Source organism: Chroicocephalus ridibundus, chromosome 9 (genome assembly GCF_963924245.1).
Source record: "Chroicocephalus ridibundus chromosome 9, bChrRid1.1, whole genome shotgun sequence".
Classification (NCBI taxonomy): Eukaryota; Metazoa; Chordata; class Aves; order Charadriiformes; family Laridae; genus Chroicocephalus; species Chroicocephalus ridibundus.
Genome location: NC_086292.1, coordinates 29,066,380 through 29,137,981, shown reverse-complemented (window position 1 = coordinate 29,137,981; position 71,602 = coordinate 29,066,380). Strand labels below are relative to the sequence as shown.

The following is a 71,602-nucleotide window of genomic DNA, read 5'->3' as shown; positions in this document are numbered from 1 at the left end:
CCTGCGGGCCGGGAGCCGACGAGCGAGGGGCGACCGGCGCTCCAGAAGCCTCGCTCAGCACATGCGGCAAAATCACCTCAGAAACCTCGGAATGATTTTTGTCTATTGAGGAAAGCACTAACAAAGTCGATTATCTAGTTTCACAGGACATCTACCTGTTCCAGGAGGTGATGGCATACAGAAACGCAGAAGTCCAGAGCTCCCCGTCAAAGTACCAGGGGAAAAGAGCCCATTACATTCAGTTGCCTCTCCTTTTAAACACGTGCAACAGATACCCAACTGCTTCAGTGCGCCTCGCCAAATGTACGCCACAGCTAATTAGCAGTGGCAGTTTTAAACGCTGCCAGTCAGTTTGTAAATGACACAGTTTCAGCTTTTTTTAAAAAAAGTTTCATTTAGCATAGAAAAATCAGCGAGATAAGAGATCCCTCCCAATGGTTTTACTCTGGAAGGTCGGGGGTGGGGGGGAGGAAATCGAATCCCCGGGGCTGCAATCCATAGGAACAGGGTTCTATGATATCTCCACTGTTACAAGCGAGAGCACAAAGGCCGGCAAAGAAGTGCAAAGAGAGCGCAAAGTCTCGTTGCTCACGACTTCTATGGCCCAGTGCTTCATCTCTGAGGGCCTGCTCTGACCTCTGACGGGAGCTTCATAAAAAGGCAAGTGCCTTCAGTGAGAAACGGTTCTATTTTGGAAAATCTCTTTCCAACCAACATCAAAATGACACACCTTATGTTACGGACAAAGGACACCATGGAAGCAACCACTCGGCAAAACCACAGCAGGACTCACCCTCACTAGTTACGAGGCTGCTGATGCTTCGTGGAAAAGCAATTGGACCTCGATTGCTTTAGGACAGATGCCAGTATCTCAGTAAGGTTTCTCGAGTCCTGCTGTAAGGTATCCTAAACACTGACTGACTGAAAAGCATAAAGCTTTTATCAGGAACACAGAGCCTGCTTCTCCTGAACATCTGAAATCTCACAAACAGTTTCTTCCCCCTTTTAGTCCACAATTATTTTCACAGCATCACTTAAGAGCAAGCACACAGAAAGAGAAGACGACTGTGCTTTCAGGAAGAGAAAGCAAACGCAGGGAAGTACGCCTTGCATGGGCCTAACGTGCGCCAGAACAGACCTTATATTATTTGTACTGTTTTGTTAAAATATTTCATACAAATGCTATAGAAGGAGAGCTGACGAAGCCCTCGTGTTAACTTCAAAGTCCACACTACCAGGACTTTCGGAAGAAAGCAGACACCCATCGCAGACGTACCTCGTACTCACAGAGCACTCCGGATCCTTTCCGTCGGTCCTGCGCTGTCACCGCACAACAGAAAGGCAACCACGGAGAAACGCTGGCAGTTGACATTCTGCCGAGAGAGGAAAAAAACCCTTTAGCCCAAAGCTGGGTAGCAGTCCAAGGCCTCCTTCTTCCGTGGGGGTTTGCAGAGGCTGCAGCCAAGTGGAGGAAAAAGCATTGGGCACCATCTCTGGCACAGTAATTGATACCGGCCACTAGAGCTTGGCATTTTTTTGACTCGCTGGCAGCTTTACTTCCCCCAGAGCCACTTTCCCCAGCACACGCAGGTGACAGGCACAGACGCCTACAGACATTTTCTCGAGCCAAGCAGAGCCTAGGTCTCCTCACCCTATACGTCCTGAGCTGAATATTTTTCTTAAAGGGTGCAGCAACCACGTGTCCTTCCAAACTGCCTCCTTGCAACAAAGCAGCTGTTTTTCCCAGGCCGTTTCTCCAAACGGCCACGATCTTTTCAAACTGCCCTTGCGCCACCAAACCCGCGCAGGCTCCCTCCCAGCTTTTGGCTGCCCTTGGCTTTACCGGGCACACGCTCTATTCCCTCGCCCAACAGCAAAAGCAGGGCACGCTCTCAGACCAGAGCGCAACCCTGCGGGTGCCCGCGCACGCCCGGCTGCTTTGGCGAGGAGCCCCCGAGCGTCCCCGACAGCGCAGGCTGCACGCCCAAGCTCAGCTTCACCCGCACCCCTTTCAGAGGATGCGCAACTTGCCATTCGCTTCCTGACGTGGCTGCTCTTCCTTCAGAAATTCCACTTGCAGCCAACATTTTCACAACGGGTTCAAGCAGTTACCTTCCTGCAATTACCAGCACTTTTACACAGACAAGTCACTTAACTGCTCTTCTAAAATTACCCGACTGAAAGTCACAGCCCTGAAAGAGGAGGGAAAAAGACAAGGAGAGCTCAGGCAGCAGCAGAGCTCTGCAGGCTGCCACCTGCAGTCAACATCGCACTCTCTTTTTGAAAGCACACACACACACCCCCCCAAAAACTCACATCCCCACAAAACAAACAAACAAAAACCCCAGGACCTTGTGCCTTCCCCTCTCTCAGCAGACTGTCTCCTCAGAGCGTGACGTGCAGACCATCTGTACCCCGAGGACATTTGCCCGCAAGCAATGTGTGTCCAGAAACGGCCCAGATCTCCGCGAGTTGTGTCATTTTGGGGGGTTTCGTTCTCATAACTCAATTGCATGGAGGGGCACGTTTGAGAGGAAACTCATCGACTTTTAAACGTAGCCTCTCCTTGGGCAAAAAAACTTGTCGGAGACGGTTGTGGGGAGCGCTGGGGAACTACCGAGGGCCCGGCCCCGCGTCCCTGCGGGGCGGCACCAGCTCGGCCCGGCCGCCGCTCGAGGACCGCCGCTCCGGGTTTCATTGCTCCGGCATCGCCAGCAGCGCACCCCAACCCCTCCCGGCCGAAGGGACCCCGCGGGAAGCCGGGCCCAGCCAGCCCCCTCCGACACCACAGTGACCACGCAGGCTCCCCGTGCCCCCCTCACGTCCCCCCGTCTCGCCTCGGGACCCCGCCGCCCCCTGCCTCACCTTCACGAGGTCCCGATGCTTCACGACGTGCTCGCCGCGGCCCCGGACCGGACCGGACCGGACCGCGACGACCCGCCCGCCAGGACCCGCTTTCCCCACGGGCCCCTCCGCGCCCGCTTCCACCTGCCCGCCATTTTCCCCACGCCCCCTTCCCTTCCGGCCCGCCGACGACGGCCCGCCCACGCCGCGCGCCCATTGGCCATCGCCCACTCCGCTCCTAGGCAGCTGGGCTCCAGGGGTCGTCAATCCTCGCCGTCAATCCCTACCCTGCCCCGCCCCGGCGATGCGCTCCGGCCAATCGGAGCGCGGCGAAGCGACCCCACCCGACCAATGGGAGCGCGGTGCCCGCGCTGTGATTGGCCCATTCTCCCGCGCATGCGCGCCACAGCGCTTGCCATGGTGAGGGCGCTGCGGCGGGGGCCGGGGCCGGTGCCATGGCGGCGGGGCCGTGCGGCCGGGCAGGCGGGATTCACCAAAACACGGCTTTTTCTTCTTAAAAACTGTAGAGGTTTATTTGCGCAAGCACGAAAAAAGCCTGGCGCACTGCCCGACCGGCGCTCCAGAAGCCTCGCTCAGCACATGCGGCAAAATCACCTCAGAAGCCGCGGAATCTGCCCGCGCAGGGGCTTCTTCTGGACTCCCGTCGGTGAAGCCCCAAGCGGCCCGAGGCAGAAACCTCGCTTCTCCCCAGGTGCTCTGGGGACTTTACTCAGCACGAGCCCCAGCTTCGTCCTGTGCCCTGGGCGCCCATGGGTGACCTCCACAGAGAAAAGCCTGTTGGTCGAGAGGTTTTGGCCGGGATGTGGCCGAGACACCACAGAAGGTGCCTGACCTCGAAGAGGGTGTGAAACCAAAGGATGTGTCGCACGTGTTTGTTCTGCTGCAGCTGCTGACTTAGGCAGAAGACAGCAAAAAGTGGAACTTCTGGACCGCCCAGGACGTGAAGTTAATCAGTGAAGCTGTTAACTACTCATTCATACTGCTCAGAGAAGAACACAGACAAATATTCCCACACGCTGACTGTGCGGCCACGCAAATCTGGTATCGGCCTCCCCGATAGACAACGTCCACAGCCTTCCCCCCGCCCAGAAGGCGGGTCACATCGTCAGAGAAAGAGATCAGGTTGGTTAAGCAGGACCTCCCTTTCCTAAAACCATGCTGGCTGGCCCCGATCCCTTGAGTTTTACTTCCCAAGAAGTGGAAAATATGACTTTGTTGATAGAAGCACAGTTTAGATGCATTACAGAAAAACGTCCTCACAGCCATTTAAAAAACAATACAAGGAAAAACTTAACTTTATTTAGCTTTATCTATAAAACAACGAGTTAAAAAGTTGCTATGACATTGAGAACATGATGCCAGAGATAATTATAAAACAGCAATGAATGCTAAGAAAAACATTAACATCACAAATACTAAGAACAGTCCCAGTCCTGGGGAGCCAGCTGTGCACAGTGTTCTTCCTCCAAGGAGTCCACCACCTTTCAAAAAAAGAAAAAAACACAAAACAAAAAAACAAAACACAACCAAACAAAAAATAAGTTCAAAGGCATCGGGAAACAAAGCCCCATTTTAAACATTTCCAACTTACTGGGAAGTAATTTACAGAAAGTAATTACAGAGGGAAAAAAATGGTCAGTGCTGATACGTTTTCTACAATCACACAATAGAGCACAAATGGGGAAAAAGCACTTCTCTTTACACGTACTCAGTTTTTAAAATCACATCTACATTACCAGCCTTCAAAGTGCAAGCTACATATCTGCTGAATTAACTGAAGGCATAACAGGTGAGACGTAAGTTAAAATACCGCCACCAGTAGTTATACAACTAACCACGGATGCCAGTAGCCTACTTCAAACCCTGACCAACTCGGTGTTTTACTCCCTCCTGTGTGTTACCAGCCAAACACATATTCCATTGTTTAAAATGCCATACTTTCACCTTTCCTAGGAGATTCTCCGTCCAAAAACACCTAGAAGGCAGCGGGAAAGAGGAAGAGAGAAAACAGAATCAGCGATCACACAGTTAATTCTTTTTAAAATACACAGGGTTTTTTTCTTTTCCAAAGTGTTACTAGATTTTGACAAAATAGGTTTGAAAGATTTTCAAAACCTCTGGAATCACGTCAAGTCATCAATCGCTTTATTTGATTCCTACTATCATCATTATTACCGTCATCACTACTGCTATTGTTGTTATTATTTTTGAGACTGAACAGAGAGAGTTTGTACTTGAAACACATCTTGAAAGAAATGACAGGAGGAAAAGGTGAAGGCTAAGCTCACATTGAAGTGAACGTGCGTACAGCCTCATACAACTAAGAGGAGACAGCACACAGAAACACACGCTTCTGTTCCCCTTAACTTACCTGGTAGTCACTACCGAAGGCTTTATATGGTGGTACGAGAGGTCTCATTGTGGGGAACCTTGTCGTATAGTTTGCAGGCTGTACTGGTGTGCTGGCCACGGATTTTGTAGGTGGAGTGAAAACTGAAGACATCGGGGACGCAGAGCTTCTTGCAAAGTTTTCCATCACAGTCTTAAAAAGAGGCATGACATGATGTAAACAGATACTAAAAAGCTGTATTTCAACCCTTATTATCTAGAACTATTATCTAGGATCATTTGATAACGTATCTTCGTATCTCAAAGTCAGCAAAGACCACGGGTACGTTGCCTGTCAGTACAGAGCACCACTAAGCATTTCCCCCACCGCAAGCATTGATACGTTGCATTATGCCATTGCGAAGCAGTGGAAGCTTGAAATCTCTTCCCTGCACGTACTCAGTGGCAGCCAAGTTTGAAAGAGTAGAGAGAAAATAGAAAAATTGTCAGACTTGCAGCAAGCCTCAAGCAGTATCTTTTTCTCAGGCCCAGCTGAACATACGCAGCATAACCACCTCTTTCTAAATACTTCTCAAAATCTTTGACCCGATCCCTACAGGAGCGACTCCAATCCTTTACCAACTTGCAGCTTTTGGCTCAGATTCAGTTTGCCAAGGAGTTTCACTCAGTCCCCTTACCAAACGCTAGAAAGCAGTCAGAAGGCTCCGTTTCTGTAAGCTGGTGTTTAGAAGGGAATGCACGTCAAACGGAAGAGGCAGCGAGTGACTTGATGGGAACCACGAGTTCCCCAAGAGCCCAGAGCAAACAAGGTGGGAAATGACAACCAGCCTGGGGAGACCCAATTTGCCACATTTCAACTCAGCGGAGCAGAGCCTTCAACCAGCCTCAAGACAACAGGAATCCAGCAGCACATCTGGCAGGAGGTGGCTATCCAAAACACAGGACAGGAGTAGTCTCCAGTGGGGGCGGCAGCTCGCTCTGCTCAACACAGGGGGCACTGAGCCGGGCAACTAACCGCTCCTTTTAAATCAGAAGCCCAAGCACTCCTGTCAAAGCCATGCTATCTAGTTGCCAATTGCAAGGACGAGCTTTACAGACTAACGCCAAACCCACAAACGCATTAGTCTCCAGAATTCTCCCTTGCCTCCAAAAATACAGGTTAAGGATTATGGGCTTATTCATTGCTATTTGAAAGTGGACACACCATGCACAAGAGACAGAAAATTCAAAGAACAAAGACCAGAGACCTGACAATTACGTGCCTTGGATCGTTGCTTCTCGAGTTTCAGCATTTGGGCAATTCAGTCATTGATACAAACTGGACGCCAAAACAGCAAAGAAGGTAAGAAGAGACCAGAAGCCCTACCAGAAGCCCGCACCTGTACGGTAACCAATGCAAAGGGTTGCAGGAATTCATGGGCAGAGCACTGTCGACGCCTAAAAACTAATAGCCCGTGATCAAATTAGCTTGAAATACAGCCAGCCCCACTCCAGCCACTATTGAAGAGAAAGGAACATGGTTTGGTGGCGGCAGGGTGACTTCCAAGCAGCACAGAACTTTCCAATCGTGAACCTTCTCGGCAGGAAATTTTGCCAAACGCTTATGTAAGGTAGGAGAGACTCTGCCCACAGAAGTTAACTTCCTAGGCTTTGCAATTCAAAACAGAAAAAATAGAAGACGTCGGGACAAATAAAGAGGAAGCCCAAAACCACAGTGCCTTCTACTTCAATAAAAACAACTGTTAACTTACTTTATCCGTACACGGCTTGACACCAATCCTGATACATTCACCAAAAATTCTCCCATCTTTGCTTAAGGCTTTCCGGGCTTGAAGCTTAGACTGATAGCAAATATGCATCCAGTTTCCTGTGTCGGACACCTAGGTGAGATTAAGGGACAACTGTGACACTCAGCCTTTTAAAGAACGAGCCAGAAGCTTTTCAGAAATTAATCTCAAGCTAAGACATACCACATGCTTTAATATGTTTCCATACTGAGCAAATCGTAGAAGAAGATAGGAAGCTGATGCTTGAGGAAATCTGAAACATGGGAAAAAATATGCAAAAAATTACAATGAGCAGTTTATGGAGTCTGGTGCTACAACAGAACCCTATGAAGGGTTTTCAGAAATCCAAAAGAGCCAAGGGCGTTCGTGCCATTTCAGAAGCAGCGACTTGAGGAATATTCTCAGCTAGGCTCTTTTACTTCACCACACCTCGATGGTTAGAAGGCTGCCTTTCTAACTTGAAAAAAAATAGCAGGCAGCTTAAGTTGAGGTGCTTCACTAACATCGGTGCAGTTACTGGCTTTAACCACAGCTGTATTTCCGGCAGAACCTAGGAATGCCAGAAAAGAGCACGTCCAAGTACCTCTTTCCACACGTTGCCGAGATTTCAGCCCTGATTTTTCTAATACTTTGGAAATCCACTTACCCAAATACAGTTACCCATGCGGCATCCCATTGATCCTCTGACCTCTGGGAATCACCTCGAGTACGAAAAGGATCTGGCTGAGCAGGAGAAAGAGTCGTCTTCCCAGGCTGCCCAACGCTTGCAGGACCGAACATACTTGGAGCTGTCAAATTGAAATGGCATTCTTTCACAAATTACTTTTGCCAGACAGACAAGCTTAGGAGCCTACACGGAAAGAATCAAGTCAGTAGCAAGCATTTCATTTGCTTATGGAAGAGCCTGGGGGAGATTCACCTGCAGACACAGACAACCAGCAAATCAACCCGACCTTCACGTCTGCAAGCACGCTAGGAAAGTTTATGACTCACACCCTAACTTTCCCCTTCAGCCCTGGACACCAGCAGCTGAACACGGACCCCAAACAGGAACAAGGCAGCACAATTAAGCTTAGCAAGAAGCCACAGGTTCATACAGAAGATAGGAAACTTTATGAAGATGGAAGAAGACCCATCCGTCTCAGTGGCTTCACTCAAGTACAACCACCTCTGTGCTCAGTTCAACAACACATTTTGAAGAAGGCGTAAGTAAAGTTGATTGCAATTCAGTCGCTCTCAGAGTGCAAAAGTATTTCACATCCACGTACCTTTTGCAAAGCTAGTAAAGAAAGATGCCACTCCTTCATAAATTAGCAAGGAGCTGATGCAGCAATGATTTTTGTCTATTGAGGAAAGCAGTAAGAGAGCCGATTATCTGTTTTGACAGGACATCTACCTGATCCAGGAGTTGATGGCATGCTTCCAACCAATGGGCTCTGTGTTACAGAAAAGCTGGCCTGCATTAAAACACAGAAAGCGTAACAAATCATTCTTACAGGTACACTTCTCGGATCAGCAGAGATCATTTCCAGGGAACTTAAGCACCAGACAAGAAGAGTAACTGTTTAAGTTACTCCTGGCTTTTAAGACTAAGAACAGACGTTTCCACGTAGACTTAATACAAGACGACTAAAAGTTGTTCATGGAAAGTTATGTGACAATGTTTTTACATTCTGACATAGAGTCTAGCAGAGAGTCTGGACATCCAGGAGCCTCAACTCTTACGTTCTGGAATTTCCAGCTGATTACTCAGCCTTACAAGGTCTACAAGAAGAAAGCTTAGTTAGGCTTAGGGTGAGCTTTTGGTAACAGGATCTGAAAAAACCCTTACTAACACCAATCCCGTATGCTTTGGGAAACCAAGTAGCTTGAGGTACTGACGCTCAGAAACTTATAGGTTAACTTCTTCAAAACAGGCATCTCACTGTTGCTGGAGTAGAGCAACTCACGCATTCACCTGCCTCCCGATGGAAAGGATGCCAGGATCACAAGTCACCAGCATCCGATTTTCACTGCCTAAAAGGCTTAGAAATCATGAGAGCATCACCCCCACTTGTAAGCCTCCGCACTCGCTTCCTTTTCCTCTCAACCACTTAGCGCAGCTGCACTGAAGGAGTTATTTCTTTTTAACATAGAAGGATTTCAACATCCAAAACTATTTCAGTACATTTTTAGCCCGAACCATGGCATTTTGTAGGTACAAGATCAAACAAACTGGAGCACCAGGAGGCCTAGCAACATGCCTTCTGACAGCTGCTCATTTTTATTGGGGCTTTTTTAAATATCCTGTCCTTTAGGACAGTCGGGTTCCCTCCTTCCCAGAGAACTCAAACTTGCAGAATAAACTTTTCAGAAGGCAACACGCACACAAAAGACTGCTCATTCAGTGAGGCCTTCTCCTTGTATCAACAGAATCGCGTTCACCAAAAAAGAACCAACTATCACTTGACTGCTCAGTTGAAGGAGGTAGCGGCGCTTATTGTTAGAATGACCTTCTAGAAATTTTACTGTTACTCTTTCAAAATCAACCCCACCTCCCGGCCCAAAGTTTGGTGAGATATCGCTCTCAGCGCAAAATTCCTCCTAGTTCAGGACATGCCTCTAGTGCCCACAAAAAGAAAAGATAACACATATTTGGACCCTTCTGGCAATCAGCAGCCCAATACATTTACCGGACGGTGAAAAGCTGCAACAAGACTGCATTTGTCATGGACAAAGCATAGCAGAGGCAGGATTTGCATTTGTCATTCTCTACAGTACCCAAACTCAAACCCAGTAGGAGACAGCTCCACCACTGCAGCTCGCGTTTGGGACGCACAGGAACAGGCTCACCAAGCAACCAGACTACGCCCCAGCATGAGCCGAAGAACCCACCAGGCATTCTGCTACGGCAGTTGATACAACTCAGTTAAAAGAATTCACTGAAGCAGGAAACTACCTCACATCTTCCCCTACGAGCAGGCTGGTATCTAAGCCACTTACTGGTATTCTTGAGCCTAGAGGTGTTGATCCAAGTCCAGGTCTAAAGGATTCGTCACGCAGGCTTCTGACTGGTGGAGCACCACTTCTATCTTTACCCTTAGGGACTTCTGGTAGTGAGGACGATAACCCTGCAATCAAAAGGAACAAATGAAGAGCCTGAGAAGTCTTGGAATTTTACTCTGCTGCTACTTGTTCTTGAAAGTTCAACAGGAATTTTGGCCAGGGAAGGCTGTCGATTCTTTCACTGGAGGCCTGCAAAACCATCTGGCCTACCAAACTCTTCAGGTTGGATTGTTCTATGTAAATATCGCACAGGTGTCACAACCTGCTTCCTTACACAAGCATCAAGAATTAAACTGACTGAAAGACCTTGGCATATCTCTGAACATTTTGTATGTTTACCCCAAGGGGAAAAAAAAACCACAAACAACCAGAAGAAACAAAAAACCCCAGAGACATCCAAGAACTGTTACAGTGTATTCTACAAAGCACTCTCCTCCCAGCAAGGTTTCCAGTTCCAGTGACATACTTAACCACCCCTTTTGGGAGGCCTGTGTTACCGTCTTCCTGGTTCCCTCTTGCCTCGAGTTGACACCCTGAGGCTGTAGTAAACCCTTTTAAAAACTACCAGGTGAAATTCACATGACTATTTTCAATTTCATGAATATTTCCCTCAGCGGCTTGTATTGGAGGCACCGGGGGGTGGCAGGGCAGACAAGATCGTCAAGCAGGAGACCAGGAGACCACCAACCCTAGACTATCTCAAGCTGGAAGGGACCCATAGGGATCAATCACGGAGTCCAATTCTGCTTGAAATTGAAAGACAGGAGTATCGACAATTATCTTGACCAAATTTTGACTTTCAGGACAAGTTTTCAGCACGCAACCAACTCTGACCTGCAAGTAGTGCCCAAAATTCCCACACGCTGACTGTGCGGCCGCGTAAATCTGGTACGGGCCGACCCACTGAATCGGGTAAAGCGCCCGTGAGGAACTCGGGCAGAAACCGAGCCTCGTCTCCTGCCTTGGGTGAGGCCGGGGCGCCGGGAGCCATCGCCTCGTCTGCTGCGCTAACTCCAAAAGCCTCTAAAACGCGGCCAGCGGAGCGCGGGCAGCGCCGGGGGGAAGAGCCGGGCGACCTCGGCCGGGCAACCGCCACCCCCGAGGCGCCTCGCGCCGCCCAACGGCTCCGCGCGAGCCCAACGGCCGGCGGGAGCGGCGCGCGCGGGGCCCGGCGGCGCGGGGCAGAGGCGCAGGGGGCGCGGGGCCGGGAAGGGGCGGCGGCCCCGCGGCCAAGACGGCCGGGCCGGGCCGGGCCGGGCCGGGCCGGGGGAAGCCTGTGCTGGGCCCGGAGGCGTCTGCACGGCCAAGGGCTTTCCCCGAGAAACAGACGGGGCTGCGCTGGCAGACCGCGTTCGGGTGTCGGGCCGGGGGGAGCCGCTCCTGCGGGCCGGGAGCCGACGAGCGAGGGGCGACCGGCGCTCCAGAAGCCTCGCTCAGCACATGCGGCAAAATCACCTCAGAAACCTCGGAATGATTTGTGTCTATTGAGGAAAGCACTAACAAAGTCGATTATCTAGTTTCACAGGACATCTACCTGTTCCAGGAGGTGATGGCATACAGAAATGCAGAAGTCCAGAGCTCCCCGTCAAAGTACCAGGGGAAAAGAGCCCATTACATTCGGTTGCCTCTCCTTTTAAACACGTGCAACAAATACCCAACTGCTTCAGTGCGCCTCGCCAAATGTACGCCACAGCTAATTAGCAGTGGCAGTTTTAAATGCTGCCAGTCAGTTTGTAAATGACACAGTTTCAGCTTTTTTTTCAAAAAGTTTCATTTAGCATAGAAAAATCAGCGAGATAAGAGATCCCTCCCAATGGTTTTACTCTGGAAGGTCGGGGGTGGGGGGGAGGAAATCGAATCCCCGGGGCTGTGATCCATAGGAACAGGGTTCTATGATATCTCCACTGTTACAAGCGAGAGCACAAAGGCCGGCAAAGAAGTGCAAAGAGAGCGCAAAGTCTCGTTGCTCACGACTTCTATGGCCCAGTGCTTCATCTCTGAGGGCCCGCTCTGACCTCTGACCGGAGCTTCATAAAAAGGCAAGTGCCTTCAGTGAGAAACGGTTCTATTTTGGAAAATCTCTTTCCAACCAACATCAAAATGACACACCTTATGTTACGGACAAAGGACACCATGGAAGCAACCACTCGGCAAAACCACAGCAGGACTCACCCTCACTAGTTACGAGGCTGCTGATGCTTCGTGGAAAAGCAATTGGACCTCGATTGCTTTAGGACAGATGCCAGTATCTCAGTAAGGTTTCTCGAGTCCTGCTATAAGGTATCCTAAACACTGACTGACTGAAAAGCATAAAGCTTTTATCAGGAACACAGAGCCTGCTTCTCCTGAACATCTGAAATCTCACAAACAGTTTCTTCCCCCTTTTGGTCCACAAGTATTTTCACAGCATCACTTAAGAGCAAGCACACAGAAAGAGAAGACGACTGTGCTTTCAGGAAGAGAAAGCAAACGCAGGGAAGCACGCCTTGCATGGGCCTAACGAGCGCCAGAACAGACCTTATATTATTTGTACTGTTTTGTTAAAATATTTCATACAAAAACTATAGAAGGAGAGCTGACGAAGCCTTCGTGTTAACTTCAAAGTCCACGCTACCAGGACTTTCGGAAGAAAGCAGACACCCATCGCAGACGTACCTCGTACTCACAGAGCACTCCGGATCCTTTCCGTCGGTCCTGCGCTGTCACCGCACAACAAAAGGGCAACCACGGAGAAACGCTGGCAGTTGACATTCTGCCGAGAGAGGAAAAAAAACCTTTAGCCCAAAGCTGGGTAGCAGTCCAAGGCCTCCTTCTTCCGTGGGGGTTTGCAGAGGCTGCAGCCGAGTGGAGGAAAAAGCATTGGGCACCATCTCTGGCACAGTACTTGATACCGGCCACTAGAGCTTGGCATTTTTTTGACTCGCTGGCAGCTTTACTTCCCCCAGAGCCACTTTCCCCAGCACACGCAGGTGACAGGCACAGACGCCTACGGACATTTTCTCGAGCCAAGCAGAGCCTAGGTCTCCTCACCCTATACGTCCTGAGCTGAGTATTTTTCTTAAAGGGTGCAGCAACCACGTGTCCTTCCAAACTGCCTCCTTGCAACAAAGCAGCTGTTTTTCCCAGGCCGTTTCTCCAAACGGCCACGATCTTTTCAAACTGCCCTTGCGCCACCAAACCCGCGCAGGCTCCCTCCCAGCTTTTGGCTGCCCTTGGCTTTACCGGGCACACGCTCTATTCCCTCGCCCAACAGCAAAAGCAGGGCACGCTCTCAGACCAGAGCGCAACCCTGCGGGTGCCCGCGCACGCCCGGCTGCTTTGGCGAGGAGCCCCCGAGCGTCCCCGACAGCGCAGGCTGCACGCCCAAGCTCAGCTTCACCCGCACCCCTTTCAGAGGATGCGCAACTTGCCATTCGCTTCCTGACGTGGCTGCTCTTCCTTCAGAAATTCCACTTGCAGCCAACATTTTCACAACGGGTTCAAGCAGTTACCTTCCTGCAATTACCAGCACTTTTACACAGACAAGTCACTTAACTGCTCTTCTAAAATTACCCGACTGAAAGTCACAGCCCTGAAAGAGGAGGGAAAAAGACAAGGAGAGCTCAGGCAGCAGCAGAGCTCTGCAGGCTGCCACCTGCAGTCAACATCGCACTCTCTTTTTGAAAGCACACACACACACACACACACACACACGCCCCCCCAAAAACTCACATCCCCACAAAACAAACAAACAAAAGCCCCAGGACCTTGTGTCTTCCCCTCTCTCAGCAGACTGTCTCCTCAGAGCGTGACGTGCAGACCATCTGTACCCCGAGGACATTTGCCCGCAAGCAATGTGTGTCCAGAAACGGCCCAGATCTCCGCGAGTTGTGTCATTTTGGGGGGTTTCGTCATCATAACTCAATTGCATGGAGGGGCACGTTTGAGAGGAAACTCATTGACTTTTAAACGTAGCCTCTCCTTGGGCAAAAAAACTTGTCGTAGACGGTTGTGGGGAGCGCTGGGGAACTACCGAGGGCCCGGCCCCGCGTCCCTGCGGGGCGGCACCAGCTCGGCCCGGCCGCCGCTCGAGGACCGCCGCTCCGGGTTTCATTGCTCCGGCATCGCCAGCAGCGCACCCCAACCCCTCCCGGCCGAAGGGACCCCGCGGGAAGCCGGGCCCAGCCAGCCCCCTCCGACACCACAGTGACCACGCAGGCTCCCCGTGCCCCCCTCACGTCCCCCCGTCTCGCCTCGGGACCCCGCCGCCCCCTGCCTCACCTTCACGAGGTCCCGATGCTTCACGACGTGCTCGCCCCGGCCCCGGACCGGACCGGACCGGACCGGACCGGACCGGACCGCGACGACCCGCCCGCCAGGAGCCGCTTTCCCCACGGGCCCCTCCGCGCCCGCTTCCACCTGCCCGCCATTTTCCCCACGCCCCCTTCCCTTCCGGCCCGCCGACGACGGCCCGCCCACGCCGCGCGCCCATTGGCCATCGCCCACTCCGCTCCTAGGCAGATGGGCTCCAGTGGTCGTCAATCCTCGCCGTCAATCCCCATCCTGCCCCGCCCCGGCGATGCGCTCCGGCCAATCGGAGCGCGGCCAAGCGACCCCACGCGACCAATGGGAGCGCGGTGCCCGCGCTGTGATTGGCCCATTCTCCCGCGCATGCGCGCCACAGCGCTTGCCATGGTGAGGGCGCTGCGGCGGGGGCCGGGGCCGGTGCCATGGCGGCGGGGCCGTGCGGCCGGGATTCACCAAAACACGGCTTTTTCTTCTTAAAAACTGTAGAGGTTTATTTGCGAAAGCACGAAAAAAGCCTGGCGCACTGCCCGACCGGCGCTCCAGAAGCCTCGCTCAGCACATGCGGCAAAATCACCTCAGAAGCCGCGGAATCTGCCCGCGCAGGGGCTTCTTCTGGACTCCCGTCGGTGAAGCCCCAAGCGGCCCGAGGCAGAAACCTCGCTTCTCCCCAGGTGCTCTGGGGACTTTACTCAGCACGAGCCCCAGCTTCGTCCTGTGCCCTGGGCGCCCATGGGGGACCTCCACAGAGAAAAGCCTGTTGGTCGAGAGGTTTTGGCCGGGATGTGGCCGAGACACCACAGAAGGTGCCTGACCTCGAAGAGGGTGTGAAACCAAAGGACGTGTCGCACGTGTTTGTTCTGCTGCAGCTGCTGACTTAGGCAGAAGACAGCAAAAAGTGGAACTTCTGGACCGCCCAGGACGTGAAGTTAATCAGTGAAGCTGTTAACTACTCATTCATACTGCTCAGAGAAGAACACAGACAAATATTCCCACACGCTGACTGTGCGGCCACGCAAATCTGGTATCGGCCTCCCCGATAGACAACGTCCACAGCCTTCCCCCCGCCCAGAAGGCAGGTCACATCGTCAGAGAAAGAGATCAGGTTGGTTAAGCAGGACCTCCCTTTCCTAAACCCATGCTGGCTGGCCCTGATCCCTTGAGTTTTACTTCCCAAGAAGTGGAAAATATGACTTTGTTGATAGAAGCACAGTTTAGATGCATTACAGAAAAACGTCCTCACAGCCATTTAAAAAACAACACAAGGAAAAACTTAACTTTATTTAGCTTTATCTATAAAACAACGAGTTAAAAAGTTGCTATGACATTGAGAACATGATGCCAGAGATAATTATAAAACAGCAATGAATGCTAAAAAAAACATTAACATCACAAATACTAAGAACAGTCCCAGTCCTGGGGAGCCAGCTGTGCACAGTGTTCTTCCTCCAAGGAGTCCACCACCTTTCAAAAAAACAAAAAAACACAAAACAAAAAAACAAAACACAACCAAACAAAAAATAAGTTCAAAGGCATCGGGAAACAAAGCCCCCATTTTAAACATTTCCAACTTACTGGGAAGTAATTTACAGAAAGTAATTACAGAGGGAAAAAAATGGTCAGTGCTGATACGTTTTCTACAATCACACAATAGAGCACAAATGGGGAAAAAGCACTTCTCTTTACACCTACTCAGTTTTTAAAATCACGTCTACATTACCAGCCTTCAAAGTGCAAGCTACATATCTGCTGAATTAACTGAAGGCATAACAGGTGAGACGTAAGTTAAAATACCGCCACCAGTAGTTATACAACTAACCACGGACACCAGTAGCCTACTTCAAACCCTGACCAACTTGGTGTTTTACTCCCTCCTGTGTGTTACCAGCCAAACACATATTCCATTGTTTAAAATGCCATACTTTCACCTTTCCTAGGAGATTCTCCGTCCAAAAACACCTAGAAGGCAGCGGGAAAGAGGAAGAGAGAAAACAGAATCAGCGATCACACAGTTAATTCTTTTTAAAATACACAGGGTTTTTTTCTTTTCCAAAGTGTTACTAGATTTTGACAAAATAGGTTTGAAAGATTTTCAAAACCTCTGGAATCACGTCAAGTCATCAATCGCTTTATTTGATTCCTACTATCATCATTATTATCGTCATCACTACTGCTATTGTTATTATTATTTTTGAGACTGAACAGAGAGAGTTTGTACTTGAAACACATCTTGAAAGAAATGACAGGAGGAAAAGGTGAAGGCTAAGCTCACATTGAAGTGAACGTGCGTACAGCCTCATACAACTAAGAGGAGACAGCACACAGAAACACACGCTTCTGTTCCCCTTAACTTACCTGGTAGTCACTAGCGAAGGCTTTATATGGTGGTACGAGAGGTCTCATTGTGGGGAACCTTGTCGTATAGTTTGCAGGCTGTACTGGTGTGCTGGCCACGGATTTTGTAGGTGGAGTGAAAACTGAAGACATCGGGGACGCAGAGCTTCTTGCAAAGTTTTCCATCACAGTCTTAAAAAGAGGCATGACATAATGTAAACAGATACTAAAAAGCTGTATTTCAACCCTTATTATCTAGAACTATTATCTGGGATCGTTTGATAAGGTATCTTCGCATCTCAAAGTCAGCAAAGACCACGGGTACATTGCCTGTCAGTACAGAGCACCACCAAGCATCTCCCCCACCGCAAGCATTGATACGTTGCATTATGCCATTGCGAAGCAGTGGAAGCTTGAAATCTCTTCCCTGCACGTACTCAGTGGCAGCCAAGTTTGAAAGAGTAGAGAGAAAATAGAAAAATTGTCAGACTTGCAGCAAGCCTCAAGCAGTATCTTTTTCTCAGGCCCAGCTGAACATACGTAGCATAACCACCTCTTTCTAAATACCTCTCAAAATCTTTGACCCGATCCCTACAGGAGCGACTCCAATCCTTTACCAGCTTGCAGCTCTTGGCTCAGATTCAGTTTGCCAAGGAGTTTCACTCAGTCCCCTTACCAAACGCTAGAAAGCAGTCAGAAGGCTCCGTTTCTGTAAGCTGGTGTTTAGAAGGGAATGCACGTCAAACGGAAGAGGCAGCGAGTGACTTGATGGGAACCACGAGTTCCCCAAGAGCCCAGAGCAAACAAGGTGGGAAATGACAACCAGCCTGGGGAGACCCAATTTGCCACATTTCAACTCAGCGGAGCACAGCCTTCAACCAGCCTCAAGACAACAGGAATCCAGCAGCACATCTGGCAGGAGGTGGCTATCCAAAACACAGGATAGGAGTAGTCTCCAGTGGGGGTGGCAGCTCGCTCTGCTCAACACAAGGGGCACTGAGCCGGGCAACTAACTGCTCCTTTTAAATCAGAAGCCCAAGCACTCCTGTCAAAGCCATGCTATCTAGTTGCCAATTGCAAGGACGAGCCTTACAGACTAACGCCAAACCCACAAACGCATTAGTCTCCAGAATTCTCCCTTGCCTCCAAAAATACAGGTTAAGGATTATGGGCTTATTCATTGCTATTTGAAAGTGGACACACCGTGCACAAGAGACAGAAAATTCAAAGCAACAAAGACCAGAGACCTGACAATTACGTGCCTTGGATCGTTGCTTCTCGAGTTTCAGCTTTTGGGCAATTCAGTCATTGATACAAACTGGACGCCAAAACAGCAAAGAAGGTAAGAAGAGACCAGAAGCCCTACCAGAAGCCCGCACCTGTACGGTAACCAATGCAAAGAGTTGCAGGAATTCATGGGCAGAGCACTGTCGACGCCTAAAAACTAATAGCCCGTGATCAAATTAGCTTGAAATACAGCCAGCCCCACTCCAGCCACTATTGAAAAGAAAGGAACATGGTTTGGTGGCGGCAGGGTGACTTCCAAGCAGCACAGAAGTTTCCAATCGTGAACCTTCTCGGCAGGAAATTATGCCAAACGCTTATGTAAGGTAGGAGAGACTCTGCCCACAGAAGTTAACTTCCTAGGCTTTGCAATTCAAAACGGAAAAAATAGAAGACGTCGGGACAAATAAAGAGGAAGCCCAAAACCACAGTGCCTTCTACTTCAATAAAAACAACTGTTAACTTACTTTATCCGTACACGGCTTGACACCAATCCTGATACATTCACCAAAAATTCTTCCATCTTTGCTTAAGGCTTTCCGGGCTTGAAGCTTAGACTGATAGCAAATATGCATCCAGTTTCCTGTGTCGGACACCTAGGTGAGATTAAGGGACAACTGTGACACTCAGCCTTTTAAAGAACGAGCCAGAAGCTTTTCAGAAATTAATCTCAAGCTAAGACATACCACATGCTTTAATATGTTTCCATACTGAGCAAATCGTAGAAGAAGATAGGAAGCTGATGCTTGAGGAAATCTGAAACATGGGAAAAAATATGCAAAAAATTACAATGAGTAGTTTATGGAGTCTGGTGCTACAACAGAACCCTATGAAGGGTTTTCAGAAATCCAAAAGAGCCAAGGGCGTTCGTGCCATTTCAGAAGCAGCGACTTGAGGAATATCCTCAGCTAGGCTCTTTTACTTCACCACACCTCGAGGGTTAGAAGGCTGCCTTTCTAACTTGAAAAAAAAAATAGCAGGCAGCTTAAGTTGAGGTGCTTCACTAACATTGGTGCAGTTACTGGCTTTAACCACAGCTGTATTTCCGGCAGAACCTAGGAATGCCAGAAAAGAGCACGTCCAAGTACCTCTTTCCACACGTTGCCGAGATTTCAGCCCTGATTTTTCTAATACTTTGGAAATCCACTTACCCAAATACAGTTACCCATGCGGCATCCCATTGATCCTCTGACCTCTGGGAATCACCTCGAGGATAAAAAGGATCTGGCTGAGCAGGAGAAAGAGTCGTCTTCCCAGGCTGCCCAACGCTTGCAGGACCGAACATACTTGAAGCTGTCAAATTGAAATGGCATTCTTTCACAAATTACTTTTGCCAGACAGACAAGCTTAGGAGCCTACACGGAAAGAATCAAGTCAGTAGCAAGCATTTCATTTGCTTATGGAAGAGCCTGGGGGAGATTCACCTGCAGACACAGACAACCAGCAAATCAACCCGACCTTCACGTCTGCAAGCACGCTAGGAAAGTTTATGACTCACACCCTAACTTTCCCCTTCAGCCCTGGACACCAGCAGCTGAACACAGACCCCAAACAGGAACAAGGCAGCACAATTAAGCTTAGCAAGAAGCCACAGGTTCATACAGAAGATAGGAAACTTTATGAAGATGGAAGACGACCCATCCGTCTCAGTGGCTTCACTCAAGTACAACCACCTCTGTGCTCAGTTCAACAACACATTTTGAAGAAGGCGTAAGTAAAGTTGATTGCAATTCAGTCGCTCTCAGAGTGGAAAAGTATTTCACATCCACGTACCTTTTGCAAAGCTAGTAAAGAAAGATGCAACTCCTTCATAAATTAGCAAGGAGCTGATGCAGCAATGATTTTTGTCTATTGAGGAAAGCAGTAAGAGAGCCGATTATCTGTTTTGACAGGACATCTACCTGATCCAGGAGTTGATGGCACGCTTCCAACCAATGGGCTCTGTGTTACAGAAAAGCTGGCCTGCATTAAAACACAGAAAGCGTAACAAATCATTCTTACAGGTACACTTCTCGGATCAGCAGAGATCATTTCCAGGGAACTTAAGCACCAGACAAGAAGAGTAACTGTTTGCCTTAAGTTACTCCTGGCTTTTAAGACTAAGAACAGACGTTTCCACGTAGACTTAATACAAGACGACTAAAAGTTGCTCATGAAAAGTTATGTGACAATGTTTTTACATTCTGACATAGAGTCTAGCAGAGAGTCTGGACATCCAGGAGCCTCAACTCTTACGTTCTGGAATTTCCAGCTGATTACTCAGCCTTACAAGGTCTACAAGAAGAAAGCTTAGTTAGGCTTAGGGTGAGCTTTAGGTAACAGGATCTGAAAAAACCCTTACTAACACCAATCCCGTATGCTTTGGGAAACCAAGTAGCTTTAGGTACTGACGCTCAGAAACTTATAGGTTAACTTCTTCAAAACAGGCATCTCACTGTTGCTGGAGTAGAGCAACTCACGCATTCACCTGCCTCCCGATGGAAAGGATGCCAGGATCACAAGTCACCAGCATCCCATTTTCACTGTCTAAAAGGCTTAGAAATCATGAGAGCATCACCCCCACTTGTAAGCCTCCGCACTCGTTTCCTTTTCCTCTCAACGACTGAGCGCAGCTGCACTGAAGGAGATATTTCTTCTTAACATAGAAGGATTTCAACATCCAAAACTATTTCAGTACATTTTTAGCCCGAACCATGGCATTTTGTAGGTACAAGATCAAACAAACTGGAGCACCAGGAGGCCTAGCAACATGCCTTCTGATAGCTGCTCGTTTTTATTGGGGCTTTTTTAAATATCCTGTCCTTTAGGACAGTCGGGTTCCCTCCTTCCCAGAGAACTCAAACTTGCAGAATAAACTTTTCAGAAGGCAACACGCACACAAAAGACTGCTCATTCAGTGAGGCCTTCTCCTTGTATCAACAGAATCGCGTTCACCAAAAAAGAACCAACTATCACTTGACTGCTCAGTTGAAGGAGGTAGCGGCGCTTATTGTTAGAATGACCTTCTAGAAATTTTACTGTTACTCTTTCAAAATCAACCCCACCTCCCGGCCCAAAGTTTGGTGAGATATCGCTCTCAGCGCAAAATTCCTCCTAGTTCAGGACATGCCTCTAGTGCCCACAAAAAGAAAAGATAACACATATTTGGACCCTTCTGGCAATCAGCAGCCCAATACATTTACCGGACGGTGAAAAGCTGCAACAAGACTGCATTTGTCATGGACAACGCATAGCAGAGGCAGGATTTGCATTTGTCATTCTCTACAGTACCCAAACTCAAACCCAGTAGGAGACAGCTCCACCACTGCAGCTCGCGTTTGGGCCGCACAGGAACAGGCTCACCAAGCAACCAGACTACGCGACAGCATGAGCCGAAGAATCCACCGGGCATTCTGCTACAGCAGTTGATACAACTCAGTTAAAAGAATTCACTGAAGCAGGAAACTACCTCACATCTTCCCCTACGAGCAGGCTGGTATCTAAGCCACTTACTGGTATTCTTGAGCCTAGAGGTGTTGATCCAAGTCCAGGTCTAAAGGATTCATCATAGAGGCTTCTGACTGGTGGAGCACCACTTCTATCTTTACCCTTAGGGACTTCTGGTAGTGAGGACGATAACCCTGCAATCAAAAGGAACAAATGAAGAGCCTGAGAAGTCTTGGAATTTTACTCTGCTGCTACTTGTTCTTGAAAGTTCAACAGGAATTTTGGCCAGGGAAGGCTGTCGATTCTTTCACTGGAGGCCTGCAAAACCATCTGGCCTACCAAACTCTTCAGGTTGGATTGTTCTATGTAAATATCGCACAGGTGTCACAACCTGCTTCCTTACACAAGTATCAAGAATTAAACTGACTGAAAGACCTTGGCATATCTCTGAACATTTTGTATGTTTACCCCAAGGGGAAAAAACAAAACAAAACAAAACAAACAACCAGAAGAAACAAAAAACCCCAGAGACATCCAAGAACTGTTACAGTGTATTCTACAAAGCACTCTCCTCCCAGCAAGGTTTCCAGTTCCAGTGACATACTTAACCACCCCTTTTGGGAGGCCTGTGTTACCGTCTTCCTGGTTCCCTCTTGCCTCGAGTTGACACCCTGAGGCTGTAGTAAACCCTTTTAAAAACTACCAGGTGAAATTCACATGACTATTTTCAATGTCATGAATATTTCCCTCAGCGGCTTGTATTGGAGGCACCGGGGGGTGGCAGGGCAGACAAGATCGTCAAGCAGGAGACCAGGAGACCACCAACCCTAGACTATCTCAAGCTGGAAGGGACCCATAGGGATCAATCACGGAGTCCAATTCTGCTTGAAATTGAAAGACAGGAGTATCGACAATTATCTTGACCAAATTTTGACTTTCAGGACAAGTTTTCAGCACGCAACCAACTCTGACCTGCAAGTAGTGCCCAAAATTCCCACACGCTGACTGTGCGGCCGCGTAAATCTGGTACGGGCCGACCCACTGAATCGGGTAAAGCGCCCGTGAGGAACTCGGGCAGAAACCGAGCCTCGTCTCCTGCCTTGGGTGAGGCCGGGGCGCCGGGAGCCATCGCCTCGTCTGCTGCGCTAACTCCAAAAGCCTCTAAAACGCGGCCAGCGGAGCGCGGGCAGCGCCGGGGGGAAGAGCCGGGCGACCTCGGCCGGGCAACCGCCACCCCCGAGGCGCCTCGCGCCGCCCAACGGCTCCGCGCGAGCCCAACGGCCGGCGGGAGCGGCGCGCGCGGGGCCCGGCGGCGCGGGGCAGAGGCGCAGGGGGCGCGGGGCCGGGAAGGGGCGGCGGCCCCGCGGCCAAGACGGCCGGGCCGGGCCGGGCCGGGCCGGGCCGGGGGAAGCCTGTGCTGGGCCCGGAGGCGTCTGCACGGCCAAGGGCTTTCCCCGAGAAACAGACGGGGCTGCGCTGGCAGACCGCGTTCGGGTGTCGGGCCGGGGGGAGCCGCTCCTGCGGGCCGGGAGCCGACGAGCGAGGGGCGACCGGCGCTCCAGAAGCCTCGCTCAGCACATGCGGCAAAATCACCTCAGAAGCCGCGGAATGATTTTTGTCTATTGAGGAAAGCACTAACAAAGTCGATTATCTAGTTTCACAGGACATCTACCTGTTCCAGGAGGTGATGGCATACAGAAATGCAGAAGTCCAGAGCTCCCCGTCAAAGTACCAGGGGAAAAGAGCCCATTACATTCAGTTGCCTCTCCTTTTAAACACGTGCAACAGATACCCAACTGCTTCAGTGCGCCTCGCCAAATGTACGCCACAGCTAATTAGCAGTGGCAGTTTTAAACGCTGCCAGTCAGTTTGTAAATGACACAGTTTCAGCTTTTTTTTCAAAAAGTTTCATTTAGCATAGAAAAATCAGCGAGATAAGAGATCCCTCCCAATGGTTTTACTCTGGAAGGTCGGGGGTGGGGGGGAGGAAATCGAATCCCCGGGGCTGCAATCCATAGGAACAGGGTTCTATGATATCTCCACTGTTACAAGCGAGAGCACAAAGGCCGGCAAAGAAGTGCAAAGAGAGCGCAAAGTCTCGTTGCTCACGACTTCTATGGCCCAGTGCTTCATCTCTGAGGGCCCGCTCTGACCTCTGACCGGAGCTTCATAAAAAGGCAAGTGCCTTCAGTGAGAAACGGTTCTATTTTGGAAAATCTCTTTCCAACCAACATCAAAATGACACACCTTATGTTACGGACAAAGGACACCATGGAAGCAACCACTCGGCAAAACCACAGCAGGACTCACCCTCACTAGTTACGAGGCTGCTGATGCTTCCTGGAAAAGCAATTGGACCTCGATTGCTTTAGGACAGATGCCAGTATCTCAGTAAGGTTTCTCGAGTCCTGCTATAAGGTATCCTAAACACTGACTGACTGAAAAGCATAAAGCTTTTATCAGGAACACAGAGCCTGCTTCTCCTGAACATCTGAAATCTCACAAACAGTTTCTTCCCCCTTTTAGTCCACAATTATTTTCACAGCATCACTTAAGAGCAAGCACACAGAAAGAGAAGACGACTGTGCTTTCAGGAAGAGAAAGCAAACGCAGGGAAGCACGCCTTGCATGGGCCTAACGAGCGCCACAACAGACCTTATATTATTTGTACTGTTTTGTTAAAATATTTCATACAAAAACTATAGAAGGAGAGCTGACGAAGCCCTCGTGTTAACTTCAAAGTCCACACTACCAGGACTTTCGGAAGAAAGCAGACACCCATCGCAGACGTACCTCGTACTCACAGAGCACTCCGGATCCTTTCCGTCGGTCCTGCGCTGTCACCGCACAACAAAAGGGCAACCACGGAGAAACGCTGGCAGTTGACATTCTGCCGAGAGAGGAAAAAAAACCTTTAGCCCAAAGCTGGGTAGCAGTCCAAGGCCTCCTTCTTCCGTGGGGGTTTGCAGAGGCTGCAGCCGAGTGGAGGAAAAAGCATCGGGCACCATCTCTGGCACAGTACTTGATACCGGCCACTAGAGCTTGGCATTTTTTTGACTCGCTGGCAGCTTTACTTCCCCCAGAGCCACTTTCCCCAGCACACGCAGGTGACAGGCACAGACGCCTACGGACATTTTCTCGAGCCAAGCAGAGCCTAGGTCTCCTCACCCTATACGTCCTGAGCTGAGTATTTTTCTTAAAGGGTGCAGCAACCACGTGTCCTTCCAAACTGCCTCCTTGCAACAAAGCAGCTGTTTTTCCCAGGCCGTTTCTCCAAACGGCCACGATCTTTTCAAACTGCCCTTGCGCCACCAAACCCGCGCAGGCTCCCTCCCAGCTTTTGGCTGCCCTTGGCTTTACCGGGCACACGCTCTATTCCCTCGCCCAACAGCAAAAGCAGGGCACGCTCTCAGACCAGAGCGCAACCCTGCGGGTGCCCGCGCACGCCCGGCTGCTTTGGCGAGGAGCCCCCGAGCGTCCCCGACAGCGCAGGCTGCACGCCCAAGCTCAGCTTCACCCGCACCCCTTTCAGAGGATGCGCAACTTGCCATTCGCTTCCTGACGTGGCTGCTCTTCCTTCAGAAATTCCACTTGCAGCCAACATTTTCACAACGGGTTCAAGCAGTTACCTTCCTGCAATTACCAGCACTTTTACACAGACAAGTCACTTAACTGCTCTTCTAAAATTACCCGACTGAAAGTCACAGCCCTGAAAGAGGAGGGAAAAAGACAAGGAGAGCTCAGGCAGCAGCAGAGCTCTGCAGGCTGCCACCTGCAGTCAACATCGCACTCTCTTTTTGAAAGCACACACACGCATACGGCCCCCCAAAAACTCACATCCCCACAAAACAAACAAACAAAAGCCCCAGGACCTTGTGTCTTCCCCTCTCTCAGCAGACTGTCTCCTCAGAGCGTGACGTGCAGACCATCTGTACCCCGAGGACATTCGCCCGCAAGCAATGTGTGTCCAGAAACGGCCCAGATCTCCGCGAGTTGTGTCATTTTGGGGGGTTTCGTTCTCATAACTCAATTGCATGGAGGGGCACGTTTGAGAGGAAACTCATTGACTTTTAAACGTAGCCTCTCCTTGGGCAAAAAAACTTGTCGGAGACGGTTGTGGGGAGCGCTGGGGAACTACCGAGGGCCCGGCCCCGCGTCCCTGCGGGGCGGCACCAGCTCGGCCCGGCCGCCGCTCGAGGACCGCCGCTCCGGGTTTCATTGCTCCGGCATCGCCAGCAGCGCACCCCAACCCCTCCCGGCCGAAGGGACCCCGCGGGAAGCCGGGCCCAGCCAGCCCCCTCCGACACCACACTGACCACGCAGGCTCCCCGTGCCCCCCTCACGTCCCCCCGTCTCGCCTCGGGACCCCGCCGCCCCCTGCCTCACCTTCACGAGGTCCCGATGCTTCACGACGTGCTCGCCGCGGCCCCGGACCGGACCGGACCGGACCGCGACGACCCGCCCGCCAGGAGCCGCTTTCCCCACGGGCCCCTCCGCGCCCGCTTCCACCTGCCCGCCATTTTCCCCACGCCCCCTTCCCTTCCGGCCCGCCGACGACGGCCCGCCCACGCCGCGCGCCCATTGGCCATCGCCCACTCCGCTCCTAGGCAGCTGGGCTCCAGGGGTCGTCAATCCTCGCCGTCAATCCCTACCCTGCCCCGCCCCGCCGATGCGTTCCGGCCAATCGGAGCGCGGCGAAGCGACCCCACCCGACCAATGGGAGCGCGGTGCCCGCGCTGTGATTGGCCCATTCTCCCGCGCATGCGCGCCACAGCGCTTGCCATGGTGAGGGCGCTGCGGCGGGGGCCGGGGCCGGTGCCATGGCGGCGGGGCCGTGCGGCCGGGCAGGCGGGATTCACCAAAACACGGCTTTTTCTTCTTAAAAACTGTAGAGGTTTACTTCCGCAAGTACGAAAAAAGCCTGGCGCACTGCCCGACCGGCGCTCCAGAAGCCTCGCTCAGCACATGCGGGAAAATCACCTCAGAAGCCGCGGAATCTGCCCGCGCAGGGGCTTCTTCTGGACTCCCGTCGGTGAAGCCCCAAGCGGCCCGAGGCAGAAACCTCGCTTCTCCCCAGGTGCTCTGGGGACTTTACTCAGCACGAGCCCCAGCTTCGTCCTGTGCCCTGGGCGCCCATGGGGGACCTCCACAGAGAAAAGCCTGTTGGTCGAGAGGTTTTGGCCGGGATGTGGCCGAGACACCACAGAAGGTGCCTGACCTCGAAGAGGGTGTGAAACCAAAGGATGTGTCGCACGTGTTTGTTCTGCTGCAGCTGCTGACTTAGGCAGAAGACAGCAAAAAATGGAACTTCTGGACCGCCCAGGACATGAAGTTAATCAGTGAAGCTGTTAACTACTCATTCATACTGCTCAGAGAAGAACACAGACAAATATTCCCACGCGCTGACTGTGCGGCCACGCAAATCTGGTATCGGCCTCCCCGATAGACAACGTCCACAGCCTTCCCCCCGCCCAGAAGGCAGGTCACGTCGTCACAGAAAGAGATCAGGTTGGTTAAGCAGGACCTCCCTTTCCTAAACCCATGCTGGCTGGCCCCGATCCCTTGAGTTTTACTTCCCAAGAAGTGGAAAATATGACTTTGTTGATAGAAGAACAGTTTAGATGCATTACAGAAAAACGTCCTCACAGCCATTTAAAAAACAATACAAGGAAAAACTTAACTTTATTTAGCTTTATCTATAAAACAACGAGTTAAAAAGTTGCTATGACATTGAGAACATGATGCCAGAGATAATTATAAAACAGCAATGAATGCTAAAAAAAACATTAACATCACAAATACTAAGAACAGTCCCAGTCCTGGGGAGCCAGCTGTGCACAGTGTTCTTCCTCCAAGGAGTTCACCACCTTTCAAAAAAAAAACCAAAAAACAAAAAACAAAAAACAAAACACAACCAAACAAAAAATAAGTTCAAAGGCATCGTGAAACAAACCCCCATTTTAAGCATTTCCAACTTACTGGGAAGTAATTTACAGAAAGTAATTACAGAGGGAAAAAAATGGTCAGTGCTGATACGTTTTCTACAATCACACAATAGAGCACAAATGGGGAAAAAGCACTTCTCTTTACACGTACTCAGTTTTTAAAATCACGTCTACATTACCAGCCTTCAAAGTGCAAGCTACATATCTGCTGAATTAACTGAAAGCATAACAGGTGAGACGTAAGTTAAAATACCGCCACCAGTAGTTATACAACTAACCACGGATGCCAGTAGCCTACTTCAAACCCTGACCAACTCGGTGTTTTACTCCCTCCTGTGTGTTACCAGCCAAACACATATTCCATTGTTTAAAATGCCATACTTTCACCTTTCCTAGGAGATTCTCTGTCCAAAAACACCTAGAAGGCAGCGGGAAAGAGGAAGAGAGAAAACAGAATCAGCGATCACACAGTTAATTCTTTTTAAAATACACAGGGTTTTTTTCTTTTCCAAAGTGTTACTAGATTTTGACAAAATAGGTTTGAAAGATTTTCAAAACCTCTGGAATCACGTCAAGTCATCAATCGCTTTATTTGATTCCTACTATCATCATTATTACCGTCATCACTACTGCTATTGTTGTTATTATTTTTGAGACTGAACAGAGAGAGTTTGTACTTGAAACACATCTTGAAAGAAATGACAGGAGGAAAAGGTGAAGGCTAAGCTCACATTGAAGTGAACGTGCGTACAGCCTCATACAACTAAGAGGAGACAGCACACAGAAACACACGCTTCTGTTCCCCTTAACTTACCTGGTAGTCACTACCGAAGGCTTTATATGGTGGTACGAGAGGTCTCATTGTGGGGAACCTTGTCGTATAGTTTGCAGGCTGTACTGGTGTGCTGGCCACGGATTTTGTAGGTGGAGTGAAAACTGAAGACATCGGGGACGCAGAGCTTCTTGCAAAGTTTTCCATCACAGTCTTAAAAAGAGGCATGACATGATGTAAACAGATACTAAAAAGCTGTATTTCAACCCTTATTATCTAGAACTATTATCTAGGATCGTTTGATAACGTATCTTCGCATCTCAAAAGTCAGCAAAGACCACGGGTACGTTGCCTGTCAGTACAGAGCACCACCAAGCATTTCCCCCACCGCAAGCATTGATACGTTGCATTATGCCATTGTGAAGCAGTGGAAGCTTGAAATCTCTTCCCTGCACGTACTCAGTGGCAGCCAAGTTTGAAAGAGTAGAGAGAAAATAGAAAAATTGTCAGACTTGCAGCAAGCCTCAAGCAGTATCTTTTTCTCAGGCCCAGCTGAACATACGTAGCATAACCACCTCTTTCTAAATACCTCTCAAAATCTTTGACCCGATCCCTACAGGAGCGACTCCAATCCTTTACCAGCTTGCAGCTCTTGGCTCAGATTCAGTTTGCCAAGGAGTTTCACTCAGTCCCCTTACCAAACGCTAGAAAGCAGTCAGAAGGCTCCGTTTCTGTAAGCTGGTGTTTAGAAGGGAATGCACGTCAAACGGAAGAGGCAGCGAGTGACTTGATGGGAACCACGAGTTCCCCAAGAGCCCAGAGCAAACAAGGTGGGAAATGACAACCAGCCTGGGGAGACCCAATTTGCCACATTTCAACTCAGCGGAGCACAGCCTTCAACCAGCCTCAAGACAACAGGAATCCAGCAGCACATCTGGCAGGAGGTGGCTATCCAAAACACAGGATAGGAGTAGTCTCCAGTGGGGGTGGCAGCTCGCTCTGCTCAACACAAGGGGCACTGAGCCGGGCAACTAACTGCTCCTTTTAAATCAGAAGCCCAAGCACTCCTGTCAAAGCCATGCTATCTAGTTGCCAATTGCAAGGACGAGCCTTACAGACTAACGCCAAACCCACAAACGCATTAGTCTCCAGAATTCTCCCTTGCCTCCAAAAATACAGGTTAAGGATTATGGGCTTATTCATTGCTATTTGAAAGTGGACACACCGTGCACAAGAGACAGAAAATTCAAAGCAACAAAGACCAGAGACCTGACAATTACGTGCCTTGGATCGTTGCTTCTCGAGTTTCAGCTTTTGGGCAATTCAGTCATTGATACAAACTGGACGCCAAAACAGCAAAGAAGGTAAGAAGAGACCAGAAGCCCTACCAGAAGCCCGCACCTGTACGGTAACCAATGCAAAGAGTTGCAGGAATTCATGGGCAGAGCACTGTCGACGCCTAAAAACTAATAGCCCGTGATCAAATTAGCTTGAAATACAGCCAGCCCCACTCCAGCCACTATTGAAAAGAAAGGAACATGGTTTGGTGGCGGCAGGGTGACTTCCAAGCAGCACAGAAGTTTCCAATCGTGAACCTTCTCGGCAGGAAATTATGCCAAACGCTTATGTAAGGTAGGAGAGACTCTGCCCACAGAAGTTAACTTCCTAGGCTTTGCAATTCAAAACGGAAAAAATAGAAGACGTCGGGACAAATAAAGAGGAAGCCCAAAACCACAGTGCCTTCTACTTCAATAAAAACAACTGTTAACTTACTTTATCCGTACACGGCTTGACACCAATCCTGATACATTCACCAAAAATTCTTCCATCTTTGCTTAAGGCTTTCCGGGCTTGAAGCTTAGACTGATAGCAAATATGCATCCAGTTTCCTGTGTCGGACACCTAGGTGAGATTAAGGGACAACTGTGACACTCAGCCTTTTAAAGAACGAGCCAGAAGCTTTTCAGAAATTAATCTCAAGCTAAGACATACCACATGCTTTAATATGTTTCCATACTGAGCAAATCGTAGAAGAAGATAGGAAGCTGATGCTTGAGGAAATCTGAAACATGGGAAAAAATATGCAAAAAATTACAATGAGTAGTTTATGGAGTCTGGTGCTACAACAGAACCCTATGAAGGGTTTTCAGAAATCCAAAAGAGCCAAGGGCGTTCGTGCCATTTCAGAAGCAGCGACTTGAGGAATATCCTCAGCTAGGCTCTTTTACTTCACCACACCTCGAGGGTTAGAAGGCTGCCTTTCTAACTTGAAAAAAAAAATAGCAGGCAGCTTAAGTTGAGGTGCTTCACTAACATTGGTGCAGTTACTGGCTTTAACCACAGCTGTATTTCCGGCAGAACCTAGGAATGCCAGAAAAGAGCACGTCCAAGTACCTCTTTCCACACGTTGCCGAGATTTCAGCCCTGATTTTTCTAATACTTTGGAAATCCACTTACCCAAATACAGTTACCCATGCGGCATCCCATTGATCCTCTGACCTCTGGGAATCACCTCGAGGATAAAAAGGATCTGGCTGAGCAGGAGAAAGAGTCGTCTTCCCAGGCTGCCCAACGCTTGCAGGACCGAACATACTTGAAGCTGTCAAATTGAAATGGCATTCTTTCACAAATTACTTTTGCCAGACAGACAAGCTTAGGAGCCTACACGGAAAGAATCAAGTCAGTAGCAAGCATTTCATTTGCTTATGGAAGAGCCTGGGGGAGATTCACCTGCAGACACAGACAACCAGCAAATCAACCCGACCTTCACGTCTGCAAGCACGCTAGGAAAGTTTATGACTCACACCCTAACTTTCCCCTTCAGCCCTGGACACCAGCAGCTGAACACAGACCCCAAACAGGAACAAGGCAGCACAATTAAGCTTAGCAAGAAGCCACAGGTTCATACAGAAGATAGGAAACTTTATGAAGATGGAAGACGACCCATCCGTCTCAGTGGCTTCACTCAAGTACAACCACCTCTGTGCTCAGTTCAACAACACATTTTGAAGAAGGCGTAAGTAAAGTTGATTGCAATTCAGTCGCTCTCAGAGTGGAAAAGTATTTCACATCCACGTACCTTTTGCAAAGCTAGTAAAGAAAGATGCAACTCCTTCATAAATTAGCAAGGAGCTGATGCAGCAATGATTTTTGTCTATTGAGGAAAGCAGTAAGAGAGCCGATTATCTGTTTTGACAGGACATCTACCTGATCCAGGAGTTGATGGCACGCTTCCAACCAATGGGCTCTGTGTTACAGAAAAGCTGGCCTGCATTAAAACACAGAAAGCGTAACAAATCATTCTTACAGGTACACTTCTCGGATCAGCAGAGATCATTTCCAGGGAACTTAAGCACCAGACAAGAAGAGTAACTGTTTGCCTTAAGTTACTCCTGGCTTTTAAGACTAAGAACAGACGTTTCCACGTAGACTTAATACAAGACGACTAAAAGTTGCTCATGAAAAGTTATGTGACAATGTTTTTACATTCTGACATAGAGTCTAGCAGAGAGTCTGGACATCCAGGAGCCTCAACTCTTACGTTCTGGAATTTCCAGCTGATTACTCAGCCTTACAAGGTCTACAAGAAGAAAGCTTAGTTAGGCTTAGGGTGAGCTTTAGGTAACAGGATCTGAAAAAACCCTTACTAACACCAATCCCGTATGCTTTGGGAAACCAAGTAGCTTTAGGTACTGACGCTCAGAAACTTATAGGTTAACTTCTTCAAAACAGGCATCTCACTGTTGCTGGAGTAGAGCAACTCACGCATTCACCTGCCTCCCGATGGAAAGGATGCCAGGATCACAAGTCACCAGCATCCCATTTTCACTGTCTAAAAGGCTTAGAAATCATGAGAGCATCACCCCCACTTGTAAGCCTCCGCACTCGTTTCCTTTTCCTCTCAACGACTGAGCGCAGCTGCACTGAAGGAGATATTTCTTCTTAACATAGAAGGATTTCAACATCCAAAACTATTTCAGTACATTTTTAGCCCGAACCATGGCATTTTGTAGGTACAAGATCAAACAAACTGGAGCACCAGGAGGCCTAGCAACATGCCTTCTGATAGCTGCTCGTTTTTATTGGGGCTTTTTTAAATATCCTGTCCTTTAGGACAGTCGGGTTCCCTCCTTCCCAGAGAACTCAAACTTGCAGAATAAACTTTTCAGAAGGCAACACGCACACAAAAGACTGCTCATTCAGTGAGGCCTTCTCCTTGTATCAACAGAATCGCGTTCACCAAAAAAGAACCAACTATCACTTGACTGCTCAGTTGAAGGAGGTAGCGGCGCTTATTGTTAGAATGACCTTCTAGAAATTTTACTGTTACTCTTTCAAAATCAACCCCACCTCCCGGCCCAAAGTTTGGTGAGATATCGCTCTCAGCGCAAAATTCCTCCTAGTTCAGGACATGCCTCTAGTGCCCACAAAAAGAAAAGATAACACATATTTGGACCCTTCTGGCAATCAGCAGCCCAATACATTTACCGGACGGTGAAAAGCTGCAACAAGACTGCATTTGTCATGGACAAAGCATAGCAGAGGCAGGATTTGCATTTGTCATTCTCTACAGTACCCAAACTCAAACCCAGTAGGAGACAGCTCCACCACTGCAGCTCGCGTTTGGGCCGCACAGGAACAGGCTCACCAAGCAACCAGACTACGCGACAGCATGAGCCGAAGAATCCACCGGGCATTCTGCTACAGCAGTTGATACAACTCAGTTAAAAGAATTCACTGAAGCAGGAAACTACCTCACATCTTCCCCTACGAGCAGGCTGGTATCTAAGCCACTTACTGGTATTCTTGAGCCTAGAGGTGTTGATCCAAGTCCAGGTCTAAAGGATTCATCATAGAGGCTTCTGACTGGTGGAGCACCACTTCTATCTTTACCCTTAGGGACTTCTGGTAGTGAGGACGATAACCCTGCAATCAAAAGGAACAAATGAAGAGCCTGAGAAGTCTTGGAATTTTACTCTGCTGCTACTTGTTCTTGAAAGTTCAACAGGAATTTTGGCCAGGGAAGGCTGTCGATTCTTTCACTGGAGGCCTGCAAAACCATCTGGCCTACCAAACTCTTCAGGTTGGATTGTTCTATGTAAATATCGCACAGGTGTCACAACCTGCTTCCTTACACAAGTATCAAGAATTAAACTGACTGAAAGACCTTGGCATATCTCTGAACATTTTGTATGTTTACCCCAAGGGGAAAAAACAAAACAAAACAAAACAAACAACCAGAAGAAACAAAAAACCCCAGAGACATCCAAGAACTGTTACAGTGTATTCTACAAAGCACTCTCCTCCCAGCAAGGTTTCCAGTTCCAGTGACATACTGAACCACCCCTTTTGGGAGGCCTGTGTTACCGTCTTCCTGGTTCCCTCTTGCCTCGAGTTGACACCCTGAGGCTGTAGTAAACCCTTTTAAAAACTACCAGGTGAAATTCACATGACTATTTTCAATTTCATGAATATTTCCCTCAGCGGCTTGTATTGGAGGCACCGGGGGGTGGCAGGGCAGACAAGATCGTCAAGCAGGAGACCAGGAGACCACCAACCCTAGACTATCTCAAGCTGGAAGGGACCCATAGGGATCACGGAGTCCAATTCTGCTTGAAATTGAAAGACAGGAGTATCGACAATTATCTTGACCAAATTTTGACTTTCAGGACAAGTTTTCAGCACGCAACCAACTCTGACCTGCAAGTAGTGCCCAAAATTCCCACACGCTGACTGTGCGGCCGCGTAAATCTGGTACGGGCCGACCCACTGAATCGGGTAAAGCGCCCGTGAGGAACTCGGGCAGAAACCGAGCCTCGTCTCCTGCCTTGGGTGAGGCCGGGGCGCCGGGAGCCATCGCCTCGTCTGCTGCGCTAACTCCAAAAGCCTCTAAAACGCGGCCAGCGGAGCGCGGGCAGCGCCGGGGGGAAGAGCCGGGCGACCTCGGCCGGGCAACCGCCACCCCCGAGGCGCCTCGCGCCGCCCAACGGCTCCGCGCGAGCCCAACGGCCGGCGGGAGCGGCGCGCGCGGGGCCCGGCGGCGCGGGGCAGAGGCGCAGGGGGCGCGGGGCCGGGAAGGGGCGGCGGCCCCGCGGCCAAGACGGCCGGGCCGGGCCGGGCCGGGCCGGGCCGGGGGAAGCCTGTGCTGGGCCCGGAGGCGTCTGCACGGCCAAGGGCTTTCCCCGAGAAACAGACGGGGCTGCGCTGGCAGACCGCGTTCGGGTGTCGGGCCGGGGGGAGCCGCTCCTGCGGGCCGGGAGCCGACGAGCGAGGGGCGACCGGCGCTCCAGAAGCCTCGCTCAGCACATGCGGCAAAATCACCTCAGAAGCCGCGGAATGATTTTTGTCTATTGAGGAAAGCACTAACAAAGTCGATTATCTAGTTTCACAGGACATCTACCTGTTCCAGGAGGTGATGGCATACAGAAATGCAGAAGTCCAGAGCTCCCCGTCAAAGTACCAGGGGAAAAGAGCCCATTACATTCAGTTGCCTCTCCTTTTAAACACGTGCAACAGATACCCAACTGCTTCAGTGCGCCTCGCCAAATGTACGCCACAGCTAATTAGCAGTGGCAGTTTTAAACGCTGCCAGTCAGTTTGTAAATGACACAGTTTCAGCTTTTTTTAAAAAAAGTTTCATTTAGCATAGAAAAATCAGCGAGATAAGAGATCCCTCCCAATGGTTTTACTCTGGAAGGTCGGGGGTGGGGGGGAGGAAATCGAATCCCCGGGGCTGCAATCCATAGGAACAGGGTTCTATGATATCTCCACTGTTACAAGCGAGAGCACAAAGGCCGGCAAAGAAGTGCAAAGAGAGCGCAAAGTCTCGTTGCTCACGACTTCTATGGCCCAGTGCTTCATCTCTGAGGGCCTGCTCTGAGGGGAGCTTCATAAAAAGGCAAGTGCCTTCAGTGAGAAACGGTTCTATTTTGGAAAATCTCTTTCCAACCAACATCAAAATGACACACCTTATGTTACGGACAAAGGACACCATGGAAGCAACCACTCGGCAAAACCACAGCAGGACTCACCCTCACTAGTTACGAGGCTGCTGATGCTTCGTGGAAAAGCAATTGGGCCTCGATTGCTTTAGGACAGATGCCAGTATCTCAGTAAGGTTTCTCGAGTCCTGCTGTAAGGTATCCTAAACACTGACTGACTGAAAAGCATAAAGCTTTTATCAGGAACACAGAGCCTGCTTCTCCTGAACATCTGAAATCTCACAAACAGTTTCTTCCCCCTTTTAGTCCACAAGTATTTTCACAGCATCACTTAAGAGCAAGCACACAGAAAGAGAAGACGACTGTGCTTTCAGGAAGAGAAAGCAAACGCAGGGAAGCACGCCTTGCATGGGCCTAACGAGCGCCAGAACAGACCTTATATTATTTGTACTGTTTTGTTAAAATATTTCATACAAAAACTATAGAAGGAGAGCTGACGAAGCCTTCGTGTTAACTTCAAAGTCCACACTACCAGGACTTTCGGAAGAAAGCAGACACCCATCGCAGACGTACCTCGTACTCACAGAGCACTCCGGATCCTTTCCGTCGGTCCTGCGCTGTCACCGCACAACAAAAGGGCAACCACGGAGAAACGCTGGCAGTTGACATTCTGCCGAGAGAGGAAAAAAAACCTTTAGCCCAAAGCTGGGTAGCAGTCCAAGGCCTCCTTCTTCCGTGGGGGTTTGCAGAGGCTGCAGCCGAGTGGAGGAAAAAGCATCGGGCACCATCTCTGGCACAGTAATTGATACCGGCCACTAGAGCTTGGCATTTTTTTGACTCGCTGGCAGCTTTACTTCCCCCAGAGCCACTTTCCCCAGCACACGCAGGTGACAGGCACAGACGCCTACGGACATTTTCTCGAGCCAAGCAGAGCCTAGGTCTCCTCACCCTATACGTCCTGAGCTGAGTATTTTTCTTAAAGGGTGCAGCAACCGCGTGTCCTTCCAAACTGCCTCCTTGCAACAAAGCAGCTGTTTTTCCCAGGCCGTTTCTCCAAACGGCCACGATCTTTTCAAACTGCCCTTGCGCCACCAAACCCGCGCAGGCTCCCTCCCAGCTTTTGGCTGCCCTTGGCTTTACCGGGCACACGCTCTATTCCCTCGCCCAACAGCAAAAGCAGGGCACGCTCTCAGACCAGAGCGCAACCCTGCGGGTGCCCGCGCACGCCCGGCTGCTTTGGCGAGGAGCCCCCGAGCGTCCCCGACAGCGCAGGCTGCACGCCCAAGCTCAGCTTCACCCACACCCCTTTCCGAGGATGCGCAACTTGCCATTCGCTTCCTGACGTGGCTGCTCTTCCTTCAGAAATTCCACTTGCAGCCAACATTTTCACAACGGGTTCAAGCAGTTACCTTCCTGCAATTACCAGCACTTTTACACAGACAAGTCACTTAACTGCTCTTCTAAAATTACCCGACTGAAAGTCACAGCCCTGAAAGAGGAGGGAAAAAGACAAGGAGAGCTCAGGCAGCAGCAGAGCTCTGCAGGCTGCCACCTGCAGTCAACATCGCACTCTCTTTTTGAAAGCACACACACACACACGCCCCCCCAAAAACTCACATCCCCACAAAACAAACAAACAAAAGCCCCAGGACCTTGTGCCTTCCCCTCTCTCAGCAGACTGTCTCCTCAGAGCGTGACGTGCAGACCATCTGTACCCCGAGGACATTTGCCCGCAAGCAATGTGTGTCCAGAAACGGCCCAGATCTCCGCGAGTTGTGCCATTTTGGGGGGTTTCGTTCTCATAACTCAATTGCATGGAGGGGCACGTTTGAGAGGAAACTCATTGACTTTTAAACGTAGCCTCTCCTTGGGCAAAAAAACTTGTCGGAGACGGTTGTGGGGAGCGCTGGGGAACTACCGAGGGCCCGGCCCCGCGTCGCTGCGGGGCGGCACCAGCTCGGCCCGGCCGCCGCTCGAGGACCGCCGCTCCGGGTTTCATTGCTCCGGCATCGCCAGCAGCGCACCCCAACCCCTCCCGGCCGAAGGGACCCCGCGGGAAGCCGGGCCCAGCCAGCCCCCTCCGACACCACACTGACCACGCAGGCTCCCCGTGCCCCCCTCACGTCCCCCCGTCTCGCCTCGGGACCCCGCCGCCCCCTGCCTCACCTTCACGAGGTCCCGATGCTTCACGACGTGCTCGCCGCGGCCCCGGACCGGACCGGACCGCGACGACCCGCCCGCCAGGACCCGCTTTCCCCACGGGCCCCTCCGCGCCCGCTTCCACCTGCCCGCCATTTTCCCCACGCCCCCTTCCCTTCCGGCCCGCCGACGACGGCCCGCCCACGCCGCGCGCCCATTGGCCATCGCCCACTCCGCTCCTAGGCAGCTGGGCTCCAGGGGTCGTCAATCCTCGCCGTCAATCCCTACCCTGCCCCGCCCCGGCGATGCGCTCCGGCCAATCGGAGCGCGGCGAAGCGACACCACCCGACCAATGGGAGCGCGGTGCCCGCGCTGTGATTGGCCCATTCTCCCGCGCATGCGCGCCACAGCGCTTGCCATGGTGAGGGCGCTGCGGCGGGGGCCGGGGCCGGTGCCATGGCGGCGGGGCCGTGCGGCCGGGCAGGCGGGATTCACCAAAACACGGCTTTTTCTTCTTAAAAACTGTAGAGGTTTATTTGCGAAAGCACGAAAAAAGCCTGGCGCACTGCCCGACCGGCGCTCCAGAAGCCTCGCTCAGCACATGCGGGAAAATCACCTCAGAAGCCGCGGAATCTGCCCGCGCAGGGGCTTCTTCTGGACTCCCGTCGGTGAAGCCCCAAGCGGCCCGAGGCAGAAACCTCGCTTCTCCCCAGGTGCTCTGGGGACTTTACTCAGCACGAGCCCCAGCTTCGTCCTGTGCCCTGGGCGCCCATGGGGGACCTCCACAGAGAAAAGCCTGTTGGTCGAGAGGTTTTGGCCGGGATGGGGCCGAGACACCACAGAAGGTGCCTGACCTCGAAGAGGGTGTGAAACCAAAGGACGTGTCGCACGTGTTTGTTCTGCTGCAGCTGCTGACTTAGGCAGAAGACAGCAAAAAGTGGAACTTCTGGACCGCCCAGGACGTGAAGTTAATCAGTGAAGCTGTTAACTACTCATTCATACTGCTCAGAGAAGAACACAGACAAATATTCCCACACGCTGACTGTGCGGCCACGCAAATCTGGTATCGGCCTCCCCGATAGACAACGTCCACAGCCTTCCCCCCGCCCAGAAGGCAGGTCACGTCGTCACAGAAAGAGATCAGGTTGGTTAAGCAGGACCTCCCTTTCCTAAACCCATGCTGGCTGGCCCTGATCCCTTGAGTTTTCCTTCCCAAGAAGTTGAAAATATGACTTTGTTGATAGAAGCACAGTTTAGATGCATTACAGAAAAACGTCCTCACAGCCATTTAAAAAACAATACAAGGAAAAACTTAACTTTATTTAGCTTTATCTATAAAACAACGAGTTAAAAAGTTGCTATGACATTGAGAACATGATGCCAGAGATAATTATAAAACAGCAATGAATGCTAAAAAAAACATTAACATCACAAATACTAAGAACAGTCCCAGTCCTGGGGAGCCAGCTGTGCACAGTGTTCTTCCTCCAAGGAGTCCACCACCTTTCAAAAAAACAAAAAAACACAAAACAAAAAAAACAAAACACAACCAAACAAAAAATAAGTTCAAAGGCATCGGGAAACAAAGCCCCCATTTTAAACATTTCCAACTTACTGGGAAGTAATTTACAGAAAGTAATTACAGAGGGAAAAAAATGGTCAGTGCTGATACGTTTTCTACAATCACACAATAGAGCACAAATGGGGAAAAAGCACTTCTCTTTACACCTACTCAGTTTTTAAAATCACGTCTACATTACCAGCCTTCAAAGTGCAAGCTACATATCTGCTGAATTAACTGAAGGCATAACAGGTGAGACGTAAGTTAAAATACCGCCACCAGTAGTTATACAACTAACCACTGACGCCAGTAGCCTACTTCAAACCCTGACCAACTTGGTGTTTTACTCCCTCCTGTGTGTTACCAGCCAAACACGTATTCCATTGTTTAAAATGCCATACTTTCACCTTTCCTAGGAGATTCTCCGTCCAAAAACACCTAGAAGGCAGCGGGAAAGAGGAAGAGAGAAAAGAGAATCAGCGATCACACAGTTAATTCTTTTTAAAATACACAGGGTTTTTTTCTTTTCCAAAGTGTTACTAGATTTTGACAAAATAGGTTTGAAAGATTTTCAAAACCTCTGGAATCACGTCAAGTCATCAATCGCTTTATTTGATTCCTACTATCATCATTATTACCGTCATCACTACTGCTATTGTTATTATTATTTTTGAGACTGAACAGAGAGAGTTTGTACTTGAAACACATCTTGAAAGAAATGACAGGAGGAAAAGGTGAAGGCTAAGCTCACATTGAAGTGAACGTGCGTACAGCCTCATACAACTAAGAGGAGACAGCACACAGAAACACACGCTTCTGTTCCCCTTAACTTACCTGGTAGTCACTAGCGAAGGCTTTATATGGTGGTACGAGAGGTCTCATTGTGGGGAACCTTGTCGTATAGTTTGCAGGCTGTACTGGTGTGCTGGCCACGGATTTTGTAGGTGGAGTGAAAACTGAAGACATCGGGGACGCAGAGCTTCTTGCAAAGTTTTCCATCACAGTCTTAAAAAGAGGCATGACATGATGTAAACAGATACTAAAAAGCTGTATTTCAACCCTTATTATCTAGAACTATTATCTAGGATCATTTGATAACGTATCTTCGCATCTCAAAGTCAGCAAAGACCACGGGTACGTTGCCTGTCAGTACAGAGCACCACCAAGCATTTCCCCCACCGCAAGCATTGATACGTTGCATTATGCCATTGCGAAGCAGTGGAAGCTTGAAATCTCTTCCCTGCACGTACTCAGTGGCAGCCAAGTTTGAAAGAGTAGAGAGAAAATAGAAAAATTGTCAGACTTGCAGCAAGCCTCAAGCAGTATCTTTTTCTCAGGCCCAGCTGAACATACGCAGCATAACCACCTCTTTCTAAATACTTCTCAAAATCTTTGACCCGATCCCTACAGGAGCGACTCCAATCCTTTACCAGCTTGCAGCTCTTGGCTCAGATTCAGTTTGCCAAGGAGTTTCACTCAGTCCCCTTACCAAACGCTAGAAAGCAGTCAGAAGGCTCCGTTTCTGTAAGCTGGTGTTTAGAAGGGAATGCACGTCAAACGGAAGAGGCAGCGAGTGACTTGATGGGAACCACGAGTTCCCCAAGAGCCCAGAGCAAACAAGGTGGGAAATGACAACCAGCCTGGGGAGACCCAATTTGCCACATTTCAACTCAGCGGAGCAGAGCCTTCAACCAGCCTCAAGACAACAGGAATCCAGCAGCACATCTGGCAGGAGGTGGCTATCCAAAACACAGGACAGGAGTAGTCTCCAGTGGGGGCGGCAGCTCGCTCTGCTCAACACAGGGGGCACTGAGCCGGGCAACTAACCGCTCCTTTTAAATCAGAAGCCCAAGCACTCCTGTCAAAGCCATGCTATCTAGTTGCCAATTGCAAGGACGAGCCTTACAGACTAACGCCAAACCCACAAACGCATTAGTCTCCAGAATTCTCCCTTGCCTCCAAAAATACAGGTTAAGGATTATGGGCTTATTCATTGCTATTTGAAAGTGGACACACCGTGCACAAGAGACAGAAAATTCAAAGCAACAAAGACCAGAGACCTGACAATTACGTGCCTTGGATCGTTGCTTCTCGAGTTTCAGCTTTTGGGCAATTCGGTCATTGATACAAACTGGACGCCAAAACAGCAAAGAAGGTAAGAAGAGACCAGAAGCCCTACCAGAAGCCCCCACCTGTACGGTAACCAATGCAAAGAGTTGCAGGAATTCATGGGCAGAGCACTGTCGACGCCTAAAAACTAATAGCCCGTGATCAAATTAGCTTGAAATACAGCCAGCCCCACTCCAGCCACTATTGAAAAGAAAGGAACATGGTTTGGTGGCGGCAGGGTGACTTCCAAGCAGCACAGAAGTTTCCAATCGTGAACCTTCTCGGCAGGAAATTATGCCAAACGCTTATGTAAGGTAGGAGAGACTCTGCCCACAGAAGTTAACTTCCTAGGCTTTGCAATTCAAAACGGAAAAAATAGAAGACGTCGGGAGAAATAAAGAGGAAGCCCAAAACCACAGTGCCTTCTACTTCAATAAAAACAACTGTTAACTTACTTTATCCGTACACGGCTTGACACCAATCCTGATACATTCACCAAAAATTCTTCCATCTTTGCTTAAGGCTTTCCGGGCTTGAAGCTTAGACTGATAGCAAATATGCATCCAGTTTCCTGTGTCGGACACCTAGGTGAGATTAAGGGACAACTGTGACACTCAGCCTTTTAAAGAACGAGCCAGAAGCTTTTCAGAAATTAATCTCAAGCTAAGACATACCACATGCTTTAATATGTTTCCATACTGAGCAAATCGTAGAAGAAGATAGGAAGCTGATGCTTGAGGAAATCTGAAACATGGGAAAAAATATGCAAAAAATTACAATGAGTAGTTTATGGAGTCTGGTGCTACAACAGAACCCTATGAAGGGTTTTCAGAAATCCAAAAGAGCCAAGGGCGTTCGTGCCATTTCAGAAGCAGCGACTTGAGGAATATTCTCAGCTAGGCTCTTTTACTTCACCACACCTCGATGGTTAGAAGGCTGCCTTTCGAACTTGAAAAAAAAATAGCAGGCAGCTTAAGTTGAGGTGCTTCACTAACATCGGTGCAGTTACTGGCTTTAACCACAGCTGTATTTCCGGCAGAACCTAGGAATGCCAGAAAAGAGCACGTCCAAGTACCTCTTTCCACACGTTGCCGAGATTTCAGCCCTGATTTTTCTAATACTTTGGAAATCCACTTACCCAAATACAGTTACCCATGCGGCATCCCATTGATCCTCTGACCTCTGGGAATCACCTCGAGTACGAAAAGGATCTGGCTGAGCAGGAGAAAGAGTCGTCTTCCCAGGCTGCCCAACGCTTGCAGGACCGAACATACTTGAAGCTGTCAAATTGAAATGGCATTCTTTCACAAATTACTTTTGCCAGACAGACAAGCTTAGGAGCCTACACGGAAAGAATCAAGTCAGTAGCAAGCATTTCATTTGCTTATGGAAGAGCCTGGGGGAGATTCACCTGCAGACACAGACAACCAGCAAATCAACCCGACCTTCACGTCTGCAAGCACGCTAGGAAATTTTATGACTCCCACCCTAACTTTCCCCTTCAGCCCTGGACACCAGCAGCTGAACACAGACCCCAAACAGGAACAAGGCAGCACAATTAAGCTTAGCAAGAAGCCACAGGTTCATACAGAAGATAGGAAACTTTATGAAGACGGAAGACGACCCATCCGTCTCAGTGGCTTCACTCAAGTACAACCACCTCTGTGCTCAGTTCAACAACACATTTTGAAGAAGGCGTAAGTAAAGTTGATTGCAATTCAGTCGCTCTCAGAGTGGAAAAGTATTTCACATCCACGTACCTTTTGCAAAGCTAGTAAAGAAAGATGCCACTCCTTCATAAATTAGCAAGGAGCTGATGCAGCAATGATTTTTGTCTATTGAGGAAAGCAGTAAGAGAGCCGATTATCTGTTTTGACAGGACATCTACCTGATCCAGGAGTTGATGGCACGCTTCCAACCAATGGGCTCTGTGTTACAGAAAAGCTGGCCTGCATTAAAACACAGAAAGCGTAACAAATCATTCTTACAGGTCCACTTCTCGGATCAGCAGAGATCATTTCCAGGGAACTTAAGCACCAGACAAGAAGAGTAACTGTTTGCCTTAAGTTACTCCTGGCTTTTAAGACTAAGAACAGACGTTTCCACGTAGACTTAATACAAGACGACTAAAAGTTGCTCATGAAAAGTTATGTGACAATGTTTTTACATTCTGACATAGAGTCTAGCAGAGAGTCTGGACATCCAGGAGCCTCAACTCTTACGTTCTGGAATTTCCAGCTGATTACTCAGCCTTACAAGGTCTACAAGAAGAAAGCTTAGTTAGGCTTAGGGTGAGCTTTAGGTAACAGGATCTGAAAAAACCCTTACTAACACCAATCCCGTATGCTTTGGGAAACCAAGTAGCTTTAGGTACTGACGCTCAGAAACTTATAGGTTAACTTCTTCAAAACAGGCATCTCACTGTTGCTGGAGTAGAGCAACTCACGCATTCACCTGCCTCCCGATGGAAAGGATGCCAGGATCACAAGTCACCAGCATCCCATTTTCACTGTCTAAAAGGCTTAGAAATCATGAGAGCATCACCCCCACTTGTAAGCCTCCGCACTCGCTTCCTTTTCCTCTCAATGACTGAGCGCAACTGCACTGAAGGAGTTATTTCTTTTTAACATAGAAGGATTTCAACATCCAAAACTATTTCAGTACATTTTTAGCCCGAACCATGGCATTTTGTAGGTACAAGATCAAACAAACTGGAGCACCAGGAGGCCTAGCAACATGCCTTCTGATAGCTGCTCATTTTTATTGGGGCTTTTTTAAATATCCTGTCCTTTAGGACAGTCGGGTTCCCTCCTTCCCAGAGAACTCAAACTTGCAGAATAAACTTTTCAGAAGGCAACACGCACACAAAAGACTGCTCATTCAGTGAGGCCTTCTCCTTGTATCAACAGAATCGCGTTCACCAAAAAAGAACCAACTATCACTTGACTGCTCAGTTGAAGGAGGTAGCGGCGCTTATTGTTAGAATGACCTTCTAGAAATTTTACTGTTACTCTTTCAAAATCAACCCCACCTCCCGGCTCAAAGTTTGGTGAGATATCGCTCTCAGCGCAAAATTCCTCCTAGTTCAGGAAATGCCTCTAGTGCCCACAAAAAGAAAAGATAACACATATTTGGACCCTTCTGGCAATCAGCAGCCCAATACATTTACCGGACGGTGAAAAGCTGCAACAAGACTGCATTTGTCATGGACAAAGCATAGCAGAGGCAGGATTTGCGTTTGTCATTCTCTACAGTACCCAAACTCAAACCCAGTAGGAGACAGCTCCACCACTGCAGCTCGCGTTTGGGCCGCACAGGAACAGGCTCACCAAGCAACCAGACTACGCGACAGCATGAGCCGAAGAACCCACCAGGCATTCTGCTACGGCAGTTGATACAACGCAGTTAAAAGAATTCACTGAAGCAGGAAACTACCTCACATCTTCCCCTACGAGCAGGCTGGTATCTAAGCCACTTACTGGTATTCTTGAGCCTAGAGGTGTTGATCCAAGTCGTGGTCTAAAGGATTCATCATAGAGGCTTCTGACTGGTGGAGCACCACTTCTATCTTTACCCTTAGGGACTTCTGGTAGTGAGGACGATAACCCTGCAATCAAAAGGAACAAATAAAGAGCCTGAGAAGTCTTGGAATTTTACTCTGCTGCTACTTGTTCTTGAAAGTTCAACAGGAATTTTGGCCAGGGAAGGCTGTCGATTCTTTCACTGGAGGCCTGCAAAACCATCTGGCCTACCAAACTCTTCAGGTTGGATTGTTCTATGTAAATATCGCACAGGTGTCACAACCCGCTTCCTTACACAAGTATCAAGAATTAAACTGACTGAAAGACCTTGGCATATCTCTGAACATTTTGTATGTTTACCCCAAGGGGAAAAAAAACAAAACAAAACAAAACAAACAACCAGAAGAAACAAAAAACCCCAGAGACATCCAAGAACTGTTACAGTGTATTCTACAAAGCACTCTCCTCCCAGCAAGGTTTCCAGTTCCAGTGACATACTTAACCACCCCTTTTGGGAGGCCTGTGTTACCGTCTTCCTGGTTCCCTCTTGCCTCGAGTTGACACCCTGAGGCTGTAGTAAACCCTTTTAAAAACTACCAGGTGAAATTCACATGACTATTTTCAATTTCATGAATATTTCCCTCAGCGGCTTGTATTGGAGGCACCGGGGGGTGGCAGGGCAGACAAGATCGTCAAGCAGGAGACCAGGAGACCACCAACCCTAGACTATCTCAAGTTGGAAGGGACCCATAGGGATCACGGAGTCCAATTCTGCTTGAAATTGAAAGACAGGAGCATCGACAATTATCTTGACCAAATTTTGACTTTCAGGACAAGTTTTCAGCACGCAACCAACTCTGACCTGCAAGTAGTGCCCAAAATTCCCACACGCTGACTGTGCGGCCGCGTAAATCTGGTACGGGCCGACCCACTGAATCGGGTAAAGCGCCCGTGAGGAACTCGGGCAGAAACCGAGCCTCGTCTCCTGCCTTGGGTGAGGCCGGGGCGCCGGGAGCCATCGCCTCGTCTGCTGCGCTAACTCCAAAAGCCTCTAAAACGCGGCCAGCGGAGCGCGGGCAGCGCCGGGGGGAAGAGCCGGGCGACCTCGGCCGGGCAACCGCCACCCCCGAGGCGCCTCGCGCCGCCCAACGGCTCCGCGCGAGCCCAACGGCCGGCGGGAGCGGCGCGCGCGGGGCCCGGCGGCGCGGGGCAGAGGCGCAGGGGGCGCGGGGCCGGGAAGGGGCGGCGGCCCCGCGGCCAAGACGGCCGGGCCGGGCCGGGCCGGGCCGGGCCGGGCCGGGGGAAGCCTGTGCTGGGCCCGGAGGCGTCTGCACGGCCAAGGGCTTTCCCCGAGAAACAGACGGGGCTGCGCTGGCAGACCGCGTTCGGGTGTCGGGCCGGGGGGAGCCGCTCCTGCGGGCCGGGAGCCGACGAGCGAGGGGCGACCGGCGCTCCAGAAGCCTCGCTCAGCACATGCGGCAAAATCACCTCAGAAACCTCGGAATGATTTTTGTCTATTGAGGAAAGCACTAACAAAGTCGATTATCTAGTTTCACAGGACATCTACCTGTTCCAGGAGGTGATGGCATACAGAAATGCAGAAGTCCAGAGCTCCCCGTCAAAGTACCAGGGGAAAAGAGCCCATTACATTCAGTTGCCTCTCCTTTTAAACACGTGCAACAAATACCCAACTGCTTCAGTGCGCCTCACCAAATGTACGCCACAGCTAATTAGCAGTGGCAGTTTTAAACGCTGCCAGTCAGTTTGTAAATGACACAGTTTCAGCTTTTTTTTAAAAAAGTTTCATTTAGCATAGAAAAATCAGCGAGATAAGAGATCCCTCCCAATGGTTTTACTCTGGAAGGTCGGGGGTGGGGGGGAGGAAATCGAATCCCCGGGGCTGCAATCCATAGGAACAGGGTTCTGTGATATCTCCACTGTTACAAGCGAGAGCACAAAGGCCGGCAAAGAAGTGCAAAGAGAGCGCAAAGTCTCGTTGCTCACGACTTCTATGGCCCAGTGCTTCATCTCTGAGGGCCCGCTCTGACCTCTGACGGGAGCTTCATAAAAAGGCAAGTGCCTTCAGTGAGAAACGGTTCTATTTTGGAAAATCTCTTTCCAACCAACATCAAAATGACACACCTTATGTTACGGACAAAGGACACCATGGAAGCAACCACTCGGCAAAACCACAGCAGGACTCACCCTCACTAGTTACGAGGCTGCTGATGCTTCGTGGAAAAGCAATTGGACCTCGATTGCTTTAGGACAGATGCCAGTATCTCAGTAAGGTTTCTCGAGTCCTGCTATAAGGTATCCTAAACACTGACTGACTGAAAAGCATAAAGCTTTTATCAGGAACACAGAGCCTGCTTCTCCTGAACATCTGAAATCTCACAAACAGTTTCTTCCCCCTTTTAGTCCACAATTATTTTCACAGCATCACTTAAGAGCAAGCACACAGAAAGAGAAGACGACTGTGCTTTCAGGAAGAGAAAGCAAACGCAGGGAAGCACGCCTTGCATGGGCCTAACGAGCGCCAGAACAGACCTTATATAATTTGTACTGTTTTGTTAAAATATTTCATACAAAAACTATAGAAGGAGAGCTGATGAAGCCCTCGTGTTAACTTCAAAGTCCACGCTACCAGGACTTTCGGAAGAAAGCAGACACCCATCGCAGACGTACCTCGTACTCACAGAGCACTCCGGATCCTTTCCGTCGGTCCTGCGCTGTCACCGCACAACAAAAGGGCAACCACGGAGAAACGCTGGCAGTTGACATTCTGCCGAGAGAGGAAAAAAAACCTTTAGCCCAAAGCTGGGTAGCAGTCCAAGGCCTCCTTCTTCCGTGGGGGTTTGCAGAGGCTGCAGCCGAGTGGAGGAAAAAGCATTGGGCACCATCTCTGGCACAGTAATTGATACCGGCCACTAGAGCTTGGCATTTTTTTGACTCGCTGGCAGCTTTACTTCCCCCAGAGCCACTTTCCCCAGCACACGCAGGTGACAGGCACAGACGCCTACGGACATTTTCTCGAGCCAAGCAGAGCCTAGGTCTCCTCACCCTATACGTCCTGAGCTGAGTATTTTTCTTAAAGGGTGCAGCAACCGCGTGTCCTTCCAAACTGCCTCCTTGCAACAAAGCAGCTGTTTTTCCCAGGCCGTTTCTCCAAACGGCCACGATCTTTTCAAACTGCCCTTGCGCCACCAAACCCGCGCAGGCTCCCTCCCAGCTTTTGGCTGCCCTTGGCTTTACCGGGCACACGCTCTATTCCCTCGCCCAACAGCAAAAGCAGGGCACGCTCTCAGACCAGAGCGCAACCCTGCGGGTGCCCGCGCACGCCCGGCTGCTTTGGCGAGGAGCCCCCGAGCGTCCCCGACAGCGCAGGCTGCACGCCCAAGCTCAGCTTCACCCGCACCCCTTTCAGAGGATGCGCAACTTGCCATTCGCTTCCTGACGTGGCTGCTCTTCCTTCAGAAATTCCACTTGCAGCCAACATTTTCACAACGGGTTCAAGCAGTTACCTTCCTGCAATTACCAGCACTTTTACACAGACAAGTCACTTAACTGCTCTTCTAAAATTACCCGACTGAAAGTCACAGCCCTGAAAGAGGAGGGAAAAAGACAAGGAGAGCTCAGGCAGCAGCAGAGCTCTGCAGGCTGCCACCTGCAGTCAACATCGCACTCTCTTTTTGAAAGCACACACACACACACACACATACGCCCCCCCCCAAAAACTCACATCTCCACAAAACAAACAAACAAAAGCCCCAGGACCTTGTGTCTTCCCCTCTCTCAGCAGACTGTCTCCTCAGAGCGTGACGTGCAGACCATCTGTACCCCGAGGACATTTGCCCGCAAGCAATGTGTGTCCAGAAACGGCCCAGATCTCCGCGAGTTGTGTCATTTTGGGGGGTTTCGTTCTCATACCTCAATTGCATGGAGGGGCACGTTTGAGAGGAAACTCATTGACTTTTAAACGTAGCCTCTCCTTGGGCAAAAAAACTTGTCGGAGACGGTTGTGGGGAGCGCTGGGGAACTACCGAGGGCCCGGCCCCGCGTCCCTGCGGGGCGGCACCAGCTCGGCCCGGCCGCCGCTCGAGGACCGCCGCTCCGGGTTTCATTGCTCCGGCATCGCCAGCAGCGCACCCCAACCCCTCCCGGCCGAAGGGACCCCGCGGGAAGCCGGGCTCAGCCAGCCCCCTCCGACACCACAGCGACCACGCAGGCTCCCCGTGCCCCCCTCACGTCCCCCCGTCTCGCCTCGGGACCCCGCCGCCCCCTGCCTCACCTTCACGAGGTCCCGATGCTTCACGACGTGCTCGCCCCGGCCCCGGACCGGACCGCGACGACCCGCCCGCCAGGACCCGCTTTCCCCACGGGCCCCTCCGCGCCCGCTTCCACCTGCCCGCCATTTTCCCCACGCCCCCTTCCCTTCCCGCCCGCCGACGACGGCCCGCCCACGCCGCGCGCCCATTGGCCATCGCCCACTCCGCTCCTAGGCAGCTGGGCTCCAGTGGTCGTCAATCCTCGCCGTCAATCCCCATCCTGCCCCGCCCCGGCGATGCGCTCCGGCCAATCGGAGCGCGGCGAAGCGACCCCACCCGACCAATGGGAGCGCGGTGCCCGCGCTGTGATTGGCCCATTCTCCCGCGCATGCGCGCCACAGCGCTTGCCATGGTGAGGGCGCTGCGGCGGGGGCCGGGGCCGGTGCCATGGCGGCGGGGCCGGGCAGGCGGGATTCACCAAAACACGGCTTTTTCTTCTTAAAAACTGTAGAGGTTTATTTGCGCAAGCACGAAAAAAGCCTGGCGCACTGCCCGACCGGCGCTCCAGAAGCCTCGCTCAGCACATGCGGGAAAATCACCTCAGAAGCCGCGGAATCTGCCCGCGCAGGGGCTTCTTCTGGACTCCCATCGGTGAAGCCCCAAGCGGCCCGAGGCAGAAACCTCGCTTCTCCCCAGGTGCTCTGGGGACTTTACTCAGCACGAGCCCCAGCTTCGTCCCGTGCCCTGGGTGCCCATCGGGGACCTCCACAGAGAAAAGCCTGTTGGTCGAGAGGTTTTGGCCGGGATGTGGCCGAGACACCACAGAAGGTGCCTGACCTCGAAGAGGGTGTGAAACCAAAGGACATGTCGCACGTGTTTGTTCTGCTGCAGCTGCTGACTTAGGCAGAAGACAGCAAAAAGTGGAACTTCTGGACCGCCCAGGACGTGAAGTTAATCAGTGAAGCTGTTAACTACTCATTCATACTGCTCAGAGAAGAACACAGACAAATATTCCCACACGCTGCCCGTGCGGCCACACAAATCTGGTATCGGCCTCCCCGATAGACAACGTCCACAGCCTTCCCCGCGCCCAGAAGGCGGGTCACGTGGTCACAGAAAGAGATCAGGTTGGTTAAGCAGGACCTCCCTTTCCTAAACCCATGCTGGCTGGCCCTGATCCCTTGAGTTTTACTTCCCAAGAAGTGGAAAATATGACTCTGTTGATAGAAGCACAGTTTATATGCATTACAGAAAAACGTCCTCACAGCCATTTAAAAAACAATACAAGGAAAAACTTAACTTTATTTAGCTTTATCTATAAAACAACGAGTTAAAAAGTTGCTATGACATTGAGAACATGATGCCAGAGATAATTATAAAACAGCAATGAATGCTAAAAAAAACATTAACATCACAAATACTAAGAACAGTCCCAGTCCTGGGGAGCCAGCTGTGCACAGTGTTCTTCCTCCAAGGAGTCCACCACCTTTCAAAAAAAAAAAAAACACAAAACAAAAAAACAAAACACAACCAAAGAAAAAATAAGTTCAAAGGCATCGGGAAACAAAGCCCCCATTTTAAACATTTCCAACTTACTGGGAAGTAATTTACAGAAAGTAATTACAGAGGGAAAAAAATGGTCAGTGCTGATACGTTTTCTACAATCACACAATAGAGCACAAATGGGGAAAAAGCACTTCTCTTTACACCTACTCAGTTTTTAAAATCACGTCTACATTACCAGCCTTCAAAGTGCAAGCTACATATCTGCTGAATTAACTGAAGGCATAACAGGTGAGACGTAAGTTAAAATACCGCCACCAGTAGTTATACAACTAACCACGGATGCCAGTAGCCTACTTCAAACCCTGACCAACTCGGTGTTTTACTCCCTCCTGTGTGTTACCAGCCAAACACATATTCCATTGTTTAAAATGCCATACTTTCACCTTTCCTAGGAGATTCTCCGTCCAAAAACACCTAGAAGGCAGCGGGAAAGAGGAAGAGAGAAAAGAGAATCAGCGATCACACAGTTAATTCTTTTTAAAATACACAGGGTTTTTTTCTTTTCCAAAGTGTTACTAGATTTTGACAAAATAGGTTTGAAAGATTTTCAAAACCTCTGGAATCACGTCAAGTCATCAATCGCTTTATTTGATTCCTACTATCATCATTATTATCGTCATCACTACTGCTATTGTTATTATTATTTTTGAGACTGAACAGAGAGAGTTTGTACTTGAAACACATCTTGAAAGAAATGACAGGAGGAAAAGGTGAAGGCTAAGCTCACATTGAAGTGAACGTGCGTACAGCCTCATACAACTAAGAGGAGACAGCACACAGAAACACACGCTTCTGTTCCCCTTAACTTACCTGGTAGTCACTAGCGAAGGCTTTATATGGTGGTACGAGAGGTCTCATTGTGGGGAACCTTGTCGTATAGTTTGCAGGCTGTACTGGTGTGCTGGCCACGGATTTTGTAGGTGGAGTGAAAACTGAAGACATCGGGGACGCAGAGCTTCTTGCAAAGTTTTCCATCACAGTCTTAAAAAGAGGCATGACATAATGTAAACAGATACTAAAAAGCTGTATTTCAACCCTTATTATCTAGAACTATTATCTAGGATCGTTTGATAACGTATCTTCGCATCTCAAAGTCAGCAAAGACCACGGGTACGTTGCCTGTCAGTACAGAGCACCACCAAGCATTTCCCCCACCGCAAGCATTGATACGTTGCATTATGCCATTGCGAAGCAGTGGAAGCTTGAAATCTCTTCCCTGCACGTACTCAGTGGCAGCCAAGTTTGAAAGAGTAGAGAGAAAATAGAAAAATTGTCAGACTTGCAGCAAGCCTCAAGCAGTATCTTTTTCTCAGGCCCAGCTGAACATACGCAGCATAACCACCTCTTTCTAAATACTTCTCAAAATCTTTGACCCGATCCCTACAGGAGCGACTCCAATCCTTTACCAGCTTGCAGCTCTTGGCTCAGATTCAGTTTGCCAAGGAGTTTCACTCAGTCCCCTTACCAAACGCTAGAAAGCAGTCAGAAGGCTCCGTTTCTGTAAGCTGGTGTTTAGAAGGGAATGCACGTCAAATGGAAGAGGCAGCGAGTGACTTGATGGGAACCACGAGTTCCCCAAGAGCCCAGAGCAAACAAGGTGGGAAATGACAACCAGCCTGGGGAGACCCAATTTGCCACATTTCAACTCAGCGGAGAAGAGCCTTCAACCAGCCTCAAGACAACAGGAATCCAGCAGCACATCTGGCAGGAGGTGGCTATCCAAAACACAGGACAGGAGTAGTCTCCAGTGGGGGCGGCAGCTCGCTCTGCTCAACACAAGGGGCACTGAGCCGGGCAACTAACTGCTCCTTTTAAATCAGAAGCCCAAGCACTCCTGTCAAAGCCATGCTATCTAGTTGCCAATTGCAAGGACGAGCTTTACAGACTAACGCCAAACCCACAAACGCATTAGTCTCCAGAATTCTCCCTTGCCTCCAAAAATACAGGTTAAGGATTATGGGCTTATTCATTGCTATTTGAAAGTGGACACACCGTGCACAAGAGACAGAAAATTCAAAGAACAAAGACCAGAGACCTGACAATTACGTGCCTTGGATCGTTGCTTCTCGAGTTTCAGCTTTTGGGCAATTCAGTCATTGATACAAACTGGACGCCAAAACAGCAAAGAAGGTAAGAAGAGACCAGAAGCCCTACCAGAAGCCCGCACCTGTACGGTAACCAATGCAAAGAGTTGCAGGAATTCATGGGCAGAGCACTGTCGACGCCTAAAAACTAATAGCCCGTGATCAAATTAGCTTGAAATACAGCCAGCCCCACTCCAGCCACTATTGAAGAGAAAGGAACATGGTTTGGTGGGGGCAGGGTGACTTCCAAGCAGCACAGAAGTTTCCAATCGTGAACCTTCTCGGCAGGAAATTTTGCCAAACGCTTATGTAAGGTAGAAGAGACTCTGCCCACAGAAGTTAACTTCCTAGGCTTTGCAATTCAAAACCGAAAATATAGAAGACGTCGGGAGAAATAAAGAGGAAGCCCAAAACCACAGTGCCTTCTACTTCAATAAAAACAACTGTTAACTTACTTTATCTGTACACGGCTTGACACCAATCCTGATACATTCACCAAAAATTCTCCCATCTTTGCTTAAGGCTTTCCGGGCTTGAAGCTTAGACTGATAGCAAATATGCATCCAGTTTCCTGTGTCGGACACCTAGGTGAGATTAAGGGACAACTGTGACACTCAGCCTTTTAAAGAACGAGCCAGAAGCTTTTCAGAAATTAATCTCAAGCTAAGACATACCACATGCTTTAATATGTTTCCATACTGAGCAAACCGTAGAAGAAGATAGGAAGCTGATGCTTGAGGAAATCTGAAACATGGGAAAAAATATGCAAAAAATTACAATGAGTAGTTTATGGAGTCTGGTGCTACAACAGAACCCTATGAAGGGTTTTCAGAAATCCAAAAGAGCCAAGGGCGTTCGTGCCATTTCAGAAGCAGCGACTTGAGGAATATTCTCAGCTAGGCTCTTTTACTTCACCACACCTCGATGGTTAGAAGGCTGCCTTTCGAACTTGAAAAAAAAATAGCAGGCAGCTTAAGTTCAGGTGCTTCACTAACATCGGTGCAGTTACTGGCTTTAACCACAGCTGTATTTCTGGCAGAACCTAGGAATGCCAGAAAAGAGCACGTCCAAGTACCTCTTTCCACACGTTGCCGAGATTTCAGCCCTGATTTTTCTAATACTTTGGAAATCCACTTACCCAAATACAGTTACCCATGCGGCATCCCATTGATCCTCTGACCTCTGGGAATCACCTCGAGTATGAAAAGGATCTGGCTGAGCAGGAGAAAGAGTCGTCTTCCTAGGCTGCCCAACGCTTGCAGGACCGAACATACTTGAAGCTGTCAAATTGAAATGGCATTCTTTCACAAATTACTTTTGCCAGACAGACAAGCTTAGGAGCCTACACGGAAAGAATCAAGTCAGTAGCAAGCATTTCATTTGCTTATGGAAGAGCCTGGGGGAGATTCACCTGCAGACACAGACAACCAGCAAATCAACCCGACCTTCACGTCTGCAAGCACGCTAGGAAATTTTATGACTCACACCCTAACTTTCCCCTTCAGCCCTGGACACCAGCAGCTGAACACAGACCCCAAACAGGAACAAGGCAGCACAATTAAGCTTAGCAAGAAGCCACAGGTTCATACAGAAGATAGGAAACTTTATGAAGATGGAAGAAGACCCATCCGTCTCAGTGGCTTCACTCAAGTACAACCACCTCTGTGCTCAGTTCAACAACACATTTTGAAGAAGGCGTAAGTAAAGTTGATTGCAATTCAGTCGCTCTCAAAGTGGAAAAGTATTTCACATCCACGTACCTTTTGCAAAGCTAGTAAAGAAAGATGCCACTCCTTCATAAATTAGCAAGGAGCTGATGCAGCAATGATTTTTGTCTATTGAGGAAAGCAGTAAGAGAGCCGATTATCTGTTTTGACAGGACATCTACCTGATCCAGGAGTTGATGGCACGCTTCCAACCAATGGGCTCTGTGTTACAGAAAAGCTGGCCTGCATTAAAACACAGAAAGCGTAACAAATCATTCTTACAGGTACACTTCTCGGATCAGCAGAGATCATTTCCAGGGAACTTAAGCACCAGACAAGAAGAGTAACTGTTTAAGTTACTCCTGGCTTTTAAGACTAAGAACAGACGTTTCCACGTAGACTTAATGCAAGACGACTAAAAGTTGCTCATGAAAAGTTATGTGACAATGTTTTTACATTCTGACATAGAGTCTAGCAGAGAGTCTGGACATCCAGGAGCCTCAACTCTTACGTTCTGGAATTTCCAGCTGGTTACTCAGCCTTACAAGGTCTACAAGAAGAAAGCTTAGTTAGGCTTAGGGTGAGCTTTAGGTAACAGGATCTGAAAAAACCCTTACTAACACCAATCCCGTATGCTTTGGGAAACCAAGTAGCTTTAGGTACTGACGCTCAGAAACTTATAGGTTAACTTCTTCAAAACAGGCATCTCACTGTTGCTGGAGTAGAGCAACTCACGCATTCACCTGCCTCCCGATGGAAAGGATGCCAGGATCACAAGTCACCAGCATCCCATTTTCACTGTCTAAAAGGCTTAGAAATCATGAGAGCATCACCCCCACTTGTAAGCCTCCGCACTCGCTTCCTTTTCCTCTCAACCACTGAGCGCAACTGCACTGAAGGAGTTATTTCTTTTTAACATAGAAGGATTTCAACATCCAAAACTATTTCAGTACATTTTTAGCCCGAACCATGGCATTTTGTAGGTACAAGATCAAACAAACTGGAGCACCAGGAGGCCTAGCAACATGCCTTCTGACAGCTGCTCATTTTTATTGGGGCTTTTTTAAATATCCTGTCCTTTAGGACAGTCGGGTTCCCTCCTTCCCAGAGAACTCAAACTTGCAGAATAAACTTTTCAGAAGGCAACACACACACAAAAGACTGCTCATTCAGTGAGGCCTTCTCCTTGTATCAACAGAATCGCGTTCACCAAAAAAGAACCAACTATCACTTGACTGCTCAGTTGAAGGAGGTAGCGGCGCTTATTGTTAGAATGACCTTCTAGAAATTTTACTGTTACTCTTTCAAAATCAACCCCACCTCCCGGCCCAAAGTTTGGTGAGATATCGCTCTCAGCGCAAAATTCCTCCTAGTTCAGGAAATGCCTCTAGTGCCCACAAAAAGAAAAGACATATTTGGACCCTTCTGGCAATCAGCAGCCCAATACATTTACCGGACGGTGAAAAGCTGCAACAAGACTGCATTTGTCATGGACAAAGCATAGCAGAGGCAGGATTTGCGTTTGTCATTCTCTACAGTACCCAAACTCAAACCCAGTAGGAGACAGCTCCACCACTGCAGCTCGCGTTTGGGACGCACAGGAACAGGCTCACCAAGCAACCAGACTACGCCCCAGCATGAGCCGAAGAACCCACCAGGCATTCTGCTACGGCAGTTGATACAACTCAGTTAAAAGAATTCACTGAAGCAGGAAACTACCTCACATCTTCCCCTACGAGCAGGCTGGTATCTAAGCCACTTACTGGTATTCTTGAGCCTAGAGGTGTTGATCCAAGTTGCGGTCTAAAGGATTCATCACGCAGGCTTCTGACTGGTGGAGCACCACTTCTATCTTTACCCTTAGGGACTTCTGGTAGTGAGGACGATAACCCTGCAATCAAAAGGAACAAATGAAGAGCCTGAGAAGTCTTGGAATTTTACTCTGCTGCTACTTGTTCTTGAAAGTTCAACAGGAATTTTGGCCAGGGAAGGCTGTCGATTCTTTCACTGGAGGCCTGCAAAACCATCTGGCCTACCAAACTCTTCAGGTTGGATTGTTCTAGGTAAATATCGCACAGGTGTCACAACCTGCTTCCTTACACAAGTATCAAGAATTAAACTGACTGAAAGACCTTGGCATATCTCTGAACATTTTGTATGTTTACCCCAAGGGGAAAAAAAAACCACAAACAACCAGAAGAAACAAAAAACCCCAGAGACATCCAAGAACTGTTACAGTGTATTCTACAAAGCACTCTCCTCCCAGCAAGGCTTCCAGTTCCAGTGACATACTGAACCACCCCTTTTGGGAGGCCTGTGTTACCGTCTTCCTGGTTCCCTCTTGCCTCGAGTTGACACCCTGAGGCTGTAGTAAACCCTTTTAAAAACTACCAGGTGAAATTCACATGACTATTTTCAATGTCATGAATATTTCCCTCAGCGGCTTGTATTGGAGGCACCGGGGGGTGGCAGGGCAGAGAAGATCGTCAAGCAGGAGACCAGGAGACCACCAACCCTAGACTATCTCAAGCTGGAAGGGACCCATAGGGATCAATCACGGAGTCCAATTCTGCTTGAAATTGAAAGACAGGAGTATCGACAATTATCTTGACCAAATTTTGACTTTCAGGACAAGTTTTCAGCACGCAACCCACTCTGACCTGCAAGTAGTGCCCAAAATTCCCACACGCTGACTGTGCGGCCGCGTAAATCTGGTACGGGCCGACCCACTGAATCGGGTAAAGCGCCCGTGAGGAACTCGGGCAGAAACCGAGCCTCGTCTCCTGCCTTGGGTGAGGCCGGGGCGCCGGGAGCCATCGCCTCGTCTGCTGCGCTAACTCCAAAAGCCTCTAAAACGCGGCCAGCGGAGCGCGGGCAGCGCCGGGGGGAAGAGCCGGGCGACCTCGGCCGGGCAACCGCCACCCCCGAGGCGCCTCGCGCCGCCCAACGGCTCCGCGCGAGCCCAACGGCCGGCGGGAGCGGCGCGCGCGGGGCCCGGCGGCGCGGGGCAGAGGCGCAGGGGGCGCGGGGCCGGGAAGGGGCGGCGGCCCCGCGGCCAAGACGGCCGGGCCGGGCCGGGCCGGGCCGGGCCGGGCCGGGGGAAGCCTGTGCTGGGCCCGGAGGCGTCTGCACGGCCAAGGGCTTTCCCCGAGAAACAGACGGGGCTGCGCTGGCAGACCGCGTTCGGGTGTCGGGCCGGGGGGAGCCGCTCCTGCGGGCCGGGAGCCGACGAGCGAGGGGCGACCGGCGCTCCAGAAGCCTCGCTCAGCACATGCGGCAAAATCACCTCAGAAACCTCGGAATGATTTTTGTCTATTGAGGAAAGCACTAACAAAGTCGATTATCTAGTTTCACAGGACATCTACCTGTTCCAGGAGGTGATGGCATACAGAAATGCAGAAGTCCAGAGCTCCCCGTCAAAGTACCAGGGGAAAAGAGCCCATTACATTCAGTTGCCTCTCCTTTTAAACACGTGCAACAAATACCCAACTGCTTCAGTGCGCCTCGCCAAATGTACGCCACAGCTAATTAGCAGTGGCAGTTTTAAACGCTGCCAGTCAGTTTGTAAATGACACAGTTTCAGCTTTTTTTTAAAAAAGTTTCATTTAGCATAGAAAAATCAGCGAGATAAGAGATCCCTCCCAATGGTTTTACTCTGGAAGGTCGGGGGTGGGGGGGAGGAAATCGAATCCCCGGGGCTGCAATCCATAGGAACAGGGTTCTGTGATATCTCCACTGTTACAAGCGAGAGCACAAAGGCCGGCAAAGAAGTGCAAAGAGAGCGCAAAGTCTCGTTGCTCACGACTTCTATGGCCCAGTGCTTCATCTCTGAGGGCCCGCTCTGAGGGGAGCTTCATAAAAAGGCAAGTGCCTTCAGTGAGAAACGGTTCTATTTTGGAAAATCTCTTTCCAACCAACATCAAAATGACACACCTTATGTTACGGACAAAGGACACCATGGAAGCAACCACTCGGCAAAACCACAGCAGGACTCACCCTCACTAGTTACGAGGCTGCTGATGCTTCGTGGAAAAGCAATTGGACCTCGATTGCTTTAGGACAGATGCCAGTATCTCAGTAAGGTTTCTCGAGTCCTGCTATAAGGTATCCTAAACACTGACTGACTGAAAAGCATAAAGCTTTTATCAGGAACACAGAGCCTGCTTCTCCTGAACATCTGAAATCTCACAAACAGTTTCTTCCCCCTTTTGGTCCACAAGTATTTTCACAGCATCACTTAAGAGCAAGCACACAGAAAGAGAAGACGACTGTGCTTTCAGGAAGAGAAAGCAAACGCAGGGAAGCACGCCTTGCATGGGCCTAACGAGCGCCACAACAGACCTTATATTATTTGTACTGTTTTGTTAAAATATTTCATACAAAAACTATAGAAGGAGAGCTGACGAAGCCCTCGTGTTAACTTCAAAGTCCACACTACCAGGACTTTCGGAAGAAAGCAGACACCCATCGCAGACGTACCTCGTACTCACAGAGCACTCCGGATCCTTTCCATCGGTCCTGCGCTGTCACCGCACAACAAAAGGGCAACCACGGAGAAACGCTGGCAGTTGACATTCTGCCGAGAGAGGAAAAAAAACCTTTAGCCCAAAGCTGGGTAGCAGTCCAAGGCCTCCTTCTTCCGTGGGGGTTTGCAGAGGCTGCAGCCGAGTGGAGGAAAAAGCATCGGGCACCATCTCTGGCACAGTAATTGATACCGGCCACTAGAGCTTGGCATTTTTTTGACTCGCTGGCAGCTTTACTTCCCCCAGAGCCACTTTCCCCAGCACACGCAGGTGACAGGCACAGACGCCTACGGACATTTTCTCGAGCCAAGCAGAGCCTAGGTCTCCTCACCCTATACGTCCTGAGCTGAATATTTTTCTTAAAGGGTGCAGCAACCACGTGTCCTTCCAAACTGCCTCCTTGCAACAAAGCAGCTGTTTTTCCCAGGCCGTTTCTCCAAACGGCCACGATCTTTTCAAACTGCCCTTGCGCCACCAAACCCGCGCAGGCTCCCTCCCAGCTTTTGGCTGCCCTTGGCTTTACCGGGCACACGCTCTATTCCCTCGCCCAACAGCAAAAGCAGGGCACGCTCTCAGACCAGAGCGCAACCCTGCGGGTGCCCGCGCACGCCCGGCTGCTTTGGCGAGGAGCCCCCGAGCGTCCCCGACAGCGCAGGCTGCACGCCCAAGCTCAGCTTCACCCGCACCCCTTTCAGAGGATGCGCAACTTGCCATTCGCTTCCTGACGTGGCTGCTCTTCCTTCAGAAATTCCACTTGCAGCCAACATTTTCACAACAGGTTCAAGCAGTTACCTTCCTGCAATTACCAGCACTTTTACACAGACAAGTCACTTAACTGCTCTTCTAAAATTACCCGACTGAAAGTCACAGCCCTGAAAGAGGAGGGAAAAAGACAAGGAGAGCTCAGGCAGCAGCAGAGCTCTGCAGGCTGCCACCTGCAGTCAACATCGCACTCTCTTTTTGAAAGCACACACACACACACGCCCCCCAAAAACTCACATCCCCACAAAACAAACAAACAAAAGCCCCAGGACCTTGTGCCTTCCCCTCTCTCAGCAGACTGTCTCCTCAGAGCGTGACGTGCAGACCATCTGTACCCCGAGGACATTTGCCCGCAAGCAATGTGTGTCCAGAAACGGCCCAGATCTCCACGAGTTCTGTCATTTTGGGGGGTTTCGTTCTCATAACTCAATTGCATGGAGGGGCACGTTTGAGAGGAAACTCATCGACTTTTAAACGTAGCCTCTCCTTGGGCAAAAAAACTTGTCGGAGACGGTTGTGGGGAGCGCTGGGGAACTACCGAGGGCCCGGCCCCGCGTCGCTGCGGGGCGGCACCAGCTCGGCCCGGCCGCCGCTCGAGGACCGCCGCTCCGGGTTTCATTGCTCCGGCATCGCCAGCAGCGCACCCCAACCCCTCCCGGCCGAAGGGACCCCGCGGGAAGCCGGGCCCAGCCAGCCCCCTCCGACACCACAGTGACCACGCAGGCTCCCCGTGCCCCCCTCACGTCCCCCCGTCTCGCCTCGGGACCCCGCCGCCCCCTGCCTCACCTTCACGAGGTCCCGATGCTTCACGACGTGCTCGCCGCGGCCCCGGACCGGACCGGACCGCGACGACCCGCCCGCCAGGACCCGCTTTCCCCACGGGCCCCTCCGCGCCCGCTTCCACCTGCCCGCCATTTTCCCCACGCCCCCTTCCCTTCCGGCCCGCCGACGACGGCCCGCCCACGCCGCGCGCCCATTGGCCATCGCCCACTCCGCTCCTAGGCAGCTGGGCTCCAGGGGTCGTCAATCCTCGCCGTCAATCCCTACCCTGCCCCGCCCCGGCGATGCGCTCCGGCCAATCGGAGCGCGGCGAAGCGACCCCACCCGACCAATGGGAGCGCGGTGCCCGCGCTGTGATTGGCCCATTCTCCCGCGCATGCGCGCCACAGCGCTTGCCATGGTGAGGGCGCTGCGGCGGGGGCCGGGGCCGGTGCCATGGCGGCGGGGCCGTGCGGCCGGGCAGGCGGGATTCACCAAAACACGGCTTTTTCTTCTTAAAAACTGTAGAGGTTTATTTGCGCAAGCACGAAAAAAGCCTGGCGCACTGCCCGACCGGCGCTCCAGAAGCCTCGCTCAGCACATGCGGGAAAATCACCTCAGAAGCCGCGGAATCTGCCCGCGCAGGGGCTTCTTCTGGACTCCCGTCGGTGAAGCCCCAAGCGGCCCGAGGCAGAAACCTCGCTTCTCCCCAGGTGCTCTGGGGACTTTACTCAGCACGAGCCCCAGCTTCGTCCTGTGCCCTGGGCGCCCATGGGGGACCTCCACAGAGAAAAGCCTGTTGGTCGAGAGGTTTTGGCCGGGATGTGGCCGAGACACCACAGAAGGTGCCTGACCTCGAAGAGGGTGTGAAACCAAAGGACGTGTCGCACGTGTTTGTTCTGCTGCAGCTGCTGACTTAGGCAGAAGACAGCAAAAAGTGGAACTTCTGGACCGCCCAGGACATGAAGTTAATCAGTGAAGCTGTTAACTACTCATTCATACTGCTCAGAGAAGAACACAGACAAATATTCCCACACGCTGACCAGATTTGCGTGGCCGCACAGTATCGGCCTCCCCGCCAAATCGGGTAAACCGCCCGAGAGGAACTCGGGCAGAAACCGAGCCTCATCTGCTGCCTTTGGTGAGGCCGGGGCACCGGGAGCCATCGCCTCCTCTGCTCTAAAACGCAGCCAGCGGAGCGCGGGCAGCGCCGGGGGGAAGAGCCGGGCGACCTCGGCTGGGCAACCGCCACCTCCGAGGCGCCTCGCGCCGCCCAACGGCTCCCTTCAGGTAGCTGTAGAGGGCAATGAGGTCTCCCCTCAGCCTCCTCTTCTCCAAGCTAAACATGCCCAGCTCCCTCAGCCTCTCCTCATATGACCTGGTCTCCAGACCCCTCACCAGCCTGGTAGCTCTCCTCTGGACACGCTCCAGCATTTCAATGTCCCTCTTGTACAGAGGGGCCCAGAACTGAACACAGCACTCGAGGTGAGGCCTCACCAGGGCCCGGTACAGAGGCACCATCGCTTCCCTGCTCCTGCTGGCCACGCTATTCCTGATACAGGCCAGAATGCTGTGGGCCTTCTTGGCCACCTGGGCACACTGCTGGCTCATGTTAAGCTGGCCGTCCACCAGCACCCCCAGGTCCTTTTCTGCCGGGCAGCTTTCCAGCCACTCTTCCCCAAGCCTGAAGCGTTGCTTGGGGTTGCTGTGACCGAAATGCAGGACCCGGCCCTTGGGTGCACTCAATGGCCTCATCCAGATCATTGATAAAGACATTAAACAAAGCCGGCCCCAACACTGAGCCCCGAGGTACTCCACTGGTGACAGGCCACCACGAGGCTTTCACCCCATTAATCACAACTCTCTTGGCACGGCCATCCGGCCAGTTTTTAACCCAGCAAAGAGTACACTTGTCTATGCCATGATTCGCCAGCTTCTCCAGGAGAATGCTGTGGGGGACGGTGACAAAGGCCTTACCAAAGTCCAGACAGACAACGTCCACAGCCTTCCCCCCACCCAGAAGGCAGGTCACGTCGTCACAGAAAGAGATCAGGTTGGTTAAGCAGGACCTCCCTTTCCTAAACCCATGCTGGCTGGCCCTGATCCCTTGAGTTTTCCTTCCCAAGAAGTGGAAAATATGACTTTGTTGATAGAAGCACAGTTTATATGCATTACAGAAAAACGTCCTCACAGCCATTTAAAAAACAATACAAGGAAAAACTTAACTTTATTTAGCTTTATCTATAAAACAACGAGTTAAAAAGTTGCTATGACATTGAGAACATGATGCCAGAGATAATTATAAAACAGCAATGAATGCTAAGAAAAACATTAACATCACAAATACTAAGAACAGTCCCAGTCCTGGGGAGCCAGCTGTGCACAGTGTTCTTCCTCCAAGGAGTCCACCACCTTTCAAAAAAAAAAAAAAAAAAACAAAAAACAAAACACAACCAAACAAAAAATAAGTTCAAAGGCATCGTGAAACAAACCCCCATTTTAAACATTTCCAACTTACTGGGAAGTAATTTACAGAAAGTAATTACAGAGGGAAAAAAATGGTCAGTGCTGATACGTTTTCTACAATCACACAATAGAGCACAAATGGGGAAAAAGCACTTCTCTTTACACGTACTCAGTTTTTAAAATCACGTCTACATTACCAGCCTTCAAAGTGCAAGCTACATATCTGCTGAATTAACTGAAGGCATAACAGGTGAGACGTAAGTTAAAATACCGCCACCAGTAGTTATACAACTAACCACGGATGCCAGTAGCCTACTTCAAACCCTGACCAACTTGGTGTTTTACTCCCTCCTGTGTGTTACCAGCCAAACACATATTCCATTGTTTAAAATGCCATACTTTCACCTTTCCTAGGAGATTCTCCGTCCAAAAACACCTAGAAGGCAGCGGGAAAGAGGAAGAGAGAAAACAGAATCAGCGATCACACAGTTAATTCTTTTTAAAATACACAGGGTTTTTTTCTTTTCCAAAGTGTTACTAGATTTTGACAAAATAGGTTTGAAAGATTTTCAAAACCTCTGGAATCACGTCAAGTCATCAATCGCTTTATTTGATTCCTACTATCATCATTATTACCGTCATCACTACTGCTATTGTTGTTATTATTTTTGAGACTGAACAGAGAGAGTTTGTACTTGAAACACATCTTGAAAGAAATGACAGGAGGAAAAGGTGAAGGCTAAGCTCACATTGAAGTGAACGTGCGTACAGCCTCATACAACTAAGAGGAGACAGCACACAGAAACACACGCTTCTGTTCCCCTTAACTTACCTGGTAGTCACTACCGAAGGCTTTATATGGTGGTACGAGAGGTCTCATTGTGGGGAACCTTGTCGTATAGTTTGCAGGCTGTACTGGTGTGCTGGCCACGGATTTTGTAGGTGGAGTGAAAACTGAAGACATCGGGGACGCAGAGCTTCTTGCAAAGTTTTCCATCACAGTCTTAAAAAGAGGCATGACATGATGTAAACAGATACTAAAAAGCTGTATTTCAACCCTTATTATCTAGAACTATTATCTAGGATCGTTTGATAACGTATCTTCGCATCTCAAAGTCAGCAAAGACCACGGGTACATTGCCTGTCAGTACAGAGCACCACCAAGCATTTCCCCCACCGCAAGCATTGATACGTTGCATTATGCCATTGCGAAGCAGTGGAAGCTTGAAATCTCTTCCCTGCACGTACTCAGTGGCAGCCAAGTTTGAAAGAGTAGAGAGAAAATAGAAAAATTGTCAGACTTGCAGCAAGCCTCAAGCAGTATCTTTTTCTCAGGCCCAGCTGAACATACGCAGCATAACCACCTCTTTCTAAATACTTCTCAAAATCTTTGACCCGATCCCTACAGGAGCGACTCCAATCCTTTACCAGCTTGCAGCTCTTGGCTCAGATTCAGTTTGCCAAGGAGTTTCACTCAGTCCCCTTACCAAACGCTAGAAAGCAGTCAGAAGGCTCCGTTTCTGTAAGCTGGTGTTTAGAAGGGAATGCACGTCAAACGGAAGAGGCAGCGAGTGACTTGATGGGAACCACGAGTTCCCCAAGAGCCCAGAGCAAACAAGGTGGGAAATGACAACCAGCCTGGGGAGACCCAATTTGCCACATTTCAACTCAGCGGAGCAGAGCCTTCAACCAGCCTCAAGACAACAGGAATCCAGCAGCACATCTGGCAGGAGGTGGCTATCCAAAACACAGGACAGGAGTAGTCTCCAGTGGGGGCGGCAGCTCGCTCTGCTCAACACAGGGGGCACTGAGCCGGGCAACTAACCGCTCCTTTTAAATCAGAAGCCCAAGCACTCCTGTCAAAGCCATGCTATCTAGTTGCCAATTGCAAGGACGAGCTTTACAGACTAACGCCAAACCCACAAACGCATTAGTCTCCAGAATTCTCCCTTGCCTCCAAAAATACAGGTTAAGGATTATGGGCTTATTCATTGGTATTTGAAAGTGGACACACCGTGCACAAGAGACAGAAAATTCAAAGAACAAAGACCAGAGACCTGACAATTACGTGCCTTGGATCGTTGCTTCTCGAGTTTCAGCTTTTGGGCAATTCAGTCATTGATACAAACTGGACGCCAAAACAGCAAAGAAGGTAAGAAGAGACCAGAAGCCCTACCAGAAGCCCGCACCTGTACGGTAACCAATGCAAAGAGTTGCAGGAATTCATGGGCAGAGCACTGTCGACGCCTAAAAACTAATAGCCCGTGATCAAATTAGCTTGAAATACAGCCAGCCCCACTCCAGCCACTATTGAAAAGAAAGGAACACGGTTTGGTGGGGGCAGGGTGACTTCCAAGCAGCACAGAACTTTCCAATCGTGAACCTTCTCGGCAGGAAATTTTGCCAAACGCTTATGTAAGGTAGAAGAGACTCTGCCCACAGAAGTTACGTTCCTAGGCTTTGCAATTCAAAACAGAAAAAATAGAAGACGTCGGGACAAATAAAGAGGAAGCCCAAAACCACAGTGCCTTCTACTTCAATAAAAACTGTTAACTTACTTTATCCGTACACGGCTTGACACCAATCCTGATACATTCACCAAAAATTCTTCCATCTTTGCTTAAGGCTTTCCGGGCTTGAAGCTTAGACTGATAGCAAATATGCATCCAGTTTCCTGTGTCGGACACCTAGGTGAGATTAAGGGACAACTGTGACACTCAGCCTTTTAAAGAACGAGCCAGAAGCTTTTCAGAAATTAATCTCAAGCTAAGACATACCACATGCTTTAATATGTTTCCATACTGAGCAAATCGTAGAAGAAGATAGGAAGCTGATGCTTGAGGAAATCTGAAACATGGGAAAAAATATGCAAAAAATTACAATGAGCAGTTTATGGAGTCTGGTGCTACAACAGAACCCTATGAAGGGTTTTCAGAAATCCAAAAGAGCCAAGGGCGTTCATGCCATTTCAGAAGCAGTGACTTGAGGAATATCCTCAGCTAGGCTCTTTTACTTCACCACACCTCAATGGTTAGAAGGCTGCCTTTCTAACTTGAAAAAAAATAGCAGGCAGCTTAAGTTGAGGTGCTTCACTAACATCGGTGCAGTTACTGGCTTTAACCACAGCTGTATTTCCGGCAGAACCTAGGAATGCCAGAAAAGAGCACGTCCAAGTACCTCTTTCCACACGTTGCCGAGATTTCAGCCCTGATTTTTCTAATACTTTGGAAATCCACTTACCCAAATACAGTTACCCATGCGGCATCCCATTGATCCTCTGACCTCTGGGAATCACCTCGAGTACGAAAAGGATCTGGCTGAGCAGGAGAAAGAGTCGTCTTCCCAGGCTGCCCAACGCTTGCAGGACCGAACATACTTGGAGCTGTCAAATTGAAATGGCATTCTTTCACAAATTACTTTTGCCAGACAGACAAGCTTAGGAGCCTACACGGAAAGAATCAAGTCAGTAGCAAGCATTTCATTTGCTTATGGAAGAGCCTGGGGGAGATTCACCTGCAGACACAGACAACCAGCAAATCAACCCGACCTTCACGTCTGCAAGCACGCTAGGAAAGTTTATGACTCACACCCTAACTTTCCCCTTCAGCCCTGGACACCAGCAGCTGAACACAGACCCCAAACAGGAACAAGGCAGCACAATTAAGCTTAGCAAGAAGCCACAGGTTCATACAGAAGATAGGAAACTTTATGAAGATGGAAGAAGACCCATCCGTCCCAGTGGCTTCACTCAAGTACAACCACCTCTGTGCTCAGTTCAACAACACATTTTGAAGAAGGCGTAAGTAAAGTTGATTGCAATTCAGTCGCTCTCAGAGTGGAAAAGTATTTCACATCCACGTACCTTTTGCAAAGCTAGTAAAGAAAGATGCCACTCCTTCATAAATTAGCAAGGAGCTGATGCAGCAATGATTTTTGTCTATTGAGGAAAGCAGTAAGAGAGCCGATTATCTGTTTTGACAGGACATCTACCTGATCCAGGAGTTGATGGCACGCTTCCAACCAATGGGCTCTGTGTTACAGAAAAGCTGGCCTGCATTAAAACACAGAAAGCGTAACAAATCATTCTTACAGGTACACTTCTCGGATCAGCAGAGATCATTTCCAGGGAACTTAAGCACCAGACAAGAAGAGTAACTGTTTGCCTTAAGTTACTCCTGGCTTTTAAGACTAAGAACAGACGTTTCCACGTAGACTTAATACAAGACGACTAAAAGTTGCTCATGAAAAGTTATGTGACAATGTTTTTACATTCTGACATAGAGTCTAGCAGAGAGTCTGGACATCCAGGAGCCTCAACTCTTACGTTCTGGAATTTCCAGCTGATTACTCAGCCTTACAAGGTCTACAAGAAGAAAGCTTAGTTAGGCTTAGGGTGAGCTTTAGGTAACAGGATCTGAAAAAACCCTTACTAACACCAATCCCGTATGCTTTGGGAAACCAAGTAGCTTTAGGTACTGACGCTCAGAAACTTATAGGTTAACTTCTTCAAAACAGGCATCTCACTGTTGCTGGAGTAGAGCAACTCACGCATTCACCTGCCTCCCGATGGAAAGGATGCCAGGATCACAAGTCACCAGCATCCCATTTTCACTGTCTAAAAGGCTTAGAAATCATGAGAGCATCACCCCCACTTGTAAGCCTCCGCACTCGCTTCCTTTTCCTCTCAACGACTGAGCGCAACTGCACTGAAGGAGTTATTTCTTTTTAACATAGAAGGATTTCAACACCCAAAACTATTTCAGTACATTTTTAGCCCGAACCATGGCATTTTGTAGGTACAAGATCAAACAAACTGGAGCACCAGGAGGCCTAGCAACATGCCTTCTGACAGCTGCTCATTTTTATTGGGGCTTTTTTAAATATCCTGTCCTTTAGGACAGTCGGATTCCCTCCTTCCCAGAGAACTCAAACTTGCAGAATAAACTTTTCAGAAGGCAACAGGCACACAAAAGACTGCTCATTCAGTGAGGCCTTCTCCTTGTATCAACAGAATCGCGTTCACCAAAAAAGAACCAACTATCACTTGACTGCTCAGTTGAAGGAGGTAGCGGCGCTTATTGTTAGAATGACCTTCTAGAAATTTTACTGTTACTCTTTCAAAATCAACCCCACCTCCCGGCCCAAAGTTTGGTGAGATATCGCTCTGAGCGCAAAATTCCTCCTAGTTCAGGAAATGCCTCTAGTGCCCACAAAAAGAAAAGATAACACATATATGGACCCTTCTGGCAATCAGCAGCCCGATACATTTACCGGACGGTGAAAAGCTGCAACAAGACTGCATTTGTCATGGACAACGCATAGCAGAGGCAGGATTTGCATTTGTCATTCTCTACAGTACCCAAACTCAAACCCAGTAGGAGACAGCTCCACCACTGCAGCTCGCGTTTGGGCCGCACAGGAACAGGCTCACCAAGCAACCAGACTATGCCCCAGCATGAGCCGAAGAACCCACCAGGCATTCTGCTACGGCAGTTGATACAACTCAGTTAAAAGAATTCACTGAAGCAGGAAACTACCTCACATCTTCCCCTACGAGCAGGCTGGTATCTAAGCCACTTACTGGTATTCTTGAGCCTAGAGGTGTTGATCCAAGTCCAGGTCTAAAGGATTCGTCACGCAGGCTTCTGACTGGTGGAGCACCACTTCTATCTTTACCCTTAGGGACTTCTGGTAGTGAGGACGATAACCCTGCAATCAAAAGGAACAAATGAAGAGCCTGAGAAGTCTTGGAATTTTACTCTGCTGCTACTTGTTCTTGAAAGTTCAACAGGAATTTTGGCCAGGGAAGGCTGTCGATTCTTTCACTGGAGGCCTGCAAAACCATCTGGCCTACCAAACTCTTCAGGTTGGATTGTTCTATGTAAATATCGCACAGGTGTCACAACCTGCTTCCTTACACAAGTATCAAGAATTAAACTGACTGAAAGACCTTGGCATATCTCTGAACATTTTGTATGTTTACCCCAAGGGGAAAAAAAAACAAACAAACAACCAGAAGAAACAAAAAACCCCAGAGACATCCAAGAACTGTTACAGTGTATTCTACAAAGCACTCTCCTCCCAGCAAGGTTTCCAGTTCCAGTGACATACTTAACCACCCCTTTTGGGAGGCCTGTGTTACCGTCTTCCTGGTTCCCTCTTGCCTCGAGTTGACACCCTGAGGCTGTAGTAAACCCTTTTAAAAACTACCAGGTGAAATTCACATGACTATTTTCAATTTCATGAATATTTCCCTCAGCGGCTTGTATTGGAGGCACCGGGGGGTGGCAGGGCAGACAAGATCGTCAAGCAGGAGACCAGGAGACCACCAACCCTAGACTATCTCAAGTTGGAAGGGACCCATAGGGATCACGGAGTCCAATTCTGCTTGAAATTGAAAGACAGGAGCATCGACAATTATCTTGACCAAATTTTGACTTTCAGGACAAGTTTTCAGCACGCAACCAACTCTGACCTGCAAGTAGTGCCCAAAATTCCCACACGCTGACTGTGCGGCCGCGTAAATCTGGTACGGGCCGACCCACTGAATCGGGTAAAGCGCCCGTGAGGAACTCGGGCAGAAACCGAGCCTCGTCTCCTGCCTTGGGTGAGGCCGGGGCGCCGGGAGCCATCGCCTCGTCTGCTGCGCTAACTCCAAAAGCCTCTAAAACGCGGCCAGCGGAGCGCGGGCAGCGCCGGGGGGAAGAGCCGGGCGACCTCGGCCGGGCAACCGCCACCCCCGAGGCGCCTCGCGCCGCCCAACGGCTCCGCGCGAGCCCAACGGCCGGCGGGAGCGGCGCGCGCGGGGCCCGGCGGCGCGGGGCAGAGGCGCAGGGGGCGCGGGGCCGGGAAGGGGCGGCGGCCCCGCGGCCAAGACGGCCGGGCCGGGCCGGGCCGGGCCGGGCCGGGGGAAGCCTGTGCTGGGCCCGGAGGCGTCTGCACGGCCAAGGGCTTTCCCCGAGAAACAGACGGGGCTGCGCTGGCAGACCGCGTTCGGGTGTCGGGCCGGGGGGAGCCGCTCCTGCGGGCCGGGAGCCGACGAGCGAGGGGCGACCGGCGCTCCAGAAGCCTCGCTCAGCACATGCGGCAAAATCACCTCAGAAACCTCGGAATGATTTTTGTCTATTGAGGAAAGCACTAACAAAGTCGATTATCTAGTTTCACAGGACATCTACCTGTTCCAGGAGGTGATGGCATACAGAAATGCAGAAGTCCAGAGCTCCCCGTCAAAGTACCAGGGGAAAAGAGCCCATTACATTCAGTTGCCTCTCCTTTTAAACACGTGCAACAAATACCCAACTGCTTCAGTGCGCCTCACCAAATGTACGCCACAGCTAATTAGCAGTGGCAGTTTTAAACGCTGCCAGTCAGTTTGTAAATGACACAGTTTCAGCTTTTTTTTAAAAAAGTTTCATTTAGCATAGAAAAATCAGCGAGATAAGAGATCCCTCCCAATGGTTTTACTCTGGAAGGTCGGGGGTGGGGGGGAGGAAATCGAATCCCCGGGGCTGTGATCCATAGGAACAGGGTTCTATGATATCTCCACTGTTACAAGCGAGAGCACAAAGGCCGGCAAAGAAGTGCAAAGAGAGCGCAAAGTCTCGTTGCTCACGACTTCTATGGCCCAGTGCTTCATCTCTGAGGGCCCGCTCTGACCTCTGACGGGAGCTTCATAAAAAGGCAAGTGCCTTCAGTGAGAAACGGTTCTATTTTGGAAAATCTCTTTCCAACCAACATCAAAATGACACACCTTATGTTACGGACAAAGGACACCATGGAAGCAACCACTCGGCAAAACCACAGCAGGACTCACCCTCACTAGTTACGAGGCTGCTGATGCTTCGTGGAAAAGCAATTGGGCCTCGATTGCTTTAGGACAGATGCCAGTATCTCAGTAAGGTTTCTCGAGTCCTGCTATAAGGTATCCTAAACACTGACTGACTGAAAAGCATAAAGCTTTTATCAGGAACACAGAGCCTGCTTCTCCTGAACATCTGAAATCTCACAAACAGTTTCTTCCCCCTTTTGGTCCACAAGTATTTTCACAGCATCACTTAAGAGCAAGCACACAGAAAGAGAAGACGACTGTGCTTTCAGGAAGAGAAAGCAAACGCAGGGAAGCACGCCTTGCATGGGCCTAACGAGCGCCACAACAGACCTTATATTATTTGTACTGTTTTGTTAAAATATTTCATACAAAAACTATAGAAGGAGAGCTGACGAAGCCCTCGTGTTAACTTCAAAGTCCACACTACCAGGACTTTTGGAAGAAAGCAGACACCCATCGCAGACGTACCTCGTACTCACAGAGCACTCCGGATCCTTTCCGTCGGTCCTGCGCTGTCACCGCACAACAAAAGGGCAACCACGGAGAAACGCTGGCAGTTGACATTCTGCCGAGAGAGGAAAAAAAACCTTTAGCCCAAAGCTGGGTAGCAGTCCAAGGCCTCCTTCTTCCGTGGGGGTTTGCAGAGGCTGCAGCCGAGTGGAGGAAAAAGCATTGGGCACCATCTCTGGCACAGTAATTGATACCGGCCACTAGAGCTTGGCATTTTTTTGACTCGCTGGCAGCTTTACTTCCCCCAGAGCCACTTTCCCCAGCACACGCAGGTGACAGGCACAGACGCCTACGGACATTTTCTCGAGCCAAGCAGAGCCTAGGTCTCCTCACCCTATACGTCCTGAGCTGAATATTTTTCTTAAAGGGTGCAGCAACCACGTGTCCTTCCAAACTGCCTCCTTGCAACAAAGCAGCTGTTTTTCCCAGGCCGTTTCTCCAAACGGCCACGATCTTTTCAAACTGCCCTTGCGCCACCAAACCCGCGCAGGCTCCCTCCCAGCTTTTGGCTGCCCTTGGCTTTACCGGGCACGCACACGCTCTATTCCCTCGCCCAACAGCAAAAGCAGGGCACGCTCTCAGACCAGAGCGCAACCCTGCGGGTGCCCGCGCACGCCCGGCTGCTTTGGCGAGGAGCCCCCGAGCGTCCCCGACAGCGCAGGCTGCACGCCCAAGCTCAGCTTCACCCGCACCCCTTTCAGAGGATGCGCAACTTGCCATTCGCTTCCTGACGTGGCTGCTCTTCCTTCAGAAATTCCACTTGCAGCC

General features: G+C 50.0%; 1 protein-coding gene and 1 long non-coding RNA gene across 2 annotated transcripts; both read right to left on the bottom strand.

The window, feature by feature from the left end:
* Positions 1-38,458: 38,458 nt before the first annotated feature.
* Positions 38,459-43,412, bottom strand: LOC134521118 (uncharacterized). Its single transcript, XR_010072624.1, has 2 exons — positions 39,567-43,412; positions 38,459-39,170 (listed from the first exon to the last, which is right to left on the bottom strand). It is a non-coding gene; the product is annotated as an uncharacterized LOC134521118 (long non-coding RNA).
* A 6,488-nt stretch (positions 43,413-49,900) lies between these two features.
* LOC134520928 (nucleoporin NUP35-like) lies at positions 49,901-53,436 on the bottom strand. Its single transcript, XM_063346811.1, has 4 exons — positions 53,419-53,436; positions 52,736-52,864; positions 51,007-51,177; positions 49,901-50,610 (listed from the first exon to the last, which is right to left on the bottom strand). Exons 1-4 carry the CDS (start codon positions 53,434-53,436, stop codon positions 50,560-50,562), a joined length of 369 nt encoding a protein of 122 aa, XP_063202881.1. The 3' UTR covers positions 49,901-50,559.
* Between the last annotated feature and the right edge of the window lie 18,166 nt (positions 53,437-71,602).

Bases quoted from the DNA above. Each gene is read 5' to 3' on its own strand.
- LOC134520928 (XM_063346811.1), bottom strand. The intron at 51,178-52,735 runs GTAAGTTAACAG...CCTCTTTTTAAG, and splicing joins TCAAGCCGTGTACAGATAAA to ACTGTGATGGAAAACTTTGC. The intron at 50,611-51,006 runs GTAAGTTAAGGG...GCTGCCTTCTAG, and splicing joins CCTTCGCTAGTGACTACCAG to GTGTTTTTGGACGGAGAATC.